General features: G+C 42.6%; 1 protein-coding gene across 1 annotated transcript; it reads right to left on the bottom strand.

Moving 5' to 3' along the window:
• Positions 1-26,601: 26,601 nt before the first annotated feature.
• On the bottom strand, positions 26,602-68,771 carry LOC106562089 (copine-7). Its single transcript, XM_014126654.3, has 16 exons — positions 68,702-68,771; positions 66,337-66,976; positions 52,557-52,739; positions 52,227-52,301; positions 47,767-47,841; positions 44,604-44,687; positions 44,427-44,516; positions 44,163-44,261; positions 43,879-43,965; positions 43,141-43,200; positions 41,914-42,047; positions 35,893-35,947; positions 34,700-34,751; positions 34,228-34,361; positions 31,839-32,075; positions 26,602-31,220 (listed from the first exon to the last, which is right to left on the bottom strand). Exons 2-16 carry the CDS (start codon positions 66,508-66,510, stop codon positions 31,047-31,049), a joined length of 1,713 nt encoding a protein of 570 aa, XP_013982129.1. The 5' UTR covers positions 66,511-66,976; positions 68,702-68,771; the 3' UTR covers positions 26,602-31,046.
• Positions 68,772-72,089: the final 3,318 nt, after the last annotated feature.

Below are 72,089 nucleotides of genomic sequence, written 5' to 3'. Positions count from 1 at the left end.
AAATGAGAGAACACCTCACTCTGACCATTTTACTAACCCTAGCAGAGCTGGTTAGGCTGTTTTCATGTTATCCAGAGCATTTGTGACTGTAACTGTGCTGCTGGCAACAATTTAACTAAGCTTTTTTGCAGATTTTTACTGACACCGGCCGTATTCAACGAGTGTTGAGTGTTCGTAAACCCATCCGTTATCCTGCGCTCTGGTACACTCAGACGAGAGTGCTCTGAAATCGGAGTAGATATTTTCCGAATCCACTGTATGTGTGCTTCTGGGGCTCAAATTGCACCTGAGTTATATGAAATCATGAACAGTTTGTAATAGAATACCTAGTATAATACCATACTGCCATTGACCATCAGGACTATCAAAAATAGGTCACACTTTATTTGGATAGTCTGGTTATTCCATCATACTATCAACAAACTATTTGTTGATAAGCAACTGCTTGCTAAGGTTGCAGTTAGGTTTAGAATAAGAATTAGGTTTAGAATTAGGCTAAGGGTTAAGGCTTGGGTCAGGGTTAGTTGAAGTTTTACTGATAGTCTGTAGATCGTCCGTAGAGCAAGGCTCTCCAACCCTGTTCCTGGAGAGCTACAATCCTGTAGGTTTTTACTCCAACCCTAATATAGCGCACCTGGTTCCAATAATTAGCTGGTTGATGGGCTGAGTCAGGTTAGTTACAACTGGGTTTGGAGCGAAAAGCTTCAGGAGGGTAGCTCTCCAGGAACAGGGTTGGGGAGGCCTGCTGTAGAGCATCTCCAGATAAATTATCCCAGGGGTGTCAAAACTCATTCCATGGAGGGCCTCGTGTCTACAGGTCTTTGTTTTTTCCTTTCAATTAAGACTTAGACAACCAGTTAAGGGGAGTTCTTTACTAATTAGTGACCTTAATTCATCAATCAAGTACAAGGGAGGAGCAAAAACCTGCAGACATTTGACCCTCTGTGGAATGACTTTGACACATGTGAACTATCCAAATAAAGTGTTACCCCAAAATACAACCAAGACTCTGAAAATCACCTGTCACTTTGATTGGTGCTCTTCTTTTATCTTTAAATGTGAAAGAACATCACAAAATCAAACTAGACCATAGAGCACTTCTGGCCATCAGTAAGAGATAAAGCAATCAGTCTGGGGCATGGCCGCTGTATTTAAGGAAAATGTTCAATGCTTTGCTCTCCCTCTGTCAAGACGTCCTTGGATAACCCTCTTCTGTCCATTATGCCTCTCCATAGGCTCTGCCTTTCAATTAGTGCCATATGAAGGGACAGACACAGACCTGCTCTCAGGTGAATTATAGGTATTCCGTCCATTCCACACAGTAAACTGTTTTCCATTAAGGTTTTATTTGTTTGTTCATCCAATCTATTGTCTGAAGCAGAGATCATGGGGCTCAATAACAGGACCCCACTGGGCAAAAATGTCAGATCAACATCCCATTTTATGTGATATTTTATTGAGTTGTCAACAGACAACAAACAGTTCAGCTTAAAATAAACCAAACCTTGGACTAACTATTTCCGGTGCCATTAAAGCAACATTATTACATTGATAAAGTAAGTTGTAATAATGAGGAAACTATCACTCAACCAATGTTTGTCCAGTGGGAGGTGGAGGAGGTAGGAGGAGAGAGAACGTTGGTACCTAGGAGGGAGGGAGGGGTACCGTAAGTGCTTTAGGGTCTCCATATTACTCAGACACCCAGAGAGAGAGAGGGGAGAGAGAAAGAGAGCGAGAGGAGAGAGAGATTACAAAAATTCTATTGTAATATATATATACACTGCTCAAAAAAATAAAGGGAACACTTAAACAACACAATGTAACTCCAAGTCAATCACACTTCTGTGAAATCAAACTGTCCACTTAGGAAGCAACACTGATTGACAATAAATTTCACATGCTGTTGTGCAAATGGAATTGACAACAGGTGGAAATTATAGGCAATTAGCAAGACACCCCAATAAAGGAGTGGTTCTGCAGGTGGGGACCACAGACCACTTCTCAGTTCCTATGCTTCCTGGCTGATGTTTTGGTCACTTCTGAATGCTGGCGGTGCTTTCACTCTAGTGGTAGCATGAGACGGAGTCTACAACCCACACAAGTGGCTCAGGAAGTGTAGCTCATCCAGGATGGCACATCAATGCGAGCTGTGGCAAGAAGGCTTGCTGTGTCTGTCAGCGTAGTGTCCAGAGCATGGAGGCGCTACCAGGAGACAGGCCAGTACATCAGGAGACGTAGAGGAGGCCGTAGGAGGGCAACAACCCAGCAGCAGGACCGCTACCTCCGCCTTTGTGCAAGGAGGAGCAAGAGAAGCACTGCCAGAGCCCTGCAAAATGACCTCCAGCAGGCCACAAATGTGCATGTGTCTGCTCAAACGGTCAGAAATAGACTCCATGAGGGTGGTATGAGGGCCCGACGTCCACAGGTGGGGGTTGTGCTTACAGCCCAACACCGTGCAGGACGTTTGGCATTTGCCAGAGAACACCAAGATTGGCAAATTCGCCACTGGCGCCCTGTGCTCTTCACAGATGAAAGCAGGTTCACACTGAGCACGTGACAGACGTGACAGAGTCTGGAGACGCCGTGGAGAACGTTCTGCTGCCTGCAACATCCTCCAGCATGACCGGTTTGGCGGTGGGTCAGTCATGGTGTGGGGTGGCATTTCTTTGGGGGGCCGCACAGCCCTCCATGTGCTCGCCAGAGGTAGCCTGACTGCCATTAGGTACCGAGATGAGATCCTCAGACCCCTTGTGAGACCATATGCTGGTGCGGTTGGCCCTGGGTTCCTCCTAATGCAAGACAATGCTAGACCTCATGTGGCTGGAGTGTGTCAGCAGTTCCTGCAAGAGGAAGGCATTGATGCTATGGACTGGCCCGCCCGTTCCCCAGACCTGAATCCGATTGAGCACATCTGGGACATCATGTCTCGCTCCATCCACCAACGCCACGTTGCACCACAGACTGTCCAGGAGTTGGCGGATGCTTTAGTCCAGGTCTGGGAGGAGATCCCTCAGGAGACCATCCGCCACCTCATCAGGAGCATGCCCAGGCGTTGTAGGGAGGTCATAAAGGCACGTGGATGCCACACACACTACTGAGCCTCATTTTGACTTGTTTTAGGGACATTACATCAAAGTTGGATCAGCCTGTAGTGTGGTTTTCCACTTTAATTTTGATTGTGACTCCAAATCCAGACCTCCATGGGTTGATAAATTGGATTTCCATTGATTATTTTTGTGTGATTTTGTTGTCAGCACATTCAACTATGTAAAGAAAAAGTATTTAATAAGATTATTTCTTTCATTCAGATCTAGGATGTGTTGTTTAAGTGTTCCCTTTATTTTTTTGAGCAGTATATATTCCCCTTTCTCTAATCAACATTACTATTTTTTTTACTGTTATTGTTGTCATTATCTCACTTTGCTATAGCAACAGTGGCCTTGTCATTCATGCTTATAAAGCTTATTTGAATTTGAATCTGAGAGAGAACGAGAGAGACAGACACAGAGAGAGGAAACAAGGACCATTGATGAATCTCGGAACGACATTTGGCACTTTGAACACTCTCGCTCTGCCTTACAAACTGCTCTGAACGACGTGTCTAATGGAAGCTGTTGTAATGTTCAGCAGACAAAATGTCCCTACTAGAACTGTGAGGGTAATTACTCAGCTCTTGCTCAGCAAGACAGGAAGCACTGTCATTGCCTAGCTCCTTCACTATAGATGGGATTTTGTATACCAAACATATTCATCACTGCTTCTTCCTGCAATGCTTGATGGCAGTTTGCAACAAAATACATTTTGGGATAATGGCTGCTCATTTGGTGTCTGTCACAAGCCGGGGTTCCATGACATTTAAACTACATCATAACGTCAGTCTCTGGCAGAGTGATTGCCTCTGAAAAATACAATTTCCTGCTTACGGATTTCACGTCCACATTTCACATAAAGCTATTGTGGCCATCAAATATTTCACAAAAGAGAAGGTTTGAACATAAGATTAAATGTGTTATCTAAACTCCAAACAAGACAACAGAAAAAGCGGAGTCAACAAAATTGATATTAAAAAAATTATATATTGAAAAAAATAAACGCAACATGTAAATTGTTGGTCCCACGTTTCATGAGCTGATATAAAAGATCCCAGAAATGTTCTATACGCACAAAAACCTTATTTCTCTAAAATGTTGTGTACAAATTTGTTTTGGCATATCAAGTAGCTGATTAAACAACATGATCATTACACAGGTGCACCTTGTGCTGGGGACAATGAAAGTCCATTCTAAAATGTGCGCTTTCGTCACACAACACAATGTCACAGATGTCTCAAGTTACCACACCAGCCCAAGACCACATCTGGCTTTTTTACCTGTAGGATCGTCTGAGACCAGCCACCCGGACAGCTGATGAAACTGTGGATATGCACAACCGAAGAAACCTTCTCAGGGAAGCTCATCTGCGTGCTCATCATCCTCACCAGGGTCTTGACATGACAGCAGTTCAGCCTTGTAACCGACATCAGTGGGCAAATGTTCACCTTCCATGGCCACTTGCACGCTGGAGAAGTGTGCTCTTCACGGATGGCAGACAACATGTATGGCGTCGTGTGGGCGAGCAGTTTGCTGTTGTCAACGTTGTGAACAGAGTGCCCCATGGTGGCGGTGGGGTTGTGGTATGGACAGGCATAAGCTATGGAAAGTGAAAACAATTGCATTTTATTGATGGCAATTTGAATGCACAGAGAACCCATGATGAGATCCTGAGCCCATTGTTGTGCCATTCATCTGCCGCCATCACCTCATGTTTCAGCATGACAATGCACGGCCCCATGTCGCCAGGATCTGGGCCCAATTCCTGGAAGCTGAAATTGTCCAAGTTCCATGGCCTGCATACTCACCAGGCATGTTACCCTTTGAGTATGTTTGGGATGCTCTGGATCGACAGTGTGCTCCAGTTCCCGCCAATATCCAGCAACTTTGATCAGCCAATTAAGAGGAGTGGGACAACATTCCAAAGGCCACAATCAACAGCCTTATCAACTGATGTTTTGCACTGCATGAGTCAAATGGACGTCACACCAGACACTGACTGGTTATCTGATCCACGCCCCTAGCTATTTGTTTTAAGGTATCTGTGACCAACAGATGCATATCTTTATTCCCAGTCATGTGAAATCCATAGATTAGGGCCTAATGAATTTATTTAAATTGACTGATTTCCTTATCTGAACTGTATCTCAGTAAAATCTTAGAAATTGTTGCATGTTGCGCTTATATTTTTGTTCAGTGTAGATTCTCAGCAACTAAATAGATTCTCCCCTTTTTCAGGGAGGTATTCATGAGTTTCTATTGTGACCAGTGGCGATTTTAGCATGTAAATCTTGGTTGGGCAAACTCCCCAAAATGTTTTTAGATATATGCCAGCAAAGCCACTACACAACACAACACTAAACAATACATGAATTGCACTATAATGGCGATAAGCGGTGCCCACAAACAGTGAGGGCCTATATGAAGCTGTACCAACAGCAAAGCTTTCTTTCCAGTACAGTGGAGTGAATCCTTACCACGCTACACCTATCAGCGGAGCCTTGTCTGGCAGCGAAACAATTCATTCAGCCTCGTCTACTTCCTTTTTAACATAGCTTATATGGCTGATTTGCTTAAACAAATGTGGTTTCTACTGACAATTGAGATGTACAAACTATGGCATAAGCGAATGATGAGCGGATAAGAGGCATTCTGTAATTTTCATTAAGACATTAATGAGCGAGCTAAGATGAACATAGTCAATATAACTATGTGTTCAGCACTTTTGAAATGTACAGCGACAGAATGCAGAACATGGGCTGCTCTTACAGTATTTTCCCTGTACACCAAGTCAGATGTGACTGTATGATAACTAAAGGGGGCATATAAGCAGACAATGAAAGCTCTTACAATATTAGATGATGACATTTCTCAAAAACAGTTTATAGACTACTTGTGCACCACCGAGTCATAACAATAACGTTAGGCAAAATTAAGAGGTGAAAATAGACCAAATTATTACGGTGAAGCACATGGGCTACTAACAGCTTACTACAGAACATACACTTAGTATTACTTTCTTAGCTACAGTATACATATCTCCCTGGCATATTACATCATTTATTCAGCAACATATAAGACATTTTTGGACTGATCTTGTTGTGCTGTGCTCACTTGAACAGGAAGGTGTCGCGGAGGTCCTCCGTTGGCAAATTTTGTCATCAAAGAAATAGAAAGAGAAAGATTTACAATTCCGAGTTGGATGACCGTTCAAAATGTATTTTCCCAGTCTGAGCTTGTTTATTCCTGACTTCCCAGTTGCAATGCTTGCGGTTAGCCACTGTCACCAATTCCTTCCAAACCACTCATTATTGAATTTGCGATTGCCAAACTTGTTGTGTAATGTTTATGTCCAATGCCCGATGATCCCCGATACGTTTTATCTATAATATATCTTCATTATTTCTCTTCATATGACAAGGATTAAAAAGGATTAGCCAGTAGATTGTCAACTTGATTCATGATGATGACTGCTAGCTAAGATTTTGAAAGTAAGATGTTGACATGATCAGTCCAATCAAAGCTACTGTACATATAACGTGATTTGACATCATTTTATCTGTGGCCAATGACCTTGGGCATTCTTGGAAGGGCACTACTAATGTAACTATATGGCAGGACGCAGAGGGCTAGAATTTTTGATGTCTTCCCTGACGAAGGACTGGTGACGTAGTTTCCCCATAAGTGACAGAACACTGAGCCAATCAAGGCACAACGCTCCTATTTTCTGCTGGCTTGCCCCACCACCACCAAGCATTGAGCCAGGCTGAAACACCTGCATTTTGGAGCTGCTTTACTCAAGAAAACAAAAAGAGACCATGTTTGTATGCGACATAATTAACTCAATGATATATATATATATATATTTTTTTAATGATTTGCAAACTGAGATGTGACTCGTATTAATGTCAAAATAACATGCAAAACAGTCAAGCCTGGGGAAAAAAATGTGGGTCTCAAAACAGGTGGGGCTCTGAGAGTTGCAGTGGAAAGAGGACCCTAGGATTTTTTATGACTGAATCTTTTTTAATACCCAACAAATAATTGAAATGACAGGATACTTTGACACTGACAAACAGTGAATCTGAGATCAAGAAAAACGACCTTGTATTGAATCCACCAATAGCCTAGGCCATATTGTACAATGTGAGGAGGAAATTATCTTCCTAAAAAAGCTTGGCCGATGCGCTCATGCCAAAAGCCTAGTCTCTCTGTTGTTTTACTTTGTAAAACAATGCTGTTTGCTCAACAATAGGCCTATTTGGAAGTTGATCAAATCTTTTGGTAGCCTAGAGACAGATTAGTCTTCTCTTTTCATCAGGAGCCGTTTGCTTTCCAGCCTGTGTTTTCCCACGATTGTATTAGAAATATTACGAAAGGCCTGTTTTGGCTGCATGCTGTTCACTGACATTTGCCACACGTTCCCAACTGTAGGCTGTACCTTGTGATTGGGCTCCACACAATCCACAACTATGCTATATATTTTTTTATATATAAGCTATTGATCCACTAGGGCTAAATTATAGGGCTACACCTAGTGTAGCATTCTGAATTAAATACTGTAATTTCAGTGAATCTCACTCTAGTTATGTGAGAGATTCAGGTGGCTTCTCGCTCTCACCACCGCAATGGCCATGCGATGGTCTCTAGGCTACAATGTTGCGCAAACCATAAACCCGGGCCGGCCCAACACAAATCAATTCTTAGAATATCAGGCACATTTTCACATTATGTTCTTTAGGGGGCAGGAGAATTACAGAGGAGGCAACTCAAATTAACACTAATCGCTTTTATTGCCATTTTTACATTGCAAACAGTGAACATTATTCTTCATGCCAGGAGAGTTACCAGATTTGAGAAAATAGGTTCCAGAATGAAACAGTCCAAAACTGAGAGAAGCTAGATCATGTTCCTGCAGGATCCGGCTCAAATTAAGCACTGGTGTCCCTGCTGAGTTCTGTGTGCAGTGGAATAGATTTGGTCTGTTAACAGGCCTGTAATTCCCAATCTCCCCATCAGCCCTGGGCACACTGTGATGTTTACTTTACTGTTTGTCTCCGTTTCACTTGAGCCTGCTGAGACTGTGATTCAATAACCCTGTCATCCACGCATCTGCCTGTCTACACCGCTCAACGCTAAGTCCTCCTGGCCACTTGATTGCTTTTCTAACATTTTCAACTTATGCTTGTTTTAGAAATAGGAAATAATGCCCTTGATTTTATGAGGAAAATGTAATTTTAATGACAGTTTTAACCTCACTGCTGGAGGGAGAACAGAATGTGCTGTGCGCTGGATAACACACTACTTTTCTCATTACCTCTCTGTGGTGGAGTGTACCATGAATCTTGATGTATAATTATTATCGTTGTCCTGTAGCCACAAGGGGTGTGTCAGATAGTCTGGTTAGGAGGGAACACACACATGCACGCGAACTCGCACACACACGCACACACACACACAGACACACACACACACACACACACACACACACACACACACACACACACACACACACACACACACACACACACACACACACACACACACACACACACACACACACACACACACACACACACACACACACAAACGCGCACACACACACATACATTGTCTGAGCTGAAAATAAGCCATGCATGAGCATTTGTTTTTGTAGACCACATAGGCCTACTCAGAGAGAGTACTGAATGGGCCAGGGAGGTAGTCCATAGGGAGAGAGCTAAGAGACTGGAGAACCAGGGGAGACAGATTTGACCAGACGAGGATGTTGGCAGGGAAATTAAAACTAGCCTAATCTGTGTGCAAACACCTGGCAGAAGTTGATAGTGGTCCTGTCATTCAAACTGTTTTAATCAAAATCCAATGAGCACATTATAGCCAGAAGTCTTCCAGCTCCTCTCACTTAAGCCTACTTCCCTCATGGTCTGTTCCAAATGTTTCTTAATCTTTCACACTCTCACACGTTTTCAGGCTCTCACACGTTTTAATTAGCTGCACACTGAATTAAATACAGGATGGTTTGAATTATTACTTGTCAATGTGGTGTTGCTGAAACCGTTGCTGACTGTTGCATCTGCAGCACATTACTCACGTCTACTAATAGATATGCCAATTGCTGTCTATGAATATCAGATGAGGGATTATTATCGCTGATACTGCAGCTCTGGCGTAATGCAACCTCAGCTCATGGACCAGGGCCTTATGTTGTCATGGGATGGAAACATTCACATAAACTATGCGGAAGAGTCTTACTCCAGGGGAGCTGAAGTAGCAAACAAACATAAATAAGAACAAGTGTTCCTGTCGTTTTATAGATCTTCCGGTGGAACTGCAGAGTGATGGAGGTTGACTCGGATGCAGTTCTTCAGACTGTAGTAATCTGAGGTCTCAGTTAGGTGTAATCATTATTTTCTGATTTTGGCTGAACTACAGAGAAAGACGTGACGACATGCAGTCTACACCATAGAGGTACATATATCTACACCTTGTGTGACTAGTCTGATACAGAATCTCAATACGTTTTCTGTTATGGCATCAACATCGATGAACCGTAACCCTGGAAAGGTACCACCCATCACAGTAAACACTAAGGACAGCCCACTACAGGAAATGTAGAGCCATGTTGAGCCTAAGTGGCATGGCGATGATGTTTTCTGATGTCTTTGGAAAAAACAAACAAAAACTGTCCTTATAGCTCCCGAAGAGTAAAATACCTTCGTTTTTTATCATTCCATTAATTGGATGATGCTCCGTTGTTGACGCCCACCCAGAATCTCTTGGCTATACTACAATGTAGGCTGTAATTAATGACCATTGATCCTCTACAGGTTCACTGTGGTGGGGAGGAGATCAGATGTGGACCCGGCTCTTTATGTCTCTTCCTGCCTGTCTGCGTCATCACTGGTATCCCTATCGGCCTGCTACATTGACCATAGGCCTGCAGATTGTTTCAACTTTAGTGGACAAACAGCCTTGAAATTTCTGGCTTCTGTGAAAGTGAAACAGATCCACAGCCAAATTAAGTTGTCTGTAGGATATTCTACCATACACACAGTTAGCTTTGCAATATTGTTCAGATATTTGCAAACATGTCAGTAATATTCTGAAACACAAAATCACAGAATGGGGAGGGGGGCAGTTGTCAATGAGCAACACTTGAGAAGCAAAGCATTTACCTTTATTTTAGACACACACAAACACGTTTGTGCGCACATACCCACACGTGCGTACATAGGTACACAGGCAGAGAATGAGAGAGAAAGATGCCTTTCATCAATGGCCGTTGGATGGCTTTTCTACACTGTCAGTCTCTAAGTACCTTCTGGGCTGCTGGGGGTATATTCAGCACAGGGGTAAAGTGAACGATTGCGACTCCAGTGGACCGGCGAAAGTCGGCCTGCAGGTCGTACAGCTTCACGACCGTAACAAGACAAAACAAGTGATTTGGAGCAGGAGCATTGTGATTGCTCTGGCAGGAGAACATGATTTCTATGCCAGTGCTTATGCAGCCCAGTTACCTCCACGGTCTCAGTGAGTCAATTGTCTCCCTCCACAGCTCACTGCCTGGGCGTCAATCTTGAAAACAAGGGCCAGCTTGGGACTACGTTCTACAGATTACTTGGGCTTGAAGTCACTTCGTCACACAGAACACAACATAATAACAGTGCTAATTGTTTTGCAGGGTCAAATTGACTCCTGAATAGTTTGCTTGTGTCCCAGTACTTCAAATAAAATCAAATGGTATTTGTCACATGCGCCGAAAACAACAGGTGTAGACCTTACAGTGAAATGCTTTCTTACAAGCCCTTAACCAACAATGCAGTTTTAAGAAAATACAACAACAAAAAAGTAAGAGATAAGAATAACAAATAATTAAAGAGCAGCAGTAAATAACAATAGCGTGGATATATACAGGGGGTACCAGTACAGAGTTAATGTCGGGGGCACCGGTGTCAAGGTAATTGAGGTAATATGTACATGTAGGTAGAGTTATTGAAGTGACTATGCATAGATAATAACAGAGAGTAGCAGCAGTGTTCCAGGTGGGCAGTGCAAATAGTCTGGATAGCCATTTGATTAGCTGTTCAGGGGTAGAAGCTATTTAGGAGCCTCTTGGACCTAGACTTGGCGCTCCGGTACCACTTGCCGTGCGGTAGCAGAGAGAACAGTCTATGACTAGGATGGCTGGAGTCATTGACAATTTTTAGGGGCTTCCTCTGACAATGCCTGGAATAGAGGTCCTGGATGGCTGGAAGCTTGGCCCCGGTGATGTACTGGGCCATACACACTACCCTCTGTAGTGCCTTGCGGTCAGAGGGCAAGCAGTTGCCATACCGGGCAGTGATGCAGCCCGTCAGGATGCTCTCGATGGCGCAGCTGTAAAACCTTTTGAGGATCTGCGGACCCATGCCAATTCTTTTCAGTCTCCTGAGGGGGAATAGGTTTTGTCGTGCCCTCTTCACGACTGTCTTGGTGTGCATGGACCACGTTAGTTTGTTGGTGATGTGGACGCCAAGGAACTTGAAGCTCTCAACCAGCTCCACTACAGTCCCTTCGATGAGAATGGGGACGTGCTCGATCCTCCTCTTCCTGTAGTCCACAATCATCTCCTTTGTCTTGATCACGTTGAGGGAGAGGTTGTTGTCCTTGCAGGTCTCTGACCTCCTTCCTGTAGGCTATCTTATCATTGTCAGTGATCAGACCTACCCCTGTTGTGTCATCAGCAAACTTAATGATGGTGTTGGAGTCGTGCCTGGCCATGCAGTCATGAGTGAACAGGGAGCACAGGAGGGAACTGAGCATGCACCCCTGAGGGGCTCTCGTGTTGAGGATCAGCGTGGTGGATGTGTTGTTACCTACCCTAACCACCTGGGGGCGGCCCATCAGGAAGTCCAGGATCCAGTTGCAGAGGGTGGTGTTTAGTCCCAGGGTCCTTAGCTTAGCGATGAGCTTTGAGGGCACTATGGTGTTAAACGCTGAGCTGTAGTCAATGAACAGCCTTCTCACATAGGTGTTCCTTTTCTCCAGGTCTAAAAGGGCAGTGTGGAATGCAATAGAGATTGCATCATCTGTGGATCTGTTGGTGCGGTATGCAAATTGGAGTGGGTCTAGGGTTTCTGGGATAATGGTGTTGATGTGAGCCATGACCAGCCTTTCAAAGCATTTCATGGCTACAGATGTGAGTGCTACGGGTCGGTAGTCATTTAGGCAGGTTACCTTAGTGTTCTTGGGCACATGCACTATGGTGGTCTGCTAGAAACATGTTGGTATTACAGACTCAGTCAGGGACAGGTTGAAAATGTCAGTGAAGACACTTGCCAGTTGGTCAGCGCATGCTCGGAGTACACGTCCTGGTAATCCGTCAGGCCCTGCGGCCTTATGAATGTTGGCCTGTTTGATTTAAGTTTCCCTGAATTAAAGTCCCTGGCCACTAGCAGCCGCCTCTGGATGAGCGTTTTCCTGTTTGCTTATGGCGGTATACAGCTCATTGAGCGCGGTTTTAGTGCCAGCATCGGTCTGTGGTGGTATGTAGACAGCTAAGAAAAATACAGATGAAAACTCTCTGGGTAAATAGTGTGGTCTACAGCTTATCATGAGATACTCTAGCTCAGGCAAGCAAAACCTCGACACTTTCTTAGATATCGTGCACCAGCTGTTGTTTACAGCTATGCATAGGCTCCCGCCCCGTGTCTTACCAGAGGCTGCTGTTCTGTCCTACTGATGGAGTTTATAACTCGCCAGCTGTATGTTCTTAATGTCGTCGTTCAGCCACGACTCGGTGAAACATAAGGTATTACAGTTTTTAATGTCCCATTGGTAGGATATACGTGCTTTCAGCTCGTCCCATTTATTTTCCCTGTGATTGAACATTAGGTAGCAGGACGGATGACAAGGGCAGATTAGCCACTCATCGCCTGATCCTCGCAAGGCACCCTGATCTTTTTCCACAAAATCTCAGTTTCCTTCTGCAGCGAATCACGGGGATCTGGGCCTGGCCGGGTGTCTGTAGTATTATATCCCTCCCGTCCAACTCATTGAAGAAGAACTCTTCGTCCAGTTTGAGGTGAGCAATCGCAGTTCTGATGTCTAGAAGCTCTTTTCAGTCATAAGAGACGGTAGCAGCAACATCATGTACAAAACAAGTTACTAACAAGACGAAAAAACTAACTAAATAGCATGGTTGGTTAAGAGCCGATAAGACGGCAGCCTTACCCTCCGGCGCTGTCAAACTGCAGACCTGAGGGTCTGTCTGCCGTTTGACAGCAGCCACTTGAGGACAATGCAATGATGCGTTAAAGGTGAATCATGAATTTGATCTGTGTGTATAAGTGTCTGGGGTAAGTCATGAATACTGAACACAAGATAAAAGACCACTGTGTCAACAAAAACAACAATGTATACCAGTGGCAGAAATACAGCATGTGATTAAACAACTAAAGAAATAAAACATTTATGCACTCAGTACTGTAAGTAACTCTGGATAAGAGCATCTGCTTAATGACAACCAAAAAATAAACAAACCCGTACCAAGCATTAGAACATAGTTCTGTTTAGTAGGTAAAGTGGTTAAAACAAGACAGAAAAAAGAGGAATGGTTCAGGAGTAACAGGAGAAGACAGTGTCATAACAAGAAAATAAGTATTCTTTGGGACGTGAAGCCAGCAGGAGTGTTCTCTTGTGTGCTCAACTGTATACCTCTGTGCAGTTTGTGTTCTGACAGGTAGCCTGTGTGGCGGTCAAGGAAGGGGTCAGAAGTGACATGGAGGCAGCTGGGGACTGTTGGGCGATTGTCAAAAATATCACAAAACGCTCATACTGTTAGTACTTCCCTCTGTGAATAATAAGGCTTTTCACTTTGGGAAGTTTCTCAAAGACTTTCTTTTTAGACAAAGAGATTTACCATTGGAAGATCTTTAGCACTGTTTTAAATGATATAACATATAAGGGCACAAGGCGAGACCCAAATGCAGACACAGGAGGCAGACGGTAGAGCTCTGATATTTATTATAACAAAGGGAGGAGGCAAAGGCAGGTCGGGGACAGGCGAGAGTTCATACACCAGGTCAGAGTCCAAACAGTACCAGACGATAGGCAGTCTCGAGGTCAGGCCAGGCAGGGGTCAGAAACCAGAACCAAGTCCAAAACAGTACAAGGGGATAGGCAGGCTGGTAGTCAGAACAGGCAGAGTGGTGAGGCAGGCGGGTTCAGAGTCAGGACAGGCAAAGGTCGAAACCAGGAGGACTAGAAACAAACAGAGACTGGGAAAAATAGGAGCAAGGAAAAACGCTGGTTGACTTGACAAACAAGACGAACTGGCACAGAGAGACAGGAAACACAGGGATATATACACCGGGGATAATAAACAACACCTGGAGGGGGTGGAGACAATCACAAGGACAGGTGAACCAGATCAGGGTGTGACATAACAAAGTAAATAGAGAGAGAACAGACCAAAGGATTACTTGATGCAATATTATTCATAACTCCTGTCAGGTGACAATTGAAAGACAGAATGGACACATCAAGTGTACAGTAGGCACGCAAAAGGTTTTCTTGCCTACTGCATGTTGCTATTTATTTGAATCTCTCTACTACTCATAAAAAAACTATAAAGGACATGCAGAATGATACCGTACATCATTTGAATGTAAACCATCATCAACAGTACAGACGGTAATGAGATTTGTGGGGAATGACTATAACACTTGAAAATGGTCTCAATATCAAACAGTAAAGGAATTGTAACTCCTACAGCATCTGCCTCTGAAATGCTAAGGAATAATAACCCCCGAGCTTCTGAGTGACGTTCCTGCTGTTTACTAAATTCTATTTGTACTTCTCTTTAGTCCACTCTGTCACGTTTTATGAGAAGCCAGGCCAAGCCTAAGTGTTAAAAGGCAGTTTGATGTCACTCACAGTAGTGAGAATGGCAGCCCCTCAGGCTTATCGCAGCAAGGCTGCCTCCCTCTGGTTCCAACAGACCTCCACCCAAGCGTCTCATGATGTGCCTGACATTTTGGGATATTCGCCTGACGCTTTATCACTATCACAGGATTTGTTTGCTGTAATAACTATGACTATTCCCCATTCCTTCCCTTTGGCACAAAACACATTTGACTCAGAGAAAAAGATCACATTGAATGCTGTCATGTGGACACAATGGATTACCTGCTGGGACTACCTACAGTACATTTGCTCAATACTCTCATCAGTTGATCATGATAGGAGTGTTCAACAAAAAATTAAGCATAGTGAAACCTTGGCTTATTCTGGGTTGCATTACTACACCTACTGCAGCATATTGTAACCAACCAGAAATGCTAATTTAATGTGAGTGCAGTACCATCATTTAAAATTCTGTCACAGGTCAGGCTTGGCCTTCATTTAGCTCTCAGTAAGAGCTGATGGAGGGGGATGAGGCTAGTCTAAGGGCAGAGGTGAGACTGTAATTGGCTCAGGTTATATGGCCATTGATTCATGTTGTCTTTTCAGGGAGGGATCTGCTACTGGTCAGGGCTTTTCTGCAATCCAAGGAGATGCACACTGATGATACTGGTCTACACATCACATGTAGCCTTCCACAGCATACTGTAAGTTAACCAATTCCAGCAGGACTATAACCATGCGCTGTTTACTCAGCAGGTAGAATGTATTTTGCTTAATCATTGTTAAATAGTGATGTGACAAGGTGAATATCCATGTATTGAAAACAGGGAGCATTGTGTTGCAGTTGCAAATCAATGAATATCAAAGGCATGTTGTGAATCACCTAAGTGAAAGATGTATCCTATGTGTCCATCACACAAGCCATGGCCCAATTACTAAAGTTCTAAAAATCTGATCAGTCCAATCATACAACAAGTCTACATGCATACTATACATACAGTTACTGTAGACTATAAATCCACCTTAAAGGGGCTTTCTTTTTCTGCTTGTAAATTGCTAACCATGTAACAAACCAACAGCAAGAGCAACCTTGAATTATATTCATTAATTTGAAAGAAAGGTGAGTTTTTCTTCTACTATTTACTACACTAGGACAACTATCTGTGCTGAGGGACCAACAAGAAGTCTAGAACGTTGTGTCTCAAGTTACCTATGTTCATTGTTGATTACAACTAATTATTTTTCCAATGCCTGCCCTTGTTACGCATCCAGAAGTGTTAGTCATCTTGGTGAGGGAATAGGACCAAGACTGGAAAAAATTAAGCCCATTTATCACCCGCAGAGACAGAAAGCAATTGGAGGGGAATCTCAATTGGTACTTCAATTAGATTATTTATTCACAAAAAGACAGAATGGCCACGTTACAACACATTAGTACTTTCTTGTGACCGGTTCATTTCTCTCCCTTATGCACCGTGTGCTGTGGGAAAGGTATACCCTCCATTTGTCTTCTCAAGATACACTATTTACAGCTACACGAATGCAATAGCTGTAATGACTAGTCCAAAAAATGACAAAAAAATCCCTCTGTCTAACCCACGACCAGCCCTCAATCCCACTTAACTCTGCAGACCACAGAAAGGTCTATATTTGCTACTGAACAAATATACTGAACAAAAATATAAATGCAACATGCAATAATTTCAACACTTTTACTGAGTTACAGTTCATATAAGGAAATCAGTCAATTGAAATAAATTCATTAGGCCCTAATCTATGGATTTCACATGACTGGACAGAGGCGCAGCCATACGTGAGCCTGAAAGGGCATAGGCCCACCCATTTGGGAGCCAAGCCCAGCCAATCAGAATCAGAATGTTTTTCCCCACAAAGGGCTTTATTACAGACATAAATACTCCTCAGTTTCATCAGCTGTCCGGGTGGCTGGTCTCAGATGATCCCATAGGGGAAGAAGCTGGATGAGGAGATCCTGGGCTGGCATGGTTAGACGTGGTCTGCAGTTGTGAGGCCAGTTGGATGTACTTCTAAATTCTCTAAAATTATGTTGGAGGCGGCTTATGGTAGAGAAATTAACATAAAATTCTCTGGCAACAGCTCTGGTGGACATTCTTGCAGTCAGCATGCCAATTGCACGCTCCTTCAAAACTTGAGACATCTGTGGCATTGTGTTGTGTGTGGCCTTTTATAGTCTCCAGCACAAGGTCCACCTGTGTAATGATCATTCTGTTTAATCATCTTCTAGATATGCCACACCTGTCAGGTAGATGGATTTTCTTGGACAAATGCTCACTAATAGGGATGTAACAAATTTGTGCACAAAATGAAACATTTCAGAGATCTTTTATTTCAGCTCACGAAACATGGGACCAACACTTTACATGTTGTGTTTATATTTTTGTTCAGTACATAATGATTGCCAGTACTGAGCTGCCTGCAGGAATGAGATTGATGGAGAGAGGTCAGACAAGCGTATTGTGTTTACAACATTATGAATTCAGCGCGTGCTTTACTGATTGGAATAGAACCAGTCTATGGCACCAGTTTGCTCAGTTGTAGCAACAATGATAGAACAGTTTATGCTCACATAACTCTATGCATTGATCTTTCTCTCTTTCAACACTGCTATCCAGTGATGGTCTGATAACCAACCTCCACAGCACTGTAGTCATTTCTATTGAAGCCCTAGCTGGTTGGCTTGGTTAATAGGGCTAATTATATGTCCCGGGATTCAGCCCCCTGACTAAGAAATGAATACCCTGAACTTTTAAGATGGGAAATAAAACTAACCTTTCAAAGTGCTTATCTAAAGCCCCACACTAATATGTCTTTCTATCTTTTCCATGGCTTATTGCTGCTCTGGCATTTGAAAGGGAAGGTTAAGTCAGATAAAGCAACAAAGATGCGCCACCATTTTATTTTTTATGGGCAAATATGCCTGCTCCTGAAATGTCAAATGAGGTTGGTCTTTCAAATATGAATTTAAATTAGTTTTAATATTGTGAGTTTATCAGACCTATACACTTTTTGTAAAACATCCACAATGACCCAATAGTCAACAGAATACCATTTTCTGATAAGACAATACACAACCCACAATATTGAAACATGATCCATATCTGAATAATTCCCCAACACATCAGGGATTACAGAATGGGTATAAGTACACACTCCTGAGGGGCCCCCGTGTTGATGGTCAGCGTGGCGGATGTGTTGTTGCCTACCCTCAACGCCTGGGGTGGCCCATCAGGAAGTCCAGGATCCAGAAGGAGGTGTTCAGTCCCAGGGTCCTGCCCTGGTGAGGACTATGGTGTTGAATGCTGAGCTGTTGTCAATGAACAGCTCTTACATACAGTGCATTCGGAAAGTATTCAGACTCCTTAACTTTTTCCACATTTTGTTACTTTACAGACTTATTGTAAGATGTATTGAATAGTTTTTCCCCTCATCAATTTACACACAATACCCCATAATGACAAAGCAAAAACAGGTTTTTAGAAATGTGTACTAATATATATAAAAAATATTGGAAATATTGCATGTACATAAGCACTCAGAACCTTTACTCAGTACTTTGTTGAAGCACCTCTGGCAGTGATTACAACCTCTCCCATTCTTCTCTGCAGATCCTCTCAAGCTCTATCAGGTTGGATGAGGAGCATTGCTGCACAACTATTTTCAGGTCTCTCCAGAGATGTTCCAGAGAAGTCTAGGCTCTGGCTAGGCCACTCAAGGACATTCAGAGACTTGTCCGGAAGCCACTTCTGCGTTGTCTTGGTGGCTGTGTGCTTTGGGTTGTTGTCCTGTTGGAAGGTAAACTTTCGTCCCAGTCTGAGGTCCTGAGGTTTTCATCAAGGATCTCTCTGTACTTTTCTCCGTTCATCTTTTCCTTGATCCTGACTAATCTCCCAGTCCCTGCCGCTGAAAAACATCCCCACAGCATGACACTGCCACCACCATGCTTCACCGTAGGGATAGAGCCAAGTTTCCTCCAGACGTGATGTTTGGCATTCAGGCCAAAGAGTTTAATCTTAGTTTCATCAGACCAGAGAATCTTGTTTCTCATGGTCTGAGAGTCTTTAGGTTCCTTTTGGCAAACTCCAAGCGGCTATCATGTGCCTTTTACTGAGGAGTGGCTTCCGTCTAGTAACTCTACCATAAAGGCCTGATTGGTGGAGTGCTGCAGAGATGGTTGTCCTTCTAGAAGGTTCTCCCATCTCCACAGAGGAACTCTAGAGCTCTGTCAGATTGACCATTGGATTCTTGGTCACCTCCCTGACCAAGGTCTTTCTCCCCTGATTGCTCAGTTTAGCCGGGCGGCCACCTCTAGGAAGAGTCTTGGTGGTTCCAAACTTCTTCCATTTCAGAATGATGGAGGCCACTGTGTTCTTGGGGACCTTCAATGCTGCAAAAATGTTTTGATACCCTTCCCGAGATCTGAGCTTCAACTAAATCCTGTCGTGGAGCTCTACACACAATTCATTTGACCTCATGGCTTGGTTTTTGCTCTGACATGCACTGTCAATTGTGGGACCTTATATAGACAGAGTCGCACACTCCATATATAAACTCCCAGTAATGTATTGGGTAAACATTTCGGCATCACTCTGCCTTCTTCAGGGTAGCACCTCTACATAAAAATTTTATTCTGGGTGTGCGCCAGCTCATGTTTTTTATTCAATCAATTTAATTTTCCAGAGGTGGACTCCAATCAAGTTGTAGAAACATCTCAAGGATAATCAATGGAAACAGAATTCACCTGAGCTCAACTTCGAGTCTCAAAGCAAAGGGCCTGAATACTTATGTAAATAAGGTATTTCTGTTTTTTTTTTTTTTTAATTAGCAAACATTTCTAAAAACCTGTTTACACTTTGTCATTATGGGTTATTGTGTGTAGATTGATGAGGAAAATGTTTTATTTGATCAATTTTAGAATAAGGCAGTAACGTAACAAAATGTGGAAATAGTCAAGGGGTCTGAATACTTTCCGAAGGCACTGTAGGTATTCCTTTTGTCCAGGTGGTTGAGGGAGGTGTAAAGTGCAATAGAGATTACATCATCTGTAGATCTGTTGGGGCGGTATGCTAATTGGAGTGGGTCCAGGGTGTCTGGTATGATATTATATATGCCATTCAGCGTACACTTTTATACAAAGTGACTTACAGTCATGCGTGCATACATTTTACTTACGGTGTTCCCGGGAATCGAACACACTATCCTTGCGTTACAAGCGCTACACTCTATCAACTGAGCTACAAAGGATATGAGCCATGACCGGCCTTTCAAAGATTTTCATAGCAATAGATGTGAGTGCATCGGGTCCATAGTCATTTAGGCAGGTTACCTTGGCAATCTTGGGCACGGGTCGTGGACTATGGTGGTCTGCTTGAAAAGAGAGAGCGTGAGAGGGAGGGAGATAAAGAGAGATTTCAGACAGTATATGTTGATAATGCTTTATATTCCTGTGGGTCTATTTGCCTTAAGTAAAAAGAAATAATTCAGACATTATGTTGACAATGCTTTATATTCCTTTGGGTCTATTTGCTTCACATAGCCATCCGTTAGACAGGAGACAAACTGATGTATCTCCTGTCATCAGGTTTGTTCCCGTGGAGCTGTCTTCGCTCTGTAAACTATTTTCTCTCATCACTCTGCTTTGATGACTGCCAACTGACTCTAACAGAAATGGTCTGCCAAAGACTGGTGGCAGTCAAAGTTATATAGCATGCAATTGCTGCTCCTTTCAGATGACGGATAACGTTTTGGAATACTGCCAGTACCATTTGTCACTAGAATATAAAATGACAACAGTATGCATTGGAAAGAGAAAATGAAATACATTATGGAGATGCTGTGTATCTTCACTCCCAACATATCCAAACTACTATACTTTTGAGATGCAATCTCAGCAAGTCTTGATAGCCAAGGGACGCTAGTGGAGGTGTGTGTGTGTGCATGTGTGCATGTGAAGAGATAGGGAGAGAGTGATGATATAAGTTCTCTGTACGTACAGTGCGCTCCAAAAGTATTGGGACAGTGAAAATGTTGTTGTTATTTTGGCTCTGTACACTAGCACTTTCAATTTGAAATGATACAATGAGTATGAGGTTAAAGTGCAGACTCTCAGCTTGTCAGCTTTAATCCATATCGGCTGAACCGTTTAGAAATTACAGCACTTTTTGTACATAGTCCCCCCATTTTACTGGACCAAAAGTATTGGGACAAATTGATTTATATGTGTATTAAAGAAATCAAAAGTTTAGTATGATTACATCAAGCTTGTGGCTCTAGAAACTTGTTGGATGCATTTGCAGTTTGTTTTGGTTGTGTTCCAGATCAATTTGTTCCCAACTAGAAATTAAAGGTAAATAATGTATTGTGTCATTTTTGGAGTCACTTTCATTGTATATAATAATAGAATATGTTTCTACATTAATGTGGATGCTACCATGATTACGGATAATGGTATGATATTTATGCCTCTGTAACTTTCTCACTCATCATTATTTACAATTCATTCAAGATTATCCGTAATTATGGTAGCATCCACATTAATGTAGAAGTGTTTAGAAACATATTCTTTTCTTACAATACATTATTATCATTAATTTCTATTGAGCATAAAATTATCTGAACCACAACCAAAACAAACAGCAAATGCATTCAACAAATGTGTAGTCACAAGCTTGATGTCGTCATTGCATGCTATGAATATGGGACAAAATACTTAACTTTTTACTACTTTAATACAGATGGAGAGAATGGTGCTGGAGGGGATGGCCGCTGTTTTACCGATGCTGGCACTAAGACTGCACTCAACAAGCTGTATAAGGCCATAAGCAAACAAGAAAATACTCATCCAGAGGTGGCGCTCCTAGTGGCTGGGGACTTTAATGCAGGAAAACTGATATCTGTTTTACCGCATTTCTACCAACATGTCACGTGCAACTAGAGGGGAAAAAACTCTAGATTACCTTTACTCCACACACAGAGGTGCGCACAAAGCCATCCATTTGGCAAATTTGACCTAAACTCTAACCTCCTGATTCCTGCTTACAAGCAAAAACTCAAACAGCAAGTACCAATGACGGAAGTGGTCCAGAAGTGGTCCGATGAAGCGGATGCTAAGTTACAGGACTGTTTCGCTAGCACAGACTGTAATATGCTTTGGGATTCATCTGATGGCATTGAGGAGTATACCAAATGAGTCACCAGCATTCACAAGCCCCACAGTGACTGTATGTACATATCCCAACCAGAAGCCATGGATTACACGCAACATCCGCACTAACATTCGTTAAGAGCTAGAGCTACCGATTTCAAGGAGTGGAACACTAATCTGGATGCTTATAAGAAATCCCGCTATGCCTTCCAACGAACCATCAAACAGGCAAAGCATCAATTCAGGACTAAGATCGAATCCTACTACACCGGCTCTGATGCTCGTCAGATGTCGCAGGGCTTGCAAACTGTCATGGATTACAAAAGGAAGCCCAGCCACGAGCTGCCCAGAAGACATCAATACTATGAAATAACACATATGGAATCATGTAGTAACCAAAAAAGTATTAAACAAATCAAAACATATTTTATATTTGAGATTCTTCAAAATAGCCACCCTTTGCCTTGATGACAGCTTTGCACACTCTTGTCATTCTCTCAACCAGCTTCACCTGGAATGTTTTTACAACAGTCTTGAAGGAGTTCCCACATATGCTGAGCACTTGTTGGCTGCTTTTCCTTCACTCTGCGGTCCAACTCATCCCAAACCATCTCAATTGGGTTGAGGTTGGGTGATTGTGGAGGTCAGGTCATCTGATGCAGCACTCCATCACTCTCTTTCTTGGTCAAATTGCCATTCCACAGCCTGGAGGTGTGTTGGGTCATTGTCCTGTTGAAAAACAAATGATAGTTAAGCGTGCTTTGAATTCTAAATAAATCACCAACAGTGTCACCAGCAAAGCACCCCCACACCATCACACCTCCTCCTCCATGCTTCACGGTGGGAACCACACATGCGGCGATCATCCCTTCACCTACTCTGCATCTCACAGAGACACTGCGGTTGGAACCAAAAATCTCAAATTTGGACTCATCAGACCAAAGGACAGATTTCCACCAGTCTAATGTCCATTGCTCATGTTTCTTGGCCCAAGAAAATCTCTTCTACTTATTGGTGTCCTTCAGTAGAGGTTTCTTTGCAGCAATTCGACCAGGAAGGCCTGATTCTCTGAACAGTTGATGTTGAGATGTGTCTGTTACTTGAACTCTGTGAAGCATTTATTTGTGCTGCAATTTCTGAGGCTGGTAACTCTAATGAACTTATCCTCTGCAGTAGAGTTAGCTCTGGGTCTTCCATTCCTGTGGTGGTCCTCATGAGAGACAGTTTCTTCAATTTCACTGAAATGTTCCAGATTGACTGACCTTCATGTCTTAAAGTAATGATGGACAGTCATTTATTTTTGCTTATTTGAGCTGTTCTTGCCATAATATGGACTTGGTCTTTTACCAAATAGGCCTATTTTCTGTATACCACCCCTACCTTGTCACAACACAACGGATTGGCTCAAACGCATTAAGAAGGAAAGAAATTCCACAAATTAATCTTTAACCAGGCACACCTGTTATTTGAAATGCATTCCAGGTGACTGCCTCATGAAGCTGGTTGAGAGAATGCCAAGAGTGTACAAAGCTGTCATCAAGGCAAAACCACCATACTTTGAAGAATCTAAAGTCTTACATTTATTTTTATTTGTTTAACACTTTCTTCGTTACTGCATGATTTCATATGTGTTATTTCATAGTTTTGATGTCTTCACTATTATTCTACAACGTAGAAAAATATAAAAATAAAGAAAAACCCTTGAATGAGTAGGTGTGTCCAAACCTTTGACTGGTACTGTATATTCACATTCCTTCAGACTCTTCACATTCGCTGCAGGTACTCTCTGTTTATTATCTATGCATATTTACTTTACCCTTACCTACATGTACATATTACCTCAATTACCTCGACTACCCGGTACCCCAGCACATTGATTCGGTACCGGTACCCCTTGTATATAGCCTCGTTATTGCTATTTTATTGTGTTACTATTTTTCCTTTTGTTTATTTAGCACATTTTTCTTACTTTTGGTCCCCTAAAATGGGGGAACTATATACAAGTGCTGTAATTTCTTAACAAGTCACCACATATGGATGAAAATACCCTCAAATTAAAGGTGACAATCTGCACTTTAACTCATAGTCATTGTAACATTTAAAATATAAAGTGCTGGAATGCAGAGCCAAAACAACAAAGATTGTTTCACTGTTCCAATACTTTTGGAGCTCACTGAATGTCAGAGAACATCAGAAGAGATGGCTAATTACTCCTGAGCAGCTCCCTACCTCCACCTTCAATCATTCATTTCCTCATTAGAGCCTGCTGCCCAGCACTGTAACGCACACCAATCTACATCCCACCCTGCCGGCGAGTGGGAATCCAGCTGGTCCTCCCTGCATTAAAGTCTATAACTTGGAGTTGATGAGCTGTTTCCCCCTAAACATCACCTTGTCTCAGGGCACGACTCTGTTGTCGATTCTATTGCCAATGAATATTTGGCTGTGCTGAGCGCTCTTTAATTGTGGCTGTAAATCAGGGCACAAAGGGTCTGCAGAGAGAAGAGAGTGTTTCCCCTTTACAGAGGAATGGGTCCACTCAGCTTCATTATCCATGCTAATATAGACAGGAGAACAGTAAGGGAGAGTGGGGTAAGTTGAGCCAAAGGGTTAAGTTCAGCCACTGTTGTTTCTAGGAAGCCATACACAAAATGTATAATTTGACCAGATATTTAGGAAGAGGTCATCATTCATGGAGTCTGTGACGGTAGAAACCACATGGAAATGTTGTAAGCAAGTTAGGTAAATTAGTCAAATTAATTTATTTAGAGGTTTCATGATGCTTGTATCTAAACCAAATATATCATTTTAAGATTGTTCTATACATAAGGTGGGGTCTCTATAAGCTTCAATATGAGGTCCTAAACCTAGCATGAAAGTGCCTCCTTGTAGCTGTCTGGGCTAATATAGTCAAATTGTATACCTTGGTGTAAGCTGAGCCAATGGTTGAGCCAATGGCAAGTTGAGCAAATGTAAGTGTTTTCTTCCCAGGTGTAATGCAAGGCATTATTGCTGAGATATGAGGTAATGTTAAAAGTGTAAAAAAAAATAACTAAGTGTTTGTTAGGTAGGCGGCACAACTTACCCCATACACTCTTTCAACGGGGCACCGTCATAGGATGCCACCTTTCCAACAAGTCAACAATTTAATCCATTTTAGAATAAGGCTGTAACATATCAAAATGTGGAATATATCAAGGGGTCTGAATACTTTCCGAATGCACTGTATTACTTTCTGTATAGGAACACAAGATCCTGAAATATATTTAGATATCTTTGTTAGAAAGAATATTATATTTCCCTTGACGGAGTGATGCAGAATGTAAAAAATTGCTCAACTTACACCACTCCTCCCTACAGCCAGGCCTGCTGGAGGAATCCAATACCTCTCGAATGGTGGGCAGAGCAGCATCAGGATTGTGGGATATCAGTTTTCCAAGATATCACTTCAACACCAACATTATTTTTAGCAATGTTACCACCACTTTGACCTGCCGTTGTGAGGTTTAAAAATAAACTTCCTTACAACCATGTGATGGAAGGAGCAGGGTTTTTACTGTAAGACTTGAAGAAGCATCTTTATCCAGCAAAGCTTTAGCCGCGAGCACAGAGCTCAGCTGGGGTGGCTTGTGGATTCTATCTGGCTTTGTGAGGGCACTGAACAACACAGTCAAGGCTTCTGTTTAAAAAAATACAAGTCTTTAAAGAAAAACTTCACTCTATTACGCACTGAGCCCTCTACCACTCCCCCTCCCCCCCACCTCTGTCCCTGGTTTTCTCCGAACATAGGTATTGTCACAAGTCCCCGTCACCATGGAAACAGCCGCTATGCAGCGCTCTCGCACAATAGCCGTTAAATGAAAGGAACTGTCTGAAGGAGCAGTCTTCACCCCCATTACATGTACTGACGCTGTACAGCCTCATCATCGCTGACCCGGCCACGGTGAGCGTGTGCATGGAGTATCCCGACCAAAGCTTCCGTCACACCGGGGGAAATCATACGAGAGCAGAGATTGCGACTCTCAAAAGACTGCTGCATTCCTCTCTCAATTGTATTCCTCTCCAATTTAAATTGAACCACAAGGCAAAAAACATGTTATAGGTCACAGAAAATGAACAGGGGATGTCACTCCATCTCTCTGGTGGTTTAATGGCATCAGTAAGTGCTTTGAGTCAGATGTGGGGCTCACAGGGGCCGTTGTAATGGAAATCTGTGATAAATTCCTATTGTAGCAACATATTATCCAATATTGTCTTACCTCCAAAAGGTACGCCGTAAATTCCCACAACCTAATAACCTGAATCGAATGAGAGAAGAAGAATGATCAAATCAAATGGCAATAAATACTAAATCTTTATTTCGTTTTTTCCACTTAAAAACCATGGAAGAATAGAGGCGAATATTTCCACTTTTTTCACAAGGATGAGACATCACAGAAACTATCATGCAGTTGACTGGATTTATTGGCCTAAATGCAAGATAAATAGAGCATCCACAACATGAACAGAGGTTTGTACAAATGTAGGCTTGCCTATCAGCATATCGTACTTCAAATGAATGTACAACACATCTTAACAACAGAAGTAAGCATGCAATGAATTGTCTTTTTAGAAATAAAATACCTATGACCTCAAAATCATCCAGTGGTTTAGGGAATACACAGCAGGGCAATAGACTAGCCTGTATTACCTTCCACCCATTGTACAGTAGTGTTCAGAGCCCATGTTTGTCAGTGGTGAATGCAAAATAAATACCTCAGATTATGCACTCTTTGCAGTGCTCATTTAAAAACAGTCATTCCCCCTTGATAAATATTTGAAAGGAGAGACATCCACCATCGAAATCAATACTGCTAGGCACAGTATGCATCAGGGTTAGCAATACCTGCAACTAACTGTGCATTTGGTCTAAAGGGTTTATTCTTAAAATGAACTAAGCAAAGGATGATTTGAGTTGATGGAGAGTGCTTTGGCTTGTGCCTGAGGGCAACATTAAATAATGAGCCATGTTGTCCAGGGCCATGTTGTCCAGGGTGGGAACAATAGTACAGCACAGCAAAGAAACACCAGAAAGGTGCTGATACTTGTGCCTTGAGCATATGATATTCAAATCCCGTTCCCCCTCAGGAACAGGAACACTGATTCATATCAGCATGATATCACTTGTTGTTGCTCGGAGTGTGTAATGTATGTATGGTCTTAGTGTGTGCATATGGTGGGCTGCGCACAAGCCAATTCTATGAAAATGCACACTGTTTTAGCTTGTGCAATAAAGATAAGGACCAGGGGGCTGTAACGGATAACAGTGTACCCCATCATCTTGCCAATGATTCATACATTTCTCAATATAGATCTGATAGATAAGGTTTCCTGCCATTGCACAACAGTAATCCTAAAAATGAGATATCCATTCATGTGATGAATACATCCATGGCAGTATGCCACCTTGAGAAATGGTGTCATCATATTCAAACAAACACATAGTAGATATCCAAACAAAAACAAACAAAGAATTCATTTAATAAATATAAAGTACTTCAATATATTACTATTGATGTCAGAACATCAATTTCCCCATCCTACACATCACATTGCAGAGCCCCAGTGTGGAGGTGAAAGTCCATCCAGGGTTATTTACATTCAGCTGATCAAGTAGGACTCCAGATCTGGGTGTCCTAAATCAATAAGCCGTAGCTCATGGTCCTTAGTGACAGATACACACTCACTGTTCTTCAAAGGAGCTCAGACCACAGCACACAGGAGCACTGTACCGGGGAGTTTAGCCACAGTTATGTACACACGAGCACATGGGCCATATTGGAGAGATGCAAGTATTGAGAGAGAAGCCAAAGTGAACTTGATAATTACAAAGTTGCATCAACAAAGGGGACAGAGGGGACAGAGGCATGGGCACAGACTGGCATCAACATCTAGAGACCCATATTATGCTAATTGGCCAATGACCATCTATGGTGGGTTCAATTGAATTCCAGCCTGCATGTGGTTGTTACTGTCCAGAGAAATGTACTGATGAGGATTAGGGCCAGTTTTATAATATCCCAGACAACTGTGATGTAATCTTCATGATATTTCTCCATTATGAGAAAACATTTGCAATCTTTATACTGAATGCAACCTGTTTTAAGGTGTTATTCTTAGTGTATGTAAAAATGTGGGCAGACAAAATAATACGACTTCAGTGATTCAGGTTACCTGTTTGCATCATATCTGACGTAGATACCTGATGCACCTAAACTACGTCAGTATAATTTTTATCAGAAGAAGTTTATAGAACTATGTGCAAGACTTCTTACCCATGATTTATACAATCAACAAGTCAAAGTGTCAGAGAGAACAAAATAGTTCCTAGAGGGAAAAAATTGTTACAGTACATATTAATCATGGAGGGATGTGCATGTAAAGCTGCTTACCATAAGTCAGCAGCATCTTATCCAAACCAGTCGATATGAACACAAGGCCATGATCCCACTCTCTGGTCTTTTCTCATTAATGTCAAAGTGTACTCCTGTGACATTTGCACTCTTCAAACAATATGAATCATATACATTCCACCGAATTTAGATTCTTCACCAGACAGTGCAGTGAGGTCTTTCACATGAGTAATGAGATGCAAGGTTATCTCCCTTGAATAAGATTCGTTTTAAAGACCTAAAATATCGTACAGCCTTGTGATACAAACACCATGAAGAGCCCTGTTTAAAATGTTCCTCATTAATTCAGTTAAGAAAAGTAACAGGCTCCAGATAGGGATTTGTCTTTATCTCAACCTGACCTAAGGTATGCTTCATATGGAGGTAATGGGCATAACAGTTGAAAAAGATCTGATTTATCTTGATGTAGATCTTTATCATTTATTTATACTGTACGTATATTTGTTTATATTTGTTGACTTATTTATCATGTATACACTTCTGTAACATTTTATTTGAATGCTCTGCCATAATGCATAAGGTTATTATAAACATGAGATTGTGATATAAATACATGTCATCGCTAAATCTGAAATAAATCACTAAGCTTTAAAATGTTGTACTGTAACGTAATTTTTGTGTGAATCATTTGGAAAATGTCAAGTTTGCATGTACAGTACCAGTCAAAAGTTTGGACATCTACTCATTCAAGGGTTTCTCTTTATTTTTACTACTATTCTACATAGTAGAATAATAGCTTTTCCTTCACTGCTTTTCCTTCACTCTGCGGTCCAACTCATCCCAACCAATCTCAATTGGGTTGAGGTCGGGTGACTGTGGAGGCCATGTCACCTGATGCAGTGCTCCATCCCTCTCCTTTGTCAAATAGCCCATACACAGCCTGGAGGTGTGTTTTGGGTCATTGTGCTGTTGAAAAACAAATGACAGTCCCACTAAGCGCAAACCAGATGGGATGGTGTATCGCTGTAGAATGCTGTGGTAACATGCTGGTTAAGTGTGCCTTGAATTCTAAATAAATCACTGACAGTATCACCAACAAAGCACCCCCACACCATCACACCTCCGCCATGCTTCACGGTGGGAACCATATATGCAGAGATCATCCGTTCACCTACTCTGTTTCTCACAAAGACACAGTGGTTGGAACCAAGTCTCAAAAGGCCAGATTTCCACCTGTCTAATGTCCATTGCTAGTGTTTCCTGGCCAAAGCAAGTCTCTTCTTATTATTGGTGTCCTTTAGTAGTGGTTTCTTTGCAGCAATTCGACCATGAAGGCCTGATTTACGCAGTCTCCTCTGAATAGTGGTTTTTGAGATGTCTGTTACTCGAACTCTGTGAAGCATTTATTTGGGCTGTTAACTCGATGGTTTTTGCTACTGCAATTTTCCGGATTGACTGACCTTAATGTCTTAAAGTAACGGACTGTCGCTTCTCTTTGCTTATTTGAGCTGTTCTTGCAATAATATGGATTTTTACTAAATACCACCCCTACCTTGTCAAAACACAACGTTTTGGCTCAAACGCATTAAGGAAAGAAATTCCACAAATTAACTTCTAACAAGGCACACCTGTTAATTGAAATACGTTCCAGGTGACTACCTCATGAAGCTGGTTGAGAGAATGCCAAGAGTGTTCTAAGCTATCATCAAGGCAAAGGGTGGCTACTTTAAAGAATATAAAATATATTTTGATTTGTTTAACACTTTCCTGGTTACTACATGATTCCATATGTGTTATTTCATCGTTTTGATGTCTTCACTATTATTCTACAATGTAGAAAATAGTACAAAATAAAGAAAAACCCTTGAATGAGTAGGCGTGTCCAAACTTTTGACTGGTACTGTATATGACTACCTTTTCTGTGCAGGCATCATGTTGGAATAGTAAAATAAAGTTTTACCTAAATCTATTTCCACATAATTGAAAGACTCATGTGGTTTGATATGTTTAGATCCCCCCCCCTCTCCCAATCCTTCAGTTGACAGGCTCTTCAGACAATACAGTGATGGGCAGTAAGACTTAGAGAGACACAGCAGAGCAAATGAAGCAGGAGAAGCGCTGGCCTGGAGAGCCTTAGAAGTCATATAAAAAATCAACTGAGGGCCGAGGTGCCAGTATCAGGGCAGAAGGGGACAGAGAGCCTGTGATCATAGTTGATCAACTCTGGGAAGGATTCACCTGCATGCATCCTCAAAACAGGAGGAAGAGGACGAAGGCTCCAGCATCATGCTGAACAGGCAGATGGATGCACAGCCAGGCAGAGGGACATGATCCGAACGGAGAGAGAAAACAATCCAAAGGTTTCAGTTTCCAGTCTGTGTGTGAACGCTGTACAAATGAAAAAAGAATGATAACAACACTAATATTAATGACCATGGTTCTTGGTCCAGAGCAGCGATCTGCACCCTCTCTCTCTCTCTCTGCTGGACTGAGATGTGGTCAGGCCGTGGGCCCCACTGCTGGCAATGATTCTGTAGGGGTGTTGGCAAGGGAGGTGGGAGAGTCACATGATGGGACGGGCGGCATGGGGCAGATGGCCTTGTGACTGTAGTACTCCACCACTTGGTTAGGCACCTCCGCCAGGACACATTTGGCTAAGGCAGCGGGCGAGGCCTGTGAAAAATAGAACACAGCTGTAGTCTGGACAGTTCTGGCACAAGACCCCAAAGGGTTAAAACAATCATTTTCAGTGGCACCTAAATCCAATGAAACTCTGGGCAAATTGTTTTTTAACCTAACAAAGGAAGAATGGAAAGAGTGATTTGTGTTTTCCATTGTTTGGGCAGCGGTCAAAAGGAAAGAGAGCACACAGACAAATCGCATCAAGCTTTTGGAGGCATTTTTGCATTTTTCATCATTACTTTTCTAAATGAATGGATTTTCTTTCCTGGTGACAACATTTATTTTTCTTAGGAGGGTTTTCTGAAGCTCCTCCATCTGTAGCACTGGCAAGGCCAGCAGAGGAGAGGCTGCCTGGCTGTTAGCATGTCTTCAAAGATCTATTGGAGGGTAATGCTATTACTGAAGGGGCTTTGGAGGTCACACTGGGAGACTTAATGGCCGCCAGCATCGCTATTATAAAAGTAGTGCAGTTTCTGAGACCTTGGAGACCCACACCTCTGTTCTTTTGGCTTGGTTGGAATATGACTGTGGCATAGCAGAGTAGAGGGAGGTAGGGAAGTTGGAGGGATGGAGGTATAGACGGCGGAAGGGAAGGAGGGCAATACTGACCGTTTTGAAGTCTCTGAAGGGCACAAACTGCACAATGTCTCTGAGGACGGGCTCTCCTTTGGGCGAGCGCAGCACCCCGTCATCCCCATCCAGGATCTGCATGTCTGTGAAGTCTGCATTGCCCACGCCAACGATGATGATGGACAGGGGCTGGTAGGAGGCGCGCACGATGGCCTCGCGTGTGTCCGCCATGTCTGTCACCACGCCATCCGTGAGGATCAGCAGGATGTGGTAACGCTGGAGGTGAGAGGAAAGTGGAGAGGGTTGCGGTTGCGTGTTAACCTTTTGTCACCACACACTTCAGTGCCCTTGGCTTGTCTGTGTGTAACACATTATCCTCTGAAATCTGACTGAGAAACACTGAGAAACACTGAGAAAAGTAATAATGTATTAATCTCTAGTCCCATCAACACCTCTCTCTCTCCCTGCAGGATTTCAATATGAATGAGACAATCCTCAACATCTACAGATATCGTACATTTGCCAATGGATTTTACATATGAGGTCTATGAGTGTATTCCCATGTATTCTCCTCTCAGGTGTCCCATGAGTCCCTTGGGATTAAAGTGCCCCAGCTTCAGTTTTAACTCATGTCCTGAATTCTCTTTGCATTGATCCTTTGGTCTCATTTACTGATCAGAAGAAGGGATGATTGAATAATAAATGAAGATCAGTACAAGGACAAAGCAGAATAAATGACCAGAATGATGGAAAAGGGTTTCATATGTAAATGGGAACAGCCTGAGGGCAAACTAATGTAGGAACACATTGATATTAAAGGCCTTGGGCATTCTTGTTAACTCGATCCTTACCGCGTTTCATTGAGAGATTTTAAAGGTGCTTATGCAGAACCTTAATAAATTATAACAGATTTATATAATGGGTTGGTCTAATCCTGAATGCTGATTGGTTAAAACTGAGTTCCAGCCGGTGTCTATTCCACAAGTTAGCACCGGCTAAGGCTATGAAATGCCTATTTACTGTTCCATCTCACTGCGCAATCCACTGTTTCATCAGCCCAGCCAGACAATTTATAAACTTAATCTCCCATTTCTTTTAGACTAGTATTTGGTTTTCAACAGCAGAGATTTGTATAAACCTTGCTGTCGGTCTCTCTGATACTTGCAACATTGTTTCAATATTGAAATTCGATCTCCAGCTGTTCGATGGTAATCAACGTGTCGGGACTCGGGAGTCAGGACGAGACAGACAGGCAGCTTTTCTCAGCCATAAATCAGCATAATTTTTATGGATATATACAAAGAAATGTCCATAGAAAAACAGGTAAAACTAAACAAAATGCAGCTAGTTTGCTGTCTTTCCAGCTTCAGTCTGAAGTAATTGTGTTAGCTGTGTCATTGGCTAGTTCCTCCAAACAGCTTACTGGTGAGAGAGCAAATGTTCTATGCCAGGCGAAATAGCTCATCATTAGCTCATTGTTATGGATGTATCCAAATAAATGTCACTAGAAAACAGTTTAAACAAACACAAATGCAGCTACTTTTCTGTTATTCTGGCTGCACTGTTTGATGTGACTGTGTTAGCCCAAGTTGGCTAGCTAACAATACGTTGTTAGCTAGCCAGCCAGCATGACAACGGAACATTTAGAACAAATGTCCATAGATATAGAATAAAAAGACTTAACAACTGGGTCGTGTCTCCGGCAGCCGAGCCAGCCGGCTTGGGTAGCAATCCTAGATTTGACGATGTGGACTATATCTTGAGGAAGTAGTATGAATAAATTCATCTAAATAACATTTTTAACAGAAATATGTCAATCATGATTTGAATTTGTTGGTATCCCGTTGTATAAAAGTGATAATTCCCTCAAATACGGTGTTTGGAGGATATATTGGCACGGCTTGCCGGCCCGAGACTAACAACACCTGTGCCAATTTATCCTCCAAACACCGGCTTACATTTACATTTTTTACATTTTAGTCATTTAGCAGAAGCTCTTATCCAGAGCGACTTATAGTAGTGAATGCATACATTCCTTCTTTTTTTCCCGATTTTTTTTCGATTCCCATGGGGGCCTTTTCAATCGAACCCACAACCCTGGCGTTGCAAACACCATGCTGGCGTTGCAAACACCATGCTCTACCAACTGAGCCACAGGCTTCTAGAGGCATAATCACTTAATTAGACAAAAACATATAATAGCGAATGACATCACTATTATGTTTTTCATTTCTACACTCAATCATACACCTATATGGTCTGTCTTGGCTGACTGGTATTAATTGTGTAAAAGCTGAGCTGAGCCTGAGACAGCTCATCCATGGAGGCTCAATGGGTGGGATATCAGTTATGGATATTTGTATTTTTCTCCATATCATGCAGGCCTGTACTGTACATCACTCCATTACAGCAGTAAAGGGACACTTACTGAGGCATCTTTGATGGTCTCCTCTCCTGCTGACAGCTTGGCTATCCTGCTGATGATGGGAGAGACGTTGGTGGGGCCATACAGCTGGATCTTAGGCAGGCAGTTCTGGTAGGCCTCCACCACCCCCTGAATCTCTGATCACACACACACACACACACACACCCGTTCTACTGTGGGTACACACCTTGAAGTAGCACATTGAGGGACCGAGGGAGGAAGGAAAGGAGGGAGACAGGTGGGCTGGAGTAAAAGAACTAATGATAAACGTATTACTGGAAATGTGAATTTGTAGGGCTCTGTGTCCATTAAAGATGGATTCTGAGAGCGGGAAAAGCACAAAAGCTCCACATGTTATCCTGTATGCACATTTTTCATTGTAAAATGTCAGCGGTAGAGATTGATGGAGGGTTGGGCAGAGCTGCTGAGATGTTCAGAAGTATAAGGTACCCAGAGGAGGCTTCATCTCTCTTACCTTCACATTCATCATCCTCTGGGTTGAAATTGATGGCAAAGTCATGGGACACCTGTTTGTTGGGGGGAAGAAAAAAAAAGGTCAGACACTGTTGTACTGGAAATTAGTGTAGACACAAAATCCCTATGCCTCATTTGAAATACAACTGGGGTCTTCAAGGACACTCATTTATTACAGTCCACATTTTATGATCTTTTGAATGTCTGGAGTAGCGGTGGAATAAATCAAAATATAGGACCATAAGTCCACATAAAGCTTACTTTGAGTATGAGAATGACCCTGTTTCTGATACTAAGTGGTCCAGTTATCTTATTGAACAAAGCCATAGCCACACAGCCTTTTGAAAGCTTTTACTATTTTGGGTAAATACAACAGCTTTGGGCTCTTGAACTATTCTAAGTGACAGCAAAATTGCTGAATTTACTGATTTGGTTTTGTAGTCTTTTAGCAGCCAGGGGTACAGAAATAGTTCAGATGTGGCATTTTTCTATCCAATCACAACAACCGTCTTTTCGGTCCAGTGTATGTACCTTTGACAAGACAGATGTCATTAAGCCATAATTACAGAACTTACAGTAGTCAAGTCTATTTATAAGTCAACGCACAGAACAGAACAGATCCTGACAGTCTTCTTCTATCTTTTCTCTGTCTGTTGACCTGCCAGTACTTCAGTGTTCCTGTAATGTGACTCTCTATCTCTGGAAGCAGTCTGTGTCTGAAAGTGGTGTGTGTGTGTGTGTCTCTGAAAGCGATGTGTGTGTCTGTGTGTGTGTGTGTGCGAGCGCGGCACTTCAAACCCTCTCCCCAGGGTGCTAGATAAAACAACAGCGGAGTCGCTGTTCTCCATGCCAAATCTGCTAAAACGACGCCACTCTCTCGCTCCTGAAACCTTCTGACAAGTGGCCATCAACACCAAGGAGCCTTGCGCCACACTGCTTGCTTGCCATTATTTTAATTTCCTCAGAACATGTTATTTTCTCAGGGACAGGTATTTCCAGAGAAGGGGCTTGTGAATAAAAATAAACTCAATTATGAATTTGAAATGTGAGACATTGACAGTGACGAATGGTGTCAGGAAATAGGGCAATCAGCCCATTCAATATAGACCTAAGGCATGGGCAAATACCAAGAGGAGAGAGGGAAAATAAGCAGTGGGGGAAAAGATTATAACAACTGAACAAGATAATACTCACCTCGTAATTGGGTGGAATTCTGGCACCAAATCCCAAGGCGGAAAATCTTTTGTCACTAAAATGTAAAGTAGAGTAAATCAATCAATCATACTGTTGTCACTGTTACAATGGAGAACACACTGTCACTGATAAAATGGAAGATACTTGTCAAGAACATTATTGTAATTTATCTCTTCCACACAGGAAAAACTACATTGCAAATCCCTCCTCTTAAGTCTTGTTTACAATTCAACCAGTTAGGACACTCAAATGACAATTTAAGAATTGCTTCTATGTTCCAGCTGTCAGTTTGCACCTATGGGGTGAGGTTATGTTACTCTCCGCCACTAAGTGGTAATTGTGCCGTCGCAATTGCTGTATTCCCCACATCATTATCGGTATCATTCTAATATGATGAGCTAATGTAGTACTATATGCTCTGCCATATTGAATGCATTACTCTTTGTCAGGAGGGCAGGAGAGCACTGCACTAGAGGAATGAAAGCAGGAACTGTGGGGGAGAATGAGAGTGTAAGACACAGTAGGACAGAAGCAATGCCTGCTGGGAAATACCACTAGACATACAGTAGATCTGATCACATGATGAGCTGTGGGGCTCACTGAGCAGTATGCGAGCCGAGACAAGAAACAAAACAGGAGTCCTCATAGTGCAACGGCAAAAAGAGAGGGTTTAAGAAAGGATTAAAATGTGAGATGGAATGATTAGTGAGATACACACATTCCCTGTCAGAGAACGAGAGCTGTATCTATCACTCTCCAATCCATGGCACTGTGAACATGTGTGGTGTTAGCTTCTTTTCCATCACATTAGTAATACTGCCTAAATGCATGATTTTGTCTCTGCTATCAGGACATTTTTCATGCAGAAAAAAAAGTGGATTCTCGAGCACCGTGGCAATCTGAATGAACATCTCCATAATAACATCTTGTTTTCAGCCATCAGCATTTGAAAGAAGCTGTTTTAATTTATTTACTGCAGCAGGAAGGGGAGAGAGTGATGACATGGGCTGGAAACACTAAAGCAGGAAGTAATAAGCATTCAATTGAAGATTTGCCTGTAAGCCCTCATTAGAGACAACTAAAGCTTTCCCTTTACTCTGAACTTTAATTCGCTGGCTGATTGATACGTTCTCCAGCCCATTAAAGGCAAAGTAATGGAAAAACAGATGATAAAACCCTTCTGGTCTCATCCTCCACCCATGGGAATTAAGAATGATCATCTCTGTGCTAAACATAGTAATCTTCAATTGGGCTTACTCTGTCTCAGGAAATTGTATAGTCTCTCTCATGAGAGAGCGGCATCCTGAAAGAGAGAAGCTGTCCACACGACCAAGGCCCCTACAAAGGTAACTGGTTTCCAAAGGCTGCTGCCATCCCCGATATTCACAGTTTGCTTACAGCTGCTCATTCTTTTCTCTCTAAAGACTGACAGGAGAGCATCTAACAAGCAAGCCAATCAAAATGGTATTTATTTTTTCAATTCAAATTGGGCTTGTTGGATGTACAGTACAACACATTTGGAACATCATCCCAAAACCATAGTCCTTTGTTCTAGCAGGCCTAGCTATACACAAGGGCAAGCAGACACACACACACACTTGATTACCAACAATGACAAGACAGCCTACAGGGAGGAAGTGAGGGCACTCGGAGTGTGGTGTCAGGAAAACAACCACTCACTCAATGTCAACAAAACAAAGGAGATGATCGTGGACTTCAGGAAACAGCAGAGGGAGCAGCCCCCTATCCACATCGAAGGGACAGCAGTGGAGAAGGTGGAAAGTTTTAAGTTCCACGGTGTACACATCACAGACAAACTGAAATGGTCCACCCACACAGACAGCGTGGTGAAGAAGACGCAACAACGTCTCTTCAACCTCAGGAGGCTGAAGAAATTTGGCTTGTTACCCAAAACCCTGACAAACTTTTACAGATGCACAATCGAGAGCATCCTGTCGGGCTGTATCACAGCCTGGTACGGCAAACTGCTCCGCCCTCAACCGCAAGGCTCTTCAGAGGGTAGTGAGGTCTGCACAACGCATCACTGGGGGCAAACTACCTGCCCTCCATGACACCTACAGCTCCCGATGTCACAGGAAGGCCAAAAAGATCATCAAGGACATGAACCACCCGAGCCACTTCCTGTTCCCATCGCTACCATCCAGAAGGCGAGGTCAGTACAGGTGCATCAAAGCTGAGACCGAGAGAATGAAAAACAGCTTCTATCTCAAGGCCATCAGACTGCTGAACAGCAATCAATAACTCAGAGAGGCTGCTGCCTACATTGAGACCCAATCACTGGCCACTTTAATAAATGGATCACTAGTCACTTTAACAGCCACATGCCACTTCTCATCGCTGCCTCGCGCTCGGCATTGCTCATCCATATATTTATATTTACATATTCTCATTCACCCCTTTAGATTTGTGTGTATTAGGTAGTTGTTAGATGACTTGTTAGATATTACTGCACTATCGGAACTAGAAGGACAAGCATTTCGCTACACTCCCATTAACATCTGCTAACCATGTGTGTGACCAATAAAATTTGATTTTGACACAGACTCCGTTCTTTCCATTAGAGTAAGATGCTCAGACATCCCTCTAAGCAAAGAATCTCAAGGCCCCATCTCTCTATTAACCCAGGGAAAAGAGAGCTGGTAAAACAGCTTGGATCAATGAAGGAAAGCAGCAGATGTGATTTCTCTCTCTCTCTGCCCCCAGTTGTGTTATAGAAATGCTCTCTTTTTGTTCCCTCCATCAACACTTTGGTCCTTAATCTCCTTAATCCTCAACTCCTTAATCCTCAGATGAAGAAAGAGGGGAAAGTGGACCTTCTCTCTCCCACCACCCTCCATCGGGAGATTTAAGCAGATTCTGTAAATGGCTAATCCTGCTTTAAATGAATCCCACAGGACAGCGCTATCCAGGAGAAAGGACAGGAATAACCTGCAGGAGCAATGGAGGTGTACGAGAACACAACGCGCCGAAAACTCATCTTCTCTGACAGCAAATCATGACAAATGAGTGAATAAACTGCATGCAGGGTCAGGTTGGGCGGGTAGTTTTGTTAATTATTGTCTGTAATGCAAGGGAGATCCATCACAATGGGTGAATGAGAAATGAGCCTACAACATACTCTCTGCTCGGCAGTGGCAAAGCCAGTTTCAAGTTCTATAATACAATTCAAACCACTCAACCACTGATGTCTGATATCTCTGCCTTGAATAGCCATCTTTGACATATTGCTGTTCTTGTTTATTTTCCTTGTATCTTTCTATTCTATCTAGTCCATTGTGTTTTGTCCTAACAGAAAGCTCATTACAATACATCAGACTTATCATTTTAACATAACAGCGAGATGGACCTGAAACAGCTTCTCAAAGTTGCCTCGGCGATTTATCTTACTTTTGTCCTCTGACGCATGTTCCATTGCTCCTGAAGTATCAAGAGAAGAGGCTGTACAAATACTTCCATGGAGCTACTGCTACTTAGTTCTGATGCTTGGCGCTTCTCTGTTCTATCCGTCAGTTTAATACTTTGTGGGAATAGAACCTGGTGTTTGAGAAAATGTAGAGGTGCCACAAGTACCGAGCACAGACAGAGAGTGAAAGAAACTGGCTTTCAAGTCTGACTATGGTTTCCTCAGATAAAGTAGACATTCTCTGGGAAGTGGCCTTTCTATGTAGTGGTGTACATATTCTCTTTGATTGTGCTCAACGTTTTAGGATTCTTATGCCTTTTTCCAATTGAGCCTGGATTAAACATCACAACCTACAAATTGGTTCAGTGTGTGTGGAGTAGTGGTCTGCCTCAAGTGTTTTCTTAAGCAGCACATGTCTGTACTAAGTGTCTTTCCTCAAGTGTTTTCTTAAGCAGCATTAAGTGATAAGTCCCAAGTAGAGACTGCTATGCTCTGGAGGATTACCACCCTGGTAGACGGCTATATTTCAACATGACACCAATAAGGAGAGTGGGAGAGCCAGATGTGATGTTGTTCCCAGGCCTGTTAATGAGGATGGCACAAACATGTGGGCTCCATGGTGGCACCTCTTTCTCACTTCCACGTGACATGATGTGAAAGCGGATCTTGCAGGCGGGTGTGTTCACTGAGCCCCGTTCCCCTCTCAGTAGGAGAACCAGCCACTTCCCACTCAGAGCAAAAGGTGCCCGGCTCCTAATCCAGCTCCTACTCTGTAAATGTGATCACACATCACCTGATGTTCCCCACAAGAGGCCTCCATGCCCACGTTGTGCACCTGAATACCAGCCTGACGTGGGAGGAGATGTAACGTAGGCGCAACACTTAAAGGCATGTTTGTGACACCCAACACCAAACTGAGTTAGCTACCTACACATCTCTTTTCCAGGTAGCTAGAGTTTGTCTCTCCAACAGGTCTTCTGCTGTTCTAGAGTTATCTCTTGTACTTTTTTAATTAGGCAGCCAACGTTCTCCACACATTCAACAGGAGGAGCCAACACTGGCTTGACTCAGTGTAAATCCTCATTTGGCTCTGTGCCAACAGACAAGAGACCAAATTCGAAATAATTTGTTACTAATTAACCGGTGTCTGACAAGACTGCCTTCGATAACTCTGGTGTATATGGAATAAATATTGAATTAGTCATTTAGAAATTAGGAGTGTAACTATAATACCAGTCAATTACATATCCTTAACAAATACTGTATACAGAAAGTAATGTGACCACACACACAAATTATAATATACAGCCTGTCTCTCCAACTCTCCCCAGCCATTGAAAACATTATCTCCCCAAACTCTTGAGAGCCCTGTGCATCCTTCTTCTTCCATCTCTCCACTTCTGCCCATGGCTTTGCTGCTGCCTCTCCTCTGCCCTTTCCTCTGTCCCTCCCTACCCCTGCCCATCCTGCTGCTGTCCCGCCCTGCCTCTGCTAATCCTGCTGTGCCACTGCGCCAGGATGAGTGTCCTCTCCTCTGCACCCGCTGCCACGGATGGAACAAGACCTGCTGTCTACTGCACTTGGAACCATCTCGCTTTGTGCCCATTCCAACAACAGCAGCAGAAACGGCAGCGGCAGCAGTAAATCTAAGCAGACCAGCCTCATCTCAAACACTGATTCTGCCTCCAAGCAACTTCATCTGAGATTTCCCCAGGGCCTCCTCATGCATTGCCAATGCCTGTGTAAAGCAATTTGTTTTCTCTAATTTCCTCCTAATAAGGTGGAAATATAAGGACTTAATGAAAGTGTTGGCAGTGGGCATGAGAATTGCAGGTGGACCTTAGTAACTTTCACGCATGAATTAAATTGTTTTATTTTGTTGCAGTGCCGTAGTATCTGGCAAAAGTCTTAGATTACATGGAGGAAATGTATGACATCCAGTGGCTGACTTAGTGTTAGATTCTATCTGCGTAGCGGTTGTTTTGGTGGTGTCAAATCCACACCCGACTTTATATCCGACAAACCCCATGCAGCCGTGTTAGAAGTTCATGCAGTCGCATTACAATTTCAGACACTCGAACGTGTGATACTATATTGTCTACACCTCGATTAGACTGATAGCCTATTCCCATCCAAATTAACATGAAAACATGCACACTTTCTATCGCAGTTTTGAACTAACGCGGTAGGGATAATAGGAAGGGAGTGATTTTTAACACACAAGAACAGCCACTCACCGATTTGCGGACTCATACCGCAGTTACACCGCCCAAACAACGTGAGTTATCACTCGATCTGATTAAATCGAGGCCTTATCATTGTAATAATTGTCCAACTCTGTCATTCATTTTCCAACTCATGCTTCAGTGAGTAGTTGAAAGAATCCTCAGAATTCTATTCTATTTCAGCGTTCCACGATTTCCATGACCTCCTCATAGCTGGGAATTAGATGGAGTAGAACCACTGGCTCGGCATTATGAGACATCTACCGAATGGAATGTAAAAAGTTACATTTCCCATTGATAGACATACAGAGAGCAGCCCACAGATCGAGATCAGGATGAGAGGCTAGGCAGGGAGTCATGGTGCTGACTAACCTGTCATAATCCTGACAGATCTCCCCCACTGCTATCAAAGCCTTCAGATACTCGTTGGGCTGGTACGGGTTGATGTAGTGTAGGGAGCAGCTGTTCCGTGGGTCTCCGTTGGAGGCTGTGAAGTCAATGGCCACCTAGAGCAATGACAGATTCATAGAAGACTGTAAACAAACCAAACACCATAAAACACAAGATCTAGAGTCTACCTGTCAATGAAGGTTGTGTTGAAGCAGGTTATTCTGTACAGTGCTCTGTTAAACTTGTGTTTCTATAGAGGACGATTATGACAAATCAACTGACTTCCATTGTGTAAGTGTCTGGAGCCTGCGCCATTGAGTGACTTGACTTTTCAACCCGGGAGCAGCCTCATAGTCTTAAATACTGTAATATCATCGCAATCATGTCCTCAGGCATAATTGCATTAACTGCTTACGCAAATTAATCTGTATAATATATGGTGAAAACATACATATCTAAAATATGTAAATGAACATTGCTGAAGCCGTCTGTTAAATATTCATCTTTTATGTCCAGTCATTGCGCAGATGTTCTCAGAGCAATTTATACGACCAACATATGTGCAGGATGCGATGAGGGCATGTAAGAAGGAGTGGCAAAGGACATAGATATTTCACTTCTTTGACGTCAGCAGTGCTAAAGACACGAGCACAGGGAGAACTGCAGAGCTTCTCAACAAGGGAAATGATCAAACAAATATACTGCACATATTTTTTTTATCATTAGTACATTATCAAAAGACTTGTATAGTGTTCTTAATCTGTGGAAAGGGATACCTAAGGCTGTCTATGCAACAATGAAGCAGTGCTCCTAACATAGCAGTTCCCCTAAATGAATATTCATTATTGCCTCCGTTATCCTTCTAAGGAGCTAGCCTTCAGTGAGAAAAGCATCCGGGCACACAGGCACACCGGTTAAAAAATGCAGAATGTAATGTTTCACACTTAGAGAATGTAGCATTTAATCAAAACACTGGCCTTGGTGACAGCACTTAGCCTGGAAATGGAACACTGGTTTAAATTTCACAGGCAGGTTAGAATACTAGACCTATTGTCTATTCCAACACCTTAACGAAGGCAAGCAACCATTAATATGTACAGAATGTGTAGGCAGTCAGTGGATCGTACACCTTTGAAGGTTAACATAGCATTGTACCATGCTGCTAAGTGATGATTATATGCTAGCACACGCATTGGCTACTCAACTTACTGTAAAGTGGATTTGGCATCCTCCCATGATGTAGTCCAGGAAGGAATACACTCTGTGAAGCTGCAGAACAGAGAAGAAGCTTTTAAACTAAACCCCAGAGGGTAGGGAGTTCGGACTTGGTGGAGTACTCAATGTTTTTAGATGGATTCCAGTTTTAACCAATGGCTGTTCCATTTACAAAAGAACAAGTATGTATTTGAAAACTATTATTCAACCACATCTCAGTAGCTATGCACTGTTTAGAAAACAAGTACTATGTAGTAAGCATGAACATGAAGGCAGCAGCTCTGTGATGTGCAGTGTGTTCTCTCCATGCCAGTTAGAGATCACACGCCCAGTGGGGGCGGCAGAGGATTCAAACTGAGAGACAGCAGCAATCACATGAGCTGGGGTGCAGGAAACTAATTAATCCAAATGAAGTAATCAAAATGATAGGCCTGAGACACCAACAGCTATGCCAATTAAAAAAAAACATTTTTAAAAGACCTGCGAACTAAAAACATAGGGGGAAAGCACGGTGACAGCCACCCACAGATGTAGTCATTTACAGAAATGGGTAGCGGGGGTGGACAGTGAACTGAGGATGATCGCATTTCTAAAATGAGCAATATTCATTAATTAGCACCATGTGTACATGTTGTGAGAGAGTACAACCGAATAGCACAGAGATGGGGATGATTGTCGATGTATTCGATAGTGGAGAGTTGCTGAGCAGGAGCTGTAACGGTTGGCTCTAACCTTCAGATCACTGAGGATGACCACCCCAGAGTTTTTGTAGTTCTTTTTCTTCAGTTTGTACTTTGGATTCATGCAATCCCATGTGACCTTCAACACAAGAGGTAGACAATACATACAGACACATAGTAATGTGTTATGACTTCTGCGGTATGACTTGCAGAACATAGAACCGCAGCGTGACATTTCTTTCATCCATTTCTGTCCTTGTCACAAGTGGGACATCAGTGACACACATCAAACATTCAACAGTGACTGACAGCACTCTCTCTCTCCGTTCGACTGACCTTGCTTCCACCGCCAATTTTCTGCATTTCTCTGAAGGTGGCATAAAACTCTCCGATAAAGTCGTGTTTTCCCCTGGAGTCGTAATCCCAGACTAGGCACTGTGACACAACCAGACAGTGACAGACAGAACCCTCTGATATTGACTGTTCATTCACCAGTAAGTTACTTCCTTCTCCAGTTCCATTCATTCATTCATTCATTCATTCATCAATACCACAGCAGCAATGTTAAACCATCACACCATGACTTCCTGTGTTTCTTACCTTGAGCTTCCTGTCCTCATCACAGCTACACAGAGAGATGAGAGACACTTTAAAGGGCTCCCACACGGGGTTCAAGTTGTTTTTGATTACCTGCAACAGCACATTAGACATGAGTAATTTTCACCACACATGGAGAAGGAGAGGTAGATATAAAGAGAGACATTCATTTCTCATTACCTCAGTTCTGTGAACGAGCTGTTCCGTTCCATCATCGTTGATTCGATATATTTCCAAAAAAGGGTCTGACTTACTGAATAGATCCTGCCAAATATACAAACCAATCAAACATAATACAGTAATTCTAGTTGAGCCACTAATGTACAGTCATTTATCTCAAACAATCAAATAACAAATAAGTCCTTGAAATCACACGCACACAGATGTCAACATGTTAGCTTGGTCCTCCTGGTGCTAAATTTGACACCGCTTGTCCATGTGGTGTATTGTTCACTGCTGTGACCAATCAAATCAGGAAAAGGGTGTGAAAGAGTCATTTGACATTGAGTCTCAAGGTAAGGCTGAGAGCAACTACAGCTTGTTTGGGTCAATTGATTGTTCAGGGCCCAACAGACAGTATTTCTGTACATTGTGTAGTGTATGAAAGTGTTAGAGAAAGGAATGGAGGGAGAAAGAAAGAAAGAAAGAAAGTGTGTGAGAGAGTGAGCGGGGGGGCACAAAACAAGATATTTAATGTCCCCATTTCTCGCTGCATTAGCCTGATACAGCTCCACAGGGACAGCCAGGGAGGAAAGAGAAGGAGGTAGCCCCCCATCTCGTTGTCACGGCAACCCCTTGCCAGTGGCGTCACTGTGGACTGACGTGCATTACAAGTGCATTTGTCTGTCAACATTTAATCCCTGTCCAGCAATAACAGCTCTCACCACTTATATAATCAGCACCATTAATTAAGTTACCTACAACTTTGACCAGCTCAGTCTACTGAGTTCCATAATGTCCCCCAGCAGTTTGTTCAGTACCTTGGACAGCGTTTCAGGCAGCATTACAGTATTAGAAATAAATGGGGGATATTTCATTGATCATTGGTCATACTGTGGTTGTCACAGCAACTCTTTCCATCTACAATTATATATATTTTTGATAATATATATATATTTTCAAGTTCTTTTAAAAACAAAAGGTTAAACATTCAAGACATTTAAATGCAAACCTTTGAAAAGGTACTTTGTCAGAGCCGTCATCCATTGTGCTGGTAAATCAACTACAATATTAAAGTGCCTCATCACAGCTGATCACCATTGTGAAGCAGGCAGTATTTATAGCCTGTGTGGTATAGATCATGTGCATAGTCTATTAGAGTAATATTTCTCAGAGTAATGGGATCCTCAAAGTCATTGGAATGGAGAGATTCCATACAAAGATAGTAGCCTGGCAATTAATCTGCCTGAGCATGTGACCATCCCCCCCATGTCTCTCTCTCTCTCTCTCTGTTCCCACCCCCCCTCTCTCCCACTTTCCATCTCCTGCTCTCTGGCTCTCTTTCTGGTTCCAAGTAGAACTGTTTGGGGTTCCATGTAGAACCTTTTACAGAGGGTTCTACATGAAACCAAAAATGGTTCCACCAGGAACCAAAAAGTGCTTTTACCTGGAACCCAAAAAGGGTTCTCCTTTGGGGACAGCCAAATAAACCCTTTATCTAAGAGTGTATAGTTAAAGTAGTTTGCTGACAGGGTTGGGCAACGGAAATATAATTATGTCAATAAGCAAAAGAAAGAGAACGTTTTAAAGCACACCATACAAGCATTGATGAGTTTCCCTGCCTCCAATGTACACTGAAGATTCCATTAGCAATATTGCTTGTGTCTAAATCACAAACAGTGCAATTTGAAATCTGTTTTTATTTCCACATGGAATTGCTCATCATGAGCCTTTTTCTATTGGATTAGGTCCAATCAGCCAATCAAAAGGATTGTAAATTGCTAACTCGAATAAATGCATTAAAGGAGTCTGGGCACTGCTCTGATGAATACACACTAAGCAGAACTTTACCTCCACTCCCTGTTAACTTTATCCAACACTGTTTAGAGTCAAAGGCCAATTGCACCCTTTGCTTGGTAGCATTCTGAGAGCACAGAGGCAGGAAGAAGATTTCTGCTATAATCATTGATGTCAGAGAGTTATTCCAGTCTTGTTGACTGAGATATGAACCTTCTGCCTTGAGCCTTGTGTGGGTGTGCCAGCTCTACTGTAGGTGCCTCAGTGCTCCAGCTCCCAAAATCTGTTGCCAAATATCTTTCGTAACCCTCCTAAATGCTCTACCGACAACAAACTCCCTCTTTCTGAGCTCACCGTGCATTTTACATAGCTTTTCTCTGTCAAGCCATTTATTGACAAACTACTGCTGTCTGTGCTGTCTTTGCACAGTGAGCCCCATGTTGGATTGATTTCTTCATCTTGTGTTAGGGCGCAGGAATTTAGAGTTGAAAAGGACAGGTCGATCATGTCCTTTGGATATTGCAAGGCAGCCTTTCAGAGCCAGGATACTTGAAATGCATAAATTTATGAATGGCAGACAAAAACGGAATGGTAGGAAAAGAGAGAGAGAAAAAAGTATTTTGCAGATAATCACTAAGAGTATGTTTTAGCTTGAGGCGCAGAAAGTGAGAGGGCGGAAGACCCTGAGAGATATGCAGAGAAAAGGAGGAAGACCCTGAGAGATATGCTGAGTAAAGGAGGAAAAGAAGGAGAAATGCAGAGATATTAGTTGAGCGACAAGGAGAGAGAGGATAAGTGTGGAGGCGTTCGGGTACGGCGTGTTGCTGCTGTAGGAAGAACAGACACCTGCAGAGCTTCAGGGCCTGTTGTCCATTGTGGGATGCTTTGTGTGGAGGGGCTATTTGCAAACAGAGAACCACACGGCAACACCCTTTACGCACACACTGACACACACCAACAAACACACACACACACACTGAACTAAGCAAACCTCACACTGATCTCACCCTCATCTTCCTTTGGCTATCTGTCAAGGGTCCATGACACACCATTCTCACAATGCTTGTCTCAACGGGGAACCAGCATTTACAGAAAGCCAAGTTCAATTCAGACTTAATAGAACAAATGTTGTATGCCTTTATGTCATATCATCCAGTAAATACAGTGTAAAGCATACGGATCTAAATAAATGTTGCGTTTATAAGTGTAGAAAATCCATATCATCATCGTTGTATAAATCTTTCTTGTCTGGTTAATGACTGATAATGTCAAAAAGAGATCTTGAAATCACATTCACAGGAGAGAGGTTCAACAGCCAGCAATAAGCAACAATTCACCCATGAAATATATTGACATTTCCATCAAGAGAAGGCCTCTAATCCCTTACCTTATCATCCAGTTTCTTGGCACAGAAGAACAGTTCAACATATCCATTGTTGCCAGAAATTTCTTCAGCGTGTACCTGAAAAAAGGTTTTCAGTAAGTCACATTTTGACCAATGAGAATATTTTATTTTCCGCAGGCAGACAGCCTGTCGTATGACATGTGGACAGGTCCTTGAAGCCAATCAAAATATGTCACATAAAATGTTGAGGAGTGTTATTACTTTTACAGAAAGCTCCTTCAAGCCGAGAAACAGATGTGGTTCCATTACAGTAATGCAGAGCTGGCCAAATGGAGCTGGGTCCAAATTTAGTCCACAAGACTGTTTAGTTGGCCTCCTAAAGGAATACACTAATAGCAAATAAGTTCATTATTCTGCATATTTAAAGGATTATTACAGACAGGCTAATAAGTTTTGCTGAAAAAACACAAATGTTAATTGTGTCTGAGGTAGAAGAGAGAATGAGATAGAGGTGATAATGTGAGAGAGAGAGAGAGATAATAAAATCAATGTACACAAACAACAAGTGTGCGGTTATAATTGGCAATAAAGACACAGATTTTCTTCTTCAGGGCCATGGGGTGAGACAGGGATGGAGCTTGAGCCCCATCCTATTCAACATATACACTCAGTGAACAAAACATCAGGAACGCCTTCCTAATATTGAGTTGCACCCCATTTTACCTTCAGAACAGCCTCAATTCATCGAGACATGCACTCTACAAGGTGTCAAAAGTATTCCACAGGGATGCTGGTCCATGTTGATTCCAATGCTTCCCACAGTTGTGTCAAGTTGGCTGAACCATTCTTGATACACAGAGGAAACTGTTGAGCATGACAAACCCATCAGTGTTGTAGTTCTTGACTACACTCAAACCGGTGCGCCTGGCACTTACTACCATATCCCTTTCAAAAGCACTTAGATATTTTGTCTTTCCCATTTACCCTATGTATGGCACACATACACAGTCGATGTCTTAATTGTCTTAAGGCTTAAAAATCCTTCTTTAGCCTCTCTCCTGCCCTTCATCTACACTGATTGGAGAGGATTTAAGAAGTGACATCAATAAGGGATCATAGCTTCACCTGGATTCACCTGATCAGTCTATGTCATGGAAATGTTTTGTACAATCTGTGTAAAGTATATCCGGCCTCACCCTTCTGGACTCAGCAATCAAATGTCTACTGTTTGTTTTCAGATGATCTGGTGCTTCTGTCCCCAACCAAGCAGGGCCTACAGCAGCACCTAGATCTTCTGCACAGATTCTGTCAGACTTGGGCCCTGACAATGAATCTCAGTCAAAATAAAAAATAATGGTGTTCCAAAAAAGCTCCTGTTACCAGGACAACAAATACAAATTATATCTAGACAGCATTGCCCTAGAGCACACAAAGAACTATACCTACCTCAGCCTAAACATTAACACGACAGGTACCTTCCACAAGGCAGTGAATGATCTAACAGATAAGGCAAGAATGGCCTTCTACACCATCAAAAGGAACATACAACTAGACATCCCAAAAATACTTCAATCAGTTATAGAAGCTCTCTATGGTTGTGAGGTCTGTGGTCGACTCACCAAACAAGAATTCATAAAACGGGTCAAACACCCAATTGAGACTCTACATACAGAATTCTGCAAAAAAATACACTAAGTGTACAACGCAAAACCCCAAACAATGCATACAGAGCTATTACATTCTATAACCACCTAAAAGGAAGCTATTCCCACACATTCCACCACAAAGCCCTCACCTACAGAGAGATGAACCTAGAGAAGAGTCCCCTCATCCAACTGGTTCTGGGATTCTGTTCACAAACACAACCAGAGCCCACAGAGCCCTAGGACAGAAACACAATCAGACCCAACCAAATTAGGAGAAAACTAAAAAATAACTATTTGACACACTGGAAATGATCAACCAAAAAACAGAGCAAATTGGAACGCTATCTGTCCCTAAACAGAGAGTACATAGTGGCAGAATACCTGACCACTGTGACTGACCCAAAATTAAGAACATCCTTGACTGTGTACAGACTCAGTGAGCATAGCCTTGCTATTGAGAAAGGCAGCCAAAGACAGACCTGTCTCTCGAGATAAGACAGGCTATGTTCACATTACCCACAAAATGAAGTGGAAACTGAGCTGCACTTCCTAACATTCTGCCAAACATATGACCACATTAGAGATACATATTTCCCACATATCACACAGACCCACAAAGATAAACTCCCATATCTATTAGGCAAAATAGTGCAGTGTGCAATCACAGCAGCAAGATTTGTGGCCCGTTGCCATGAAAACAGGGCAACCAGTGGAGGGCAACCAATATTTATCTGTTTATTTATCTACTCCTACTATTCGTACTACAACTGTTTGCATATTGCTAAAACACTGTACATAGCTGATAATATAACACTTGAAATGTCTTTCAATATGTTCAGTTAAATTCTAATCGTTTTTGGTTGATGTTGTTTTGTTACTCCTCACTTTTGTTTATTTCACTTTCTTTGGCAATGTAAACAAGTTTTCCATGCCAATGAAGCCCCTTTTGAATTGAATAGAGGGGAGAGAGGAGAGGGGAGAGGGGAGAGGGGAGAGAGGGGAGAGGGGAGAGAGGGGAGAGGAGAGAGGGGAGAGAGGGGAGAGGGGAGAGAGGGGAGAGGGGAGAGAGGGGAGAGAGGGGAGAGAGGAGAGGGGAGCACTCTAAAAGTAGACACTAAAAGCAGACACAGTGTTGCATAGCTAATGGTGTGGTCAGAGCCCAAAGAGTTCCAGATACACTACAATGAGCCCATTACAGAGAGTGCTGCTCACCTTCAGAACCACTCCTGATGAACAGTTAGAAGGTTACAAGTCATCTCAGCACATTAGGACAAATTGTATTGGCCCTTTACTGCCCCTCACCTCCTAAATAAGTGTCATTATATACCGGTAAGCCAGTGAATCAAGTGCTGTCTATCAAACAGGACTTTGTGTTAAAATGCACGACTGCTACAATAATGATAACCAGCCTAAATAAATTCAAGCTGAAAAACATCTGTTGACTCAAAACAACAAGAACATTTCTACAGTAAAGTGTATGGTTTCTGTCATTCAAACAAATGTGTGGCAATGGTCCAGAAACAAAGTCTATGGGTCTCTCAGCTTCTCAATAATACAACACAGCAAAGCTATAACACTTGGTGCATGTGTCGTATCAGCAGATTGTCAAGCTTTCTGTACGTACAGTATGCATCTTGGATGAATATTATTTATTGTATCTCATATCATGGTGCCATTGTCCTGGTGAGTGTTGTGTAGGCATAATGTGTATTGGATTGTGGCCCGGCTATGAACGTTCCAGTTAGAAGACCATTGTAATGTGATGCTTGCCAGTGGGAGCCACAGTAACTGCATACAACGGTACCTTAATCCCTACCATTTGATGTTCTCCACATCCCATGTCCCCATATGCACGATGGACATCTGAGAGATGTGTTACAAACACTAGGAAGGGATTTTTCACACAAAACACAACAGTTGTCTGTTGTTCTGCCACCTTCCAGATTAGCCTGCAGGCACATTACAGGCAGACGCCATGCCATTGGGATCCATCTCACGGACAGACTTGACAAAGCACAGGCCCATTATCATATCAGGAAAAGCTATTTTCAGAAACACCATGACACAGGTTAGCACTAATTCACTAGAATGCATTAAGCCCACACTGCTACAGGACTGTGCTTAAACAAACCCATTATATCCCCCATAACCGCCTCACAGCAAGCTGCCGCCATGTGATCGCATCCAATCAATGGTCATAATGGCGACACTAGCTGAAGGGAAAGATCCTCAAATGCCATCTTTACTTTGGCCAATTCCATCCCAAGCAAGTCATTCTCAGCCCTTCTCTCGAAGGGAAATGTATGCGTAGTTTGTTAGGGTAAAATCAATAAAGATAGGTATCAATAAGGCAAAAGGTCTGTTGTTGACATTATCGAATTCCCTTCTTGGGCAAAACCCCTTCTGTTCTCTCCTCTCATCTCTGCAGTAGAAGAAGGCACTGAGAGATCAGAGACTCTGCACCTCTGACTTAACAGGAGCAGTGAGGAACACTGACTCTTCCTCCCACTCCACTAAAGGTCAGATTTGCAGGCTTGTTAAACACAGCTTCTCTGTGTTGTTCCTTTTGTATGGCAATGTAATGTTGGCCTGGCAGATGGTGTTGAGACCATCCAACAGAAACAACACTCTGTGCTTTAACGTCCCCCTCTCTTTGTCATGACAGATATTGTATATGAGTCATGATTCTTTGTACAGAGAAGCATCCTTACATCACAGGATTCACATCAGCTACTTTGCTTTAACTGCATGAATTGATTTAACAAGTCATTGCATTTGATTTTGCTTGCCACTGTTACTGCAATAGTGAGCCAATGGTGAGTGAGATCAATAGGATGATGAATAGGGGAAACCTACCGTGATGGTGGATTTCCCAGCGTACTTCGCATACTTTAGGAATAAAGGTTTCACCATCTTCTTCTGGGCTACAATCTGTGGAACACAGGAAAACTATGAATGACTGGTGACTAGTGAAGCAGTGAGAAGTATTACAGGACAATTAGTACGAAAGCAGTTTGAGAGCAGTATGACGAGGTCTGGTGACTTCTAACCTTTACCCTCTGATGTTGGTGAGCAGCAACTCGGCACACTGTTCCATTCAGTTTATGTGTGGTGAGTGATTTGATTAGACATAAGAAATTATACATTGGATAACTGAGTGGAAGGGTCAGACATTCAGTACAGGACCTGGCCGAGCGTACACTCCACACCACCCAGGAAGTCGTCATCGCGGGTGCCAATACTGTGGGTGCCATGGATGTCGTAGACCTCGAACCGCAGCTTCTGAGCTTCCTCAAAGTAGTAGTCCAGGGTGAAGACCTTGGCAAAGACCGGGTGCAGGTTGCTCTTGATCACCTCTGTCCTGTCAAGCTGAAGCGACAAGAGGGGAGAAAAAGGCACAGAATTAGAATGTGGACACGTTGTTGGATATTACTGGAGAAACTCGGACCTCCAACTCAACTCTCTAATGACAGCTTCCTACCAAACATAAAAAGTGCAGTTTTGTATGCAATGTACATTGTATCAGTTCATTTGCGATGCTAATTAATGTATGGGACATGGTGATGCATTCATGGGCACATGGGAATGTAGGAACAACAGCCAAATACCCATCTGCACCTGGATCACTGCTATAGCCACTGTTGGCGTTCTTGTTTGTTTTCCTGTTGATTAGACCAAAATGTAAATCTTGTGAAGCTCTTGTTCAGACAGTGACAGCAGAGAGGATTTTAGTGGACTGAGGGCTGAGAGCTCAGCAGACACACAGGTGTATGAATGTCCATGCTTGGACATTCATACACCTGTTTATCTAATACACCTGGTTCATGCCTGAACTCTCCACATTGACACCTGCTTTCAGTGGAGCACAGAGGCTGCGTTTACACAGGCAGCCCGATTCTGATCTTTGCCAATAATTGGGAAATTGTCTGCCTATGTAAACCCAGCCAGAGTGTACCCATCTAGCACCCAGTAGCATCCAGTATCCAATTATGTCCAGTGCCCGATACATTATTACTAATAATTTAACTCCAAGCTAGGTATTCTGAGGGGAGCCAACACATCATCGAAAGCACATGAATCCCCTAAAGATGCTATCAGTAAATTAAATTGACCTAAAAAGCAGTGTTTGAACCATGGTTAAGTGTTTCATGGTTTAAGTGAATCAATGGATTTCAAACTGGAGCTATTGAAAAAGCATATAAAAAATTATTCAAGCCCAAGGCAACTGTCAATCTAAATCTGGTAAGGAAACTTAGAAATTCCATAAATATTTTACTCTTGTTTTCCATCTCTTTTAGTTTGAGGAAAAAGTTGTGATGGTAAAACAGAAGATAAAGTCAGAAAGACATAAACACAGGTAATTCAATTTGAAAGGCAATTTTACATAATCTCCGTAGTTTGACCTAAAACAAAAAATACTAGAGAGATTGCCATCAATCTCAAACCAGGCCTAGCCATCAATCTCACTAATAACCTTATCGTAGCAAAGCCAAATCCCACCCGTCCATAGAGCACAAATCAAGAATAAAGCTCCCTGATCAGCAGCTCTGTCAAAGCTCTCTAAAGTCAGAGTCAACATGGGCCCCACACACCAAACGCCATGAACATACATGGCACGCTGTAGTACACACATGCACGTCCACGTTAACATTCAGATATTCAGGAGTTAATCCTACTGCTTTACCTCATGCTGTTGGCCTTGAGCTGACGAGAACACACACAGACACCTACACACACAGAATGGTTGATGAGAAGCAACAGAGAAAGCATGCACCTTTTCTCACTGACAATCACTGTGGAATAAAGAGTCTAGTCTGCCAGTCCTAATTAGAGACACCTCAAGAGTGTTGAAGACAATGTTATTAAGTATACTGATACAGATGACCTGAGGAATGGGGGATTGTCTTGTTATTCATTATTGACCTTGCAAACAGTAGAAAGAGTGATTCATTTCTCAGGAGATAACAGCTAAGACATGTTTTAATTAGACTCTAGCCCTCCTCCTCTCGCTGCTTCTCTCATTCTATTTTCTGTGCTATCTGGTTGGACATATTTGTGAACACAAGTTTGTTTCCGTGTGTGATGAAAACTACCCAGAGCCACAGAGGAAGGGCTGTGCCTTTGTGATGCCTACCCCTGTGATGCCCATTCATCTGGGGTGGCAGGGAGAGTCTACAGAGAGGTGACTGTCTGACGTACGGAGGGATCTCTGAGGTCCCAGGGAGTCAGATCCCTCTCTCCTGCTTGCCAGCAGCATACCACCCTGCATCCCACTGCTGGCTTGCCTCTGAAGCTAAGTAGGGTCGGTCTTGAATGGGAGACCAGATGCTGCTGGAAGTGAGGTTGGAGGGCCAGTAGGGGCACTCTGGCCAAAGGAGCTCCCAATAGAGTACCACAGTATGAGTCATAAAATCTAGTGGTCAAACAAGGAAATGGTTCCAATTGTTTGTTTTTTCCCATAGGGGATTTTAGAAACACATAAAATAAGGGCTGTGTTTCGTGTAGGCTTACCCTGGCGAGACGTTTTGATAACAGTGTAAATCTCTCTAGGGCAAGGTGACTTCAAATCAAATTTTATTTGTCACATATACATGTTTAGCAGATGTTAATGTGAGTGTAGCGAAATGCTTGTGCTTCTAGTTTCGACCATGCAGTAATATCTAACAAGTGATCTAACAATTTCACAACAACTACCTTATACACACAAGTGTAAAGGAATGAATAAGAATATGTACATAAAAATATACGGATGAGCGATGGCCGAACGGCATAGGCAAGATGCAGTAGATGATATAGAGTACAGTATATACATATGAGATGAGTAATGTAGGGTATGTAAACATTATATAAAGTGGCATTGTTTAAAGTGGCTAGTGATACATTTATTACATTACATTTTTTATTATTAAAGTGGCTAGAGATGAGTCAGTATGTTGGCAGCAGACACTCAATGTTAGTGATGGCTGTTAACAGTCTGATGGCCTTGAGATAGAAGCTGTTTTTCAGTCTCTCGGTCCCCACTTTGATGCACCTGTACTGACCTCGCCTTCCCGATGATAGCGAGGTGAACAGGCAGTGGCTCGGGTGGTTGTTGTCCTTGATGATCTTTTTGGCCTTCCTGTGACATCGGGTGGTGTAGGTGTCCTGGAGGGCAGGTAGTTTTCCCCCTGTGATGCGTTGTGCAGACCTCACTACCCTCTGGACAGCCTTACAGTTGTGGGCGGAGCAGTTTGCCGTACCAGGCTGTGATACAGCCCGACAGGATGCTCTCGATTGTGCATCTGTAAAAGTTTGTTTTAAAAGAGTGTTTTTGGTGACAAGCCAAATTTCTTCAGCCTCTTGAGGTTGAAGAGGCGCTGCTGCGCCTTCTTCACCACGCTTTCTGTGTGGGTGGACCATTTCAGTTTGTCCGTGATGTGTACGCCGAGAAACTTAAAACTCTCCACCCTCTCCACTACTGTCCCGTCGATGTGGATAGGTGGCTGCTCCCTCTGCTGTTTCCTGAAGTCCACGATCATCTCCTTTGTTTTGTTGACATTGAGTGTGAGGTTATTTTCCTGACACCACACTCCGAGGGCCCTCACCTCCTCCCTGTAGGCCGTCTCATCGTTGTTAGTAATCAAGCCTACCACTGTAGTGTCATCTGCAAACTTGATGATTGAGTTGGAGGCGTGCATGGCCACGCAGTCATGGGTGAACAGGGAGTACAGGAGAGGGCTGAGAACGCACCCTTGTGGGGCCCCAGTGTTGAGGATCAGCGGGGTGGAGATGTTGTTTCCTACCCTCACCACCTGGGGGCGGCCCGTCAGGAAGTCCAGGACCCAGTTGCACAGGGCGGGGTCGAGACTCAGGGTCTCGAGCTTAATGACGCGTTTGGAGGGTACTATGGTGTTAAATGCTGAGCTGTAGTCGATGAACAGCATTCTTACATAGGTATTCCTCTAGTCCAGATGGGTTAGGGCAGTGTGCAGTGTGATTGCAATTGCGTCGTCTGTGGACCTATTGGGGCGGTAAGCAAATTGGAGTGGGTCTAGGGTGTCAGGTAGGGTGGAGGTGATATGGTCCTTGACTAGTCTCTCAAAGCACTTCATGATGATGGAAGTGAGTGCTACTGGGTGATAGTCATTTAGCTCAGTTACCTTAGCTTTCTTGGGAACAGGAACAATGGTGGCCCTCTTGAAGCATGTGGGAACAGCAGACTGGGGTAAGACTTGATTGAATATGTCCGTAAACACACCAGCCAGCTGGTCTGCGCATGCTCTGAGAATGCGGCTAGGGATGCCGTCTGGGCCGGCAGCCTTGCGAGGGTTAACACGTTTAAATATTTTACTCAAATTTGCTGCAGTGAAGGAGAGCCCACAGGTTTTGCTAGCGAGCCGTGTCGGTGGCACTGTATTGTCCTCAAAGCAAGCAAAGAAGTTGGGAGCAAGACATCGTGGTCCGCGATGGGGCTGGTTTTCTTTTTTGTAGTCCGTGATTGACTGTAGACCCTGCCACATACCTCTTGTATCTGAGCCGTTGAATTGCGACTCTACTTTGTCTCTATACTGACGCTTAGCTTGTTTGATTGCCTTGCGGAGGGAATAGCTACACTGTTTGTATTCGGTCATGTTTCCCGGTCGCCTTGCCCTGATTAAAATTAGTGGTTCACGCTTTCAGTTTTGCGCGAATGCTGCCATCAATCCACGGTTTCTGGTTGGGGAAGGTTTTAATAGACGCTGTGGGTACAACATCACCGATGCACTTGCTAATAAACTCGCTCACCGAATCAGCATATTCATTAATGTTATTGTCCGACGCTATGCGGAACATATCCCAGTCCACGTGATCAAAGCAATCTTGAAGCATGGAATCCAATTGGTCGGACCAGCGTTGCACAGACCTGAGCACGGGCGTTTCCTGTTTTAGTTTCTGTCTATAGGCTGGGAGCAACAAAATGGAGCCGTGGTCAGATTTTCCGAAAGGAGGGCGGGGGAGGGCTTTGTATGCATCGCGGAAGTTAGAATAACACTGATCCAGGGTTTTGCCAGCCCGTGTCGCGCATTCGATATGCTGATAAAATTTAGGGAGCCTTGTTTTCAGATTAGCCTTGTTAAAATCCCCAGCTACAATAAATGCAGCCTCAGGATATGTGGTTTCCAGTTTACATAAAGTCCAATGAAGTTCTTTCAGGGCCATCGAGGTGTCCGCTTAGGGGGGATATACACGACTGTGATTATGATCGAAGAGAATTCTCTTGGTAGATAATGCGGTCAGCATTTGATTGCAAGGAATTCTAGGTCAGGTGAACAAAAGGACTTGAGTTCCTGTATGTTGTTATGATCACACCACGTCTCATTAATCATAAGGCATACACCCCCGCCCCTCTTCTTACCAGAGAGACGTTTGTTTCTGTCGGCGCGATGCGTGAAGAAACTAGGTGGCTGTACCGACTCTGATAACGTATCCCGAGTGAGCCATGTTTCCGTGAAACAAAGAACGTTACAATCTCTGATGTCTCTCTGGAAGGCAACCCTTGCTCAGATTTTGTCTACCTTGTTGTCAAGAGACTGGACATTGGCGAGTAGTATGCTCGGGAGCGGTGCGCAATGTGCCCATCTACGGAGCCTGACCAGAAGACCGCTCCGTCTGCCCCTTCTGCGGCGCCGTTGTTTTGGGTCGCCGGCCGGGATCCGATCCATTGTCCTGGGTGGTGGACCAAACAGAGGATCCGATTCGGAAAAGTCGTATTCCTGGTCATAATGTTGGTGAGTTGACGTTGCTCTTATATCCAACTGTTTGACACCCTCACTGTAGGGCTCTATGCCCCAGAGCAGTGAAGAGGACATTGCCCTGCGTATGGGTCTTTCAGATGGGATTTTAAATGGGTGTCCTGACTCTCTGTGGGCTTAAAAAAATCCATGCCACTTATCGTAAGAGTAGGGGTGTAATGCCGCGTTCAAAACAACTGGGAACTCTGGAGAAAAAAAACTAGCTCCAACTGGGAAAAATATTTTTTAACTGTCATCCAACACGGAATTCCAAGTCGGAAACTCGGGTATCTTTCTAGAGCTACGACTTTCCGACCTTAAGATAACTGATGTCATGATTTGACGTTTTTTTACCCAACAGAGAAAAGAGGAATCTAATTAAGTAATTTTCATACAGGGAAAGTTGTATCAGTGACAAACATTAGAATGCAAAACCGCTACAGGTGGGGGGGATTCAGAGAGGAAAAATGTGAGTCGATTTCGTGATACCTAACATTTATAAAATAAGTATAATCACATCGTCAACTAAAAACGTTATGAGGGTTTGTCCTTGTGTCCATTGAAGCACCGCTGCACCACGCTATATTTTACAGTGAAGTCTGCAGAAGCCTTCTTTTGTCGGCGACTCTTTCGTCTGCACACCCGACACGTGTGCGCGATTGGCTGGTGAATGACGGCTGGCTGGTGACAGTATATTGTATATAAATGTGTTAATATGGGCAGAATATTGTATAAAATTAATAAATAAAAATGCGCTGCATTCGTTCGGCAGGAGAGAGAGAGAAGCAAGATGTGTGTCGATTTAGCTACTCGGTCTTTCTCAGCCTTTGGCATGATGAGCAAATGATTTGCATGACAATGTTGCATCCCTGTTCAGATGGATTTCAGAGAAAAGGAGTGGGCCACCAAAGACTGAAATACAAAGCAGTACAACACATATCACAAGGGAGTGTTCATTCAAAGGCCTCTTCCCCAGCCCAACTATGTTGACACAGCTCTCTGTTTTGCTGAATTCTATCTTTAGTAAAACCATGAATTGGCTTCTACATCGACAAACATGCTCCAGCCACTGTATATCAACAGCACTGGTATGGTTAAGATCAGTGGCATGTATTGATGAATGCCAAGGGAAGCCAGGCTTTCCCAAATCCTTTACCAAGAAAAAAAAAACGAAATAATGTATCTTACGTGTCTATGTGTTTTCATAATTGTCCTTCAATTCGCAATAGGCTGAATTTATCTCACCTGAGAAGACATCCGAGCGAGAGAAACTGCGCCCCTCTGTCTCTGTATGTGTAGGCCATCTATCTGATGCGGTCTGGTCATAAAAAGTACGATATTGCTGCTGCCTGTAGCATTGACTCCAAGGGAAGCCAGCAAGCATTTGGCCTCCCTTGATTAAAAAAAAGTATAAAATAATAGCCAATCAGCATTGAGCTCAACTGTGAATGGTCCTGGCGTACCAAAATAAAGTGTCAATGGAAGCCAGTTTGGATTTGGCTTCAGTGCTATCATAGAGAAATACGGCATCTATTGAAACAACTTGAATTGTTGCATCTCGTTTTGTTGTTGTCCTCTGGTGGCTAGCTAGTTAAAAACCCTTTCCTAAATTAGCCATGGATGTAGATAGGGATTTGGACTTGTGGTTTTACTTAGTTCTCCGTCCTAGCCAATGATTATAAAGGCAATTCTGATCCAACCATAAACTACATTGTAGACTGAGAGGATGGAAGTTCAATATGTAGCTACATGTAGAAGGCTTACATTGCCCATGAAAGGAAGTTGGGCTAGCGTGCAATTATTTTAGCCAGGTAGCCTAGAACAACAAAAAAATAAGACTGTACTGTATGAGAGTCATAGACCATTTTGTCAGCATGAAAGGGAGGAGGGTGGCATTGGTGTTTTTCTACAAGTAGGGTGAGTCAACATGTTATTTTATACTTTCACCAACACACACAAATAAATCAGAACCATGGACAGCCACATCATATGTAACTTACAATGATTGGACTAAATAGTTTTTGGTATCTTTTAGTTGTCACTGTATTAGACTATGCATAGGTGATTTGATGATGTTGAAATGTTGAAGCTGAAATGGTGCTGGAATAGTGGCGGCAGCTCCTGTTTTCTTTGCGACATGCAGTATCTCTCTGTGGTTCATAATTGTAGTTGTTTAGTAGTTTGAAAATGTCAGAAACATGAACTTTCTTGACTATGCTGTAGGTCATGTAACTGTTTGATACATGTAGTATGCTTTGTGGACTTCACCGGACAACGGTTGCTCTCTGATTTTGTGATGAAACAAAGGTGTGGTTGAATTTATTCTGCCACTGTGTCTTCTTATTGCCTCGGGCCTTTGGCCTATATATCACAGTCGCAAGGCATATGAACTAACAGGTTATAGAGCAAACAACGCAATTATCACAACACATAGGTTGTAATATGGCTTTTTTTCTGGCTTGGCTTCCCCAGTGATTTTACCCACGCACCACTTCTGGATAAGATACACTACATGACCAAAAGTATGTGGACACCTGCTCGTCGAACATCTCATTCCAAAATCATGGCATTAATATGGAGTTGGTCCCCCCTCTGCTGCTATAACAGCCTCCACTCTTCTGGGAAGGCTGTTACAGATGTTGGAACATTGTTGCTGGGACTTGCTTCCATTCAGCCACAAAAGCGTTAGTGAGGTCATGCACTGATGTTAGGTGATCAGGCCTGGCTCGCAGTCGGCGTTCCAATTCATCCCAAAGGTGTTCGATAGGGTTGAGGTCAGTGCTCTGTGCAGGCTAGTCAAGTTCTTCCCCACCGATCTTGACAAACCATTTCTGCATGGACCTCACTTTGTGCACGGGGGCCTTGTCATGCTGAAACAGGAAAGGGCCTTCCCCAAACTGTTGCCACAAAGTTGGAAGAATATAATCATCTAGAATGTCATTGTATGCTGTAGCATTAAGATTTCCCTTCACTGGAACTAAAGGGCCTAGCCTGAATCATGGAAAACAGACCATTATTCCTCCTCCACCAAACTTTACAGTTGGCACTATGCATTCGGCCAGGTAGCTTTCTCCTGGCATTCGCCAAATCCAGATTTGTCCATCGGACTGCCAGATGGTGAAGCGTGATTCATCACTCCAGGGAACACGTTTCCACTGCTCCAGAGTCCAATGGCGGCGAGCTTTATACCACTCCAGCCTACGCTTGGCATTGCACATGGTGATCTTAGGCTGCTCAGCCATGGAAACCCATTTTGTGAAGAACCCAACGAACAGTTCTTCTGCTGAAGTTACTTCCAGAGGCAGTTTGAAACTTGGTATTGAGTGCTGCAACCAAGAACAGACGATCATTACGCGCTTCAGCACTTGGAGGTCCGTTGTTGCCGCTATACATTTCCACTTCACAGTAACAGCACTTACAGTTGACCGGTGCAGCTCTAGCAGGGCAGAAATTTGACGAACTGACTTGTTGTAAAGGTGGCATCCTATGGCAGTGCCACGTTGAATGTCACTGAGTTCTTCAGTAAGCCCATGTACTGCCAAGGTTAGTCTATGGATTTTATACCCCTGAAATAGCCAAATTCACTCATTTGAAGGGGTGTCCACATACTTTTGTATATATAGTGTAGCAGTGAGTCTAATGCTGCCTGGAAGATTCAGGCTAAAGAATAATCTAATTCAACGCACTGCATGGACTACATTGATGAACTACCACTTACATCCGTGACAATAAAACACAATATTGTCTTGTTCCTCTTGCTCAATTGGCAAATTAAGCGTCTTCCCAATCTCCTAAAGCTGATGGACAGATATGACAAAGTTCTGAGTGGTGTGTCTGTCTCCCTGTGTGTGTGTGTGTGTGTGTGTGTGTGTGTGTGTGTGTGTGGTGTGTGTGTGTGTGTGTGTGTGTGTGTGTGTGTGTGTGGTGTGTGTGGTGTGTGTGTGTGTGTGTGTGTGTGTGTGGTGTGTGTGTGTGTGTGTGTGGAAGGGTGCGCATATTTGTATGTCTGTGAACCACAGCTAATGAATAGCTAGCACACAGGGGATTAAAGTCATTTGAATATAGTTACTGTAACAGTGTGTAACACAAAGAACTAAAGAGAACTAAAGGCAGCCCTCAAAGAACAGTCAAAGCTGTTGTGAGAGTTATATATATTTTTTAGGTCAAAGGGTAAACAGACCATTGCAAACAGTAGATAGCAGGGATGCAGTATTTTTCTCTCACCCTCTCTTTCTCCTCCCCTATCTCTCAATTCTTCTTGCACACTGACATTCAGTATTGACTAGGCTTAACAGACTCACATTTCAGAATTCTTGTTTCGTGGCATTTGTTTTGCTGTAACAAATTGCATTCTCCACTGACATGGATGATATGGTTATTCGGAACATTAGGTTGTATCAATTATATCACCTCCTAATGCTCGAGCTGAATTTAGGGGAGTTATGTAAACTACTCAAATGCTCAGCTTGCAGAGAACCCAGGTTAATTTCCTCATGAAATGTTGTTTTATTGCATTACCACAGCCACAAATTGATTAGTGTGTGCTCAACACTATCAGCCAAGCTTTATTATTGCCAAAGCCTCGGAACACATTTGTCACGCCCTGACCTGAGAGAGACGGTTTATTTCTCTATGTGGTTAGGTCAGGGTGTGGGGTGGGCATTCTATGGTGTCTATTTCTTTGTGTTGAGCCGAGTATGGTTCCTAATCAGAGGCAGCTGCCTATCGTTGTCTCTGATTAGGAATCATACTTAGGCAGCCTTTTCCCCCACCTGTAGTTGTGGGATCTTATTTTTTGTACTGCTCGTTATAGCCTGCAAGACATGACGGTCGGTTTCCATTGTTCATTATTTTGTTTAAGTGTTCAGAGTTCAAATAAATCTCAAGATGAACACATACCACGCTGCACCTTGGTCTACTCCTTTTGACGATCGTTACAACATTTCTCATTCATAACCATTAACTAGGCCTCAATAAATGCTTCCCATCTCAACACACTACGATTTAACATTGTCACTGTTAATCATTATCTGGCAATGCCTGGAGGAGAGGCCAATACATTGGGGCATAATTGCAACATACACTGAGTGTACAAGAAATTAGGAACAACTTGCTAATATTGAGTTGCACCCCCTTTTGACCTCAGAACAGCCTGAATTCTTCAGGGCATGGACTCTACAAGGTGTCTCAGGCATGGTTTACTCTTGAAATTCCTTGCACCTTATTTGTGGAACAATCTTCAAAATGTTCTTAAATTTGTTTTTCATCCCTAGGGCAATTCAGAAAGCTGATTGAGGACTTTACTACTGATGAATGTGTTTTTTTTCTGACCGTGTTTTTCTTTCTGCTTGCATTTTGTATTTATATTGATGTGTATTTTCTGTAATTGATGTCATTCAGGGCTCATCTGTAAAAGAGAACTTGGTTAAATAAGGATAAATAAATACAATTCACAGGGATGTTGGCCCATGTTGACTCCAATGCTTCCCAAAGTTGTGTTAAGTTGGCTGGATGTCCTTTGGGTGGTGGACCATTCTTGATACACACAGGAAACTGTTGAGTGTAAAAAACCCAGCATCATTGCAGTACCATACCCCGTTCAAAGGCACTTAAATATTTTGTCTTGCCCATTCACCCTCTGAATGGCACACATACACAATCCATGTCTCAATTGTCTTTAACCTGTCTCCTCCCCTTCATCTACACTGATTGAAGTGGATTTAACGAGTGACATCAATAAGGGATCATAGCTTTCACCTGGATTCATCTGGTCAGTCTATGTCATGGAAGAGCAGGGTTTTTGTGGAAATGTGAAATTAATGTAGGAGAATATAACACATTAGAGCTGGTAAAAGATAATACAAAGAAATTTTCTTTTATTTATTTTCTTTTTTTTTATCTTTGAAATGCAAGAGAAAATCCCAAATATGACATAGGAATCTAGGCGCTATTTAGATTTTGGCCACTAGATGGCAGCAGTGTATGTGCAAAGTTTTAGACTGATCCAATGAACCATTGTATTTCTGTTCAAAATGTTGTTTCAAGACTGCCGAAATGTGCCTAATTGGTTTATTAATACATTTTCAAATTCATAACTGTGCACTCTCCTCAAACAATAGCATGGTATTCTTTCACTATAATAGCTACTGTAAATTGGACAGTGCAGTTAGATTAGCAAGAATTTAAGCTTTCTGCCCATATCAGATATGTTTATGTCCTGGGAAATGTTCTTGTTACTTAAAACATCATGCTAATCACATTAGCACACGTTAGCTCAACCGTCCCGTGGGGGGGAACGATCCCGTACAGGTTAATGTTTCCTACACTCAGTGTATATGATATATTGCCAACACTTTTTTAGATTGATGATATTTGTTTCGTTACAATATAGTAATTAGAAGACTCTCCCTTTCTGTCTTGTTTTTAGTTTTTTCCTATGATCTATAGCACCACTGGCAGGTCTGAAATGAGTGCTATGTTTGTGCCATGTTTGTAATACATGGAATTAAACATTTTACGACTTTTGTACACTCAGTATATACACTTACAACAAGCATCGCTACATACCATTACAGACACCCTTATGGTCCTCCACTTTGTTAACATATTTTGCACCTAATGCATGGCTTAATTAACAAGTGTAGGCCTCTGTGCTTACTACCACGGATTCATATCAACATACATCAGCAGTGCCAGGCTGGAATCCCATCTCAAATCATCCCATCTCATATCATCCCATCTCAAATCATCCCATCTCAAATCATCTCAAATCATCCCATCTCATATCATCCCATCACATATCATCCCATCTCAAATCATCCCATCTCATATCATCCCATCTCAAATCATCCCATCTCAAATCATCTCAAATCATCCCATCTCAAATCATCTCAAATCATCCCATCTCAAATCATCTCAAATCATCCCATCTCATATCATCCCATCTCATATTATCCCATCTCATATTATCCCATCTCATATCATCCCATCTCATATCATCCCATCACATATCATCCCATCTCAAATCATCCCATCTCATATCATCCCATCTCAAATCCTCCCATCTCAAATCATCTCATATCATCCCATCGCAAATCATCCCATCTCAAATCCTCCCATCTCAAATCATATCATCCCATCTCAAATCATTCCATCTCATATCATCCCATCTCATATCATCCCATCTCATATGGGAATGCAATGGAATGAAGGAACAAATATTGATTTCTTTAACAACCACCTATAATTCAAACAGCCTTATAGATATACAGAATATCAGTGTGGACTACTATAGTGGACTACTATAGTGGACTACTGCATCATGGGAAATATGCTATTCATAGCTCACACACCCCCAGCTCATATTGCAGATAGTGTACCAGTGTAATTCCAAGACAGACAAGAAACTATGATCTGCAACGTAGAAAGAGATCGCGAGAAAGAGATAGGGAGAGTAGAGGAAGAAGCGTGAAAAGGAAAATAAGATTTCCTGTCCCCCTCCCTCCTCCGATGAACAATGTTCTTGGTGATCTGTTTGAGAATTCCAATTCAGTTTTAGGTAGCTACTCTATAAATCAGAATCCATTTAAAAAGAAAAGATGGCAGCAATACCACCAAGCCAGCACCAGACACGCCACTTCTCCCTGGCTCTACTTTGTTCTCTGTGATCTGGTGCACTGCCCAGCTGTTGGGATAATGGGAGCAGGATTAGGATTTCATCCTTCAGTCTGACACGTTCACACAAACAGCTCACACCTTAAATCTCACTCCTGTCTTCAAGCCACCACTGCCTTCCAGATAATACTTATTTTTTAAATCCTCCAAACGTGGCTCAGCTTTGATATGGAGAAATGGAGGGCGGGGAGAGAGGGCTGCCCCTCCCACTGTGCCGTCCATATCCTGCTAGGTGACAATGCCTTCCATTCAGTAGAAACAAGCACTCACTCTGGTTCACCTCATGCTATCCAACTCCGTCAGACACGGAATCATTGTTATTTTAATAAACTGGGGTCATACTACCCAATGTTACATGTCAACATCATAGAGATACTTATGCAGCTCATTACTGGGGTGTGAGCTTCACAGGCTTAGTTGTTTTAGCATCAACATCCATTACTTATTGTTCATACCATCAGTACATTATGGCGTGAACTATGTTAGTTAAGACTTCACCAGGCCAGTAGGTTGGGGACATACAGGGGATGGGGGGTACTCACCTCTGTCCACTGTCCCTGGTTCTGCACCATGAGTATGACACATGGGTCAGACTTGTTCAGTGTGTCTCGGTCCAGCAGGGCCTTGCAGGCGACGCGCAGCTCCACTTTGGAGACGCAGGCGACAGGGCCACCAAGGGCGGCCCCTGGGGAGGTAGCATCCTGGACGTCATTCATCCTGGCTCAGGACCCGAGGTGTCAACCAGTAAGGAGCAAGAGATGGTGGGTGCTGCCGAGAGCTCAGAGTAATGGGAACTACTAGGGATGGCAAAGGGATTCAAGCCGAGCGAGGCACTTAAATCTCACAGAGTTAGATACATAGAAGAGAAGAATGGATCCTTGGACTTGGTAGTGAATGTTACAAAAGGGAAAAGAGTTTTCTCAGAGGTCTGTATTTGAGATGAAGGCAGGTGTCATTTAATTTCTGCAGCGATAACAGACAGGGTGGGCCGAGCTGGATGGAGGCTGGGGAGTCTCGATTAGATGACCAGAAAGCTGTGGAGAGTCACTTACGATTCAGGATTAGCCAAAATGTGTCTTCATGTGTTCTTCATGAAAAAGTTGTCCATGAGCATCACAACTGGGTTAAAACAGGGTATGCTCCCGATCATCCTTCTCTTCAAAGTCCACACAGGTACTGTATCTATGTAAAGAAAACACAAATTAAAAGGTCCAATGCAGCTGTTTTTATCTCAATATGAAATCATTTCTGAGTAACAATTAAGGACCTTCCTGTGATTGTTTTCAATTAAAATGGTCAAAAATAAACAAAAATAGCTTCTTAGCAAAGAGCAATTTCTCAAGCAATAATTTTTCTAGGACTGTCTGGGAGTGGTCTGATTGGGGAAATCTGAAAATTAGATGTTATTGGCAAAGAGATTTGGAACTGTCTTTCTTATTGGGCTAATTTACCGCCTGGTGATGTCACCAGGCAGGCCAAAACATTAAACCCACCAAAACAGGTTGATATTTCAGATGGTCTTTTCAAACAGCTTTTGTATTAAAAAGGCATAATCATTTTCAAAATGTCAACAGTATCATTCCAACCTCATAGTGTGAATACATATATAAAACACAGAAAAATCACGTTTTTGACTGCACTGGGCCTTTAAGTATCTGCAAAATAGCATATATCCACAAACAAAATGCTATTGAACCTTAACATCATCGTAATCTTAAAGGAGCAAATTACAGGTACCCAAATAAATATTAGCAGAATCCAAGTTCGGACCAGAAGAAGTTTGCATATGAGGTAGGCTATGAAGGTGATTGAATAATAACAGGTGAATTGCTACTCAGTAAAAAAATATAAAAGTGACAAAGCCTGCCGTGGCGCAAGAATCCACATTGCCCTATTTCAGCACCACCGCCAACGGACAGCGACCTTCAGTCACTCGGCTGCTGCTCTCCAGTGGGGTGAGGCTCGGTTGAAGCAATTATGTTACATTAGATCAGGCGCCCTTGGCAGCAATCATACGTGTTTGACGAGGTAGTTAGAAACAATAAGAACAAATGATAAGGGCTCATATGACTCATAAAATAGAACACATATTGAGATCATTGGCTACTATAAAACAACCAATAACCCGAAAGTTGTAATTAATTCGAAATAATCTGCCCAACACTTGTAACGTTCAGTTGGTTCCATGTTCTTATAATTATTTGTTTATATATTGCAATGACATAAAATATGATGGTGGAAAATAAATGCAAAAAATAAGAGTGCTGATCTATACATGTTACAGATAAAAACGAAAATGTGGAAAAGAGATTCTCATAACCTATTATTGACCAGCAATATGTCTACAACCTGTTGTCCGACACATGAACCAACAACTGCATGGGCACACACCCCTCCCTGGTCATGTTAAACCGGGCGTAGCATGTCCATTTCATTTATACTGTGTTATATCTGGTAGACAGTCAGTTATAGACAGCTAAGCTTGATAAATGACTACTCACGACTTGTACAATTGTAATTGACATGACTTTTATCCAACTAAGCAACTCATAAAGATTTTGTTCTTAACTTTGGTCTCAACCTAAATAATTTCCTACGATAACTATAGCATGATTTGTTGAGGGTGACAGAGAGAAGCGCGACTGCCTTATTCATTCAATTATCATCCCAAAATATATATAAACTGATCTATATTACTGGCTAAACTGGTCGTTTATCGATGCACCTCCACAACCTCTGAATGAATCCAAGCATTTCACAATGAATGATATAACAATACCACATGAACGTATACTATTCCAAAAATACTCTGCAATAACATTATTTTGTTCGATTACCTCAATCATTCAGAAACTTGCATCATATGCTTCAAAATAATACATCCAATCTCTTGCTGCTTGTTCCTACCTGTCGTGGTCCCCTGGATTTACACTTGTTGTTACCTTTCCTTCAACACACTGCTTGATTTTTCCGAAACTCAGGAACAGTGGAGGGAAGGGGGGAGAAGCAAGGGGTGTGTGATAACCACACCGATAAAGCTTGCAATGTCCCCAGAATCCGCTGGAGGGAGACGTAGAGGTGCGACAGCGGTTCACAATAGTGATACACGAACACTCTCTCTTGGCGGCTGTTCCACACTAATCATCTCACCTTTCTGCTAATTTTCCTGTGAGGCTTAGCTAAATTGACCACCAGAGCATTTACGCATTTGTTGATTAGCCTTTTGATTTAATCTGCGATATATCAAATCAAACACAGCCACAGTGACCAACAGACAATTAAAAGCATACAGATTACACATATACAACCACAAATGTTTTCCTCAACTCTAATGGGCTACATATTATACTGTCCACATATAATGTGAGGCTTTCCCCCCCCACAAAATTCCAATGTCTTGCATTTGTATTGCTGGCTTATCTCTGCTTATCAAACATTGCAAACACTGTACCTTGTTGCTGGATCATATCTGCTCAACTCAAAGGCAAAATAACTGTCTGCAATCCACCCCAAAATATTCACTCAATTACATCAAGTAAGAGATACATAGTCTCTCCCTTCAGTAATAGGCCTATTAGTATGACACAATGTAACTATATTACTCCCAGTGGCTAGATATGACTTTTAGTATCACTGACAGGACTGCTGTCTTTCACGGAGGTCAATAATTACAACCCCAGGAAACACAGGAGGAGACACTTGACAGCCAGACAGCAGAGATTGAATTAGACAGATCCTCAGGTGATGGCACAACAAGTTTTGTGTGTGAGCGCCCTGATGTGGCTGGCCAGACAGCTAAGGACCCTAAGTGACACTGAGCTCTAACGGAGAAACAATGGAGATGAATCGCAGTCAGTGCTACTCTTGTAAATAACAGGCAATGTCTCATACTCTCACTCTCTCACCCTTCCGCTACCTCTGCCACCCTCTCTTGCACTCTCACTCACACACACAACAACATGTTTAAGACTATTTAATACCAATAAAAGGGCTATAGCTAATGCTATAATGATCTGAATATCAACAGCGTGTTGGGCAGGTTTTAAAATCCTTTGACACCCACACATACACTCTACCCGTTCTCTTCATATGAAGCCTTTTTCAGCCCACCCACAAGGCCCATATCATTTTTGTGAACTCACTAAAACTGGCTAAAAATTATATAACATGATAGCTTTCCAGCTGACAATGAAGTGTATTCAGAGTTGTACATTTTCCTTTCAAAGCACTTAACTGTAGCAATTATAAGTGGTGGGGGTCCCGCCTACAGCACATATCCTTTCTGCCTTCCCACTTGGATGACAATAGGCTGGATGAAAGAATTCAGGTACACTATATGCCTGCTCCCATTGCTTAAGGTCAAAGCCTATTCTGGGATGCAGAGAAAATGTCTGACTTAGCAATTCCTCTCCAAATGTTCTCTAAAGAGGGATACAACATCATTGGTGGCAATACATCCTCCGGGCTCTGTTGTTGATTACAAGAGAAGCTTTGCTAAATTCACTGAGCCCCTCCTTCAGAGGTGGCCAGTCAAGGAGCACTCCACATGTACACAGTTGAGGTCTTGCTCCTTATAAAAACTAGGCCTCCGGAAAGACTATTGGCAGCAAATAGGGAGGCTAATCAGCATTGAGCAGAGAGCTACTTATTCAAACAGCACTCAACTAAACGTTTGGCTCTATTTTAATTATTCACTTAACTGGGCTGTTTGTCCCTCATCATGATCACATCAAACAAACCCTGCAGCAGGAAACATCCTCCCCTCCAAGGCTTTCTGCCTCTTTAAAACAGAGATAGCGCTGCTTCGTTGACCTATGACCCTCTGATAGTGATCACTGATTTCCTTTCTGTTATAATTCTTATAAGTAAATGTGCAGAAGCTCACATGAATACCAGAATTAACATGGCAACGACAGGGGTTTGATGCCACGGTAGCAAGATGTTTTTTTTGCAGTTGTAGCCTAAAGAATGGTTACCCTGTTGTCTTAGATTCTCACCTCCTGTGTCTCGAACTCGATGGGAATTCATTGCGAGTAGGAACCAACAGTGCCCTAGGCCATACACCTGAGCTCCATTGTGCTGTAGCTCCTAACCAGAACCATCTGTTGCCGCTGTGCCAACACTAAAGCCTCTCTCTCTGGACTTCCTGTGTATTTATGCATATCTTTATCAAAAGTCTTCTTGCTATCTAGCTGTTTATACCACTCTAGCTCCCAGGCAGACATTACGCTGTTGTGGAGTTCAAATGTTTTCCCGTAAAAATGGATTGCTTGCTTTCAACAGAAAACCATTTTGATAACGAGAGTCACATACCAACCAACTTCAACGATTCCTGCCAAAATGGAAAACATGAAAATTGAATTTGTGCAGGCACTGGTGAGGAGTTTGTGTAACTTCATATGTAATCCTCAACCCAGTAGTTCCCCTGTGTTAAGTTAGTCCTAGACACATTGGGGCAAACTCCCAATACTTCATTGATTCTAGAGGCTCCCATACTGGCTATGGTTGCTCGAATTTCCACTTAACAATCTGTTTGGTGTGCTTTTGTTTTAACATGATCTAGTTGATCTAAATATAGCTCAGTGAATTGGAAACGAAGCCTATCCTCTTCTTACCTCAATACTTTTCATTGATTGACCTAATATGAAAGCTGTCAGTAATAAACCTTTCAATCAATTCCTGTTGGATCCTAAGGCTATGATACAGGCCTAGGGGAGAACATTCAACAAACACTAGTAAATTATTTTGGGGGAAAGACTAAGTCAAAGCTACATCGAACAGAGTATCTTACAGTTTAAACACTCAAAAAGTCAGAACATGAATAAACAACCAGCAGCACAATTTGAAGCAAATAATCAGAACAGAAGACATTAAAGAAGCACACCTGGCAGAGACAGAATCTTGTGCGGTTCTCACCGGATCTTTTATTCTGCTCAGGTCAGAGGTTGTCATGGCGGACAGAGTATGCAGGAGCAGAGGAAATGTGATGTTTGCATAATACTCCCACTGCCCAGCAAATCAAGAGACATGACATCATACAAAGCCTGCATACACTCAATTTAATATGCATTCATTTTTAAGGTATCGCCCACACACACACCTCAAGGCTGACTTCCTGTACATTTTATTGGTTAAGTATAATTGATATTATAGCATACATTGCTACAGTTGACATTCAAGTAACCTTAAAAGACATCATGCCGTGGCAGTCATTCTATCAGAGGAGCATAAGAACAATGCTGTCAGACCTTATCACCGACTTATTTTTACCAAGACATTGTATGACCTGCACTGT

Source organism: Salmo salar, chromosome 11 (genome assembly GCF_965601325.2).
Source record: "Salmo salar chromosome 11, fSalSal1, whole genome shotgun sequence".
Classification (NCBI taxonomy): Eukaryota; Metazoa; Chordata; class Actinopteri; order Salmoniformes; family Salmonidae; genus Salmo; species Salmo salar.
The sequence above is the reverse complement of the archived record's forward strand: the minus strand, read 5'-3'. Positions and strand labels throughout refer to the sequence as shown.

Coding starts and splice junctions, on each gene's coding strand:
- LOC106562089 (XM_014126654.3), bottom strand. CDS start 66,510: ATGAATGACGTCCAGGATGCTACCTCCCCAGGGGCCGCCCTTGGTGGC. Junction 47,842..52,226: donor CTGGGAAATCCACCATCACG/GTAGGTTTCCCC, acceptor ACCTTTTTTCAG/GTACACGCTGAAGAAATTTC. Junction 34,752..35,892: donor GAATTCCACCCAATTACGAG/GTGAGTATTATC, acceptor CCCAACAAACAG/GTGTCCCATGACTTTGCCAT.